At 48.1% G+C, this 72089-nt stretch overlaps 2 protein-coding genes and 1 pseudogene across 2 annotated transcripts; 1 reads left to right on the forward strand and 2 right to left on the reverse strand.

Annotated features, from left to right (window-relative positions):
- Positions 1-14245: 14245 nt before the first annotated feature.
- Positions 14246-18046, forward strand: LOC109738817 (uncharacterized). Its single transcript, XM_020297918.4, has 8 exons — positions 14246-14603; positions 14715-14859; positions 14933-15101; positions 16334-16604; positions 16736-16998; positions 17090-17305; positions 17456-17570; positions 17690-18046. Exons 1-8 carry the CDS (start codon positions 14453-14455, stop codon positions 17731-17733), a joined length of 1374 nt encoding a protein of 457 aa, XP_020153507.1. The 5' UTR covers positions 14246-14452; the 3' UTR covers positions 17734-18046.
- A 155-nt stretch (positions 18047-18201) lies between these two features.
- On the reverse strand, positions 18202-19416 carry LOC109738815 (uncharacterized). Its single transcript, XM_020297917.1, has one exon. It carries the CDS (start codon positions 19414-19416, stop codon positions 18202-18204), a length of 1215 nt encoding a protein of 404 aa, XP_020153506.1.
- Positions 19417-22909: 3493 nt separating this feature from the next.
- On the reverse strand, positions 22910-25047 carry LOC109738816 (protein LATERAL BRANCHING OXIDOREDUCTASE 1-like; annotated as a pseudogene).
- Positions 25048-72089: the final 47042 nt, after the last annotated feature.

The following is a 72089-nucleotide window of genomic DNA, read 5'->3' on the forward strand; positions in this document are numbered from 1 at the left end:
AAGCATCTCGCAGCCGAGGAGGGAGTCATGGAGGGTGGTGAGCAGGAAGCAGTCGGCAAGGCAGCCGTCAAAGACCAAGAAGGGCGGGAGGGAGATGAGCGTCGGGCAATCGGCGAAGTAGATCGGGTGCATGCGAGAGGAACGAGGGAGGGCTGGGCCAGGGCAGTTAAGAGGAACGGGGTAGAAACAGACTCAATATTATGGAGACAAAATATAAAAAGGAACTAGACAATACCTTGCGAAATCTTGTTAAAACAAATGCAAAAATTAACTAAAACTAATGCAAAAACGGATGTAAGAGTGTTGTTGATTTGTTTTATAGAATGCCATTTTGTAACATAAACTAGGTAGGTATGCTCCAAGCACCCGATCGACACATAAACCGTAGCACTATTTGGCAATATGATGAAAAAAAAAAGAAAAATGAGTGGCATGCATGGCTTGCCAATGTAAGTAGCATTGTTGCATGGTTACATAAATGCAAAGTATATAATACTTTCCTTTTTCCTGAAAAAAAAGTAAATATAGTGGTCAAATGGGTTGGGCCGGCACACGCTCCGCGCCACCCACTCAGTGAGCATGCATGCCAAGTGACCGTCGCCCGCCCGCCACCTCCGGCTTAACCCACCGCGCGCCGCCCAAAAATAGCCGGCCTTCCCTTGCATATAAACACCACGGCGAGGCCCTTCCTAGGCACACCACCACCGCCATCTCCATCTCTCAAGCCAACAAGCATCCATCCATCCATCCATCACCAAGCAGCGCGCCTGCCCGCAGCTCGCAAGCACCCACCGGACCAACCAATAACAATGGCCCGCGCTGCAGTCTTCATCGTCGCCCTCCTCCTGGTCGCCGTCGCCGTGGCGCCATTCGCCGACGCCAAGGGCAAGAAGGCCAAGGCCGAGAAGAAGGCCGAAGCGCCGGCGCCCTCCGCCAGCGCGCCCGCCGACGCGCCCGCCGCCGACTCCCCGGCCTCCGAGCCCTCCGCTGCGGATGCACCGGAGCCCAGCAGCTCCAGCACCTCCGACTGAACGATGACCCATCCGCCCGCCCGGACGCCGGCCAGAGATCGATGAATGATCCATCCGTCCGTCCGTCCGTCGCCATGGTCTCTTTCCCTCCATCGAATCGATCAGTTGTAATAAACTAATAATGCGTACGTGCGTGCTGATCTATATGCACGTGTCACGCCGCCCAAAGCTTTCCTTTTTCTTTTGCTTTATTTATATAATTATGCATCTCTTGTTTTTATTCCCTAAAAAATGTAATTGTTCGCTGAGATCAATCAATTTTTGTCTTTCTTTAATTTGCCAATTAATGTCGATCGTGTAATCAGCTTGGCTCTCAACGTAACATCTCTTCTTCATTCAGTTTTTTTAGCCTTCTTGTTCTGCGAGTGATGCCATATGATCGCAAACAAACAATAAATTAATTAAAGAGAAAACTATTTTAATTAAGACCTGTCATAAACGAAAGAGACGGGTTTTAAAACGCCTACAAAAAATGGCCACTTTTCTGACATGCATCATATTTTTTGCAAACAATAAATAAATGAAAGAGTGGTAGTTTTCGGTCAGTTTTTGTAGAGTGGTACCTACTTCTCACACCAGGTTGGTCGAAAAGTGCTAGTGTTTTTTGTTTTTGTTAAATACTACTAAAAGCAACTGCACTAAAGAAGTGATCCATCTTCCATCAGACAAAAAAGGTAGACCGATCAAAGTTTGTATGTTTCGTTCCAGCAACTGCACTGCACTAAAATATCACGCTCGCCCATACTAACATGCTGTATTCAGACAGGTCCATGCAGTAACAACTCCATGCATGCTTGGAATACTTACTTGATTAACCCCCTGCAAGGTTAGTTCAGACATTGACCAAGTCTCTCATACTCAGGAATTATATATATATATATATATATATACGTACTAGTGTAAATTAATTGAGACGCTCATGCCAACATGCATATTCAGATCGAAATGGACAAGATGCTCCCTTGCAGTAACAAGTCAAGAGATGTATGCTTCATTAACAGGGCAGATCACACTGAGGATGAAAAGAAAAGAGACAAAAACACAACACATATATCTTCACATCCTGAAAGAAACAGCATCAACAATGCCTGATTCCGGGACAAAACTATTAATTATTATTATAGGGAACAACTCCAACAATAAAAAACAGGGAAGCAGAACTAGAGGAGTGAGTGAAATCTCTGTATATGAGGTGAGGTCAGGCAAAGTAAAACTCAACATACAGACATAGAGTAGATGCAAAAACTTACCTGTTTCTCCAGTTCAACACAACATACCACGCTCCATCATGCTAACATAACATATTCAGGTGGGAATTCAGTATGACAGGACACAACATGCTTGCAGTAACAAGTAGTAGTACTAATGTCTAGAACTCCATGCTTGGAATCACAACCAACCAAATACGAGTCCATACTTGATTAACCAAACATGCATGTATACTTAACTACTCCCTCTGTACCGAAATACTTGTAGTTGGGGGAAACTAGTACAAGTTCCCCCAACTACAAGTATTCCTTCCGGTACAGAGGTAGTAATTCAGATAGGGTCATCATGAGGCACACTACTAAAGTGCCATGACAATATCCTTGACCGCTTTCATTTTGGCCGGCAGGAGCCTAGCAATGAGCTCCTTAATCAGACTATCAGTTTTTTCCTTGATGGTGCCGAGGAGCTCCGCCTTGAACACGGATGACCTCGCAGCTGCAAGCACGAGCCTATGAGCCGAGAACCTGTCCCCACCGACTAGAAAGGTGACATGCATGGCTCCATCCATCCATGCTGTCTAGAAGAGGAGGTTGCCGAAATGCAGATGCAAGTGGGTCGGAGGAACCTGGACAGCCACATACATCCCTGAGACTGATGGTGAGGCAGTCCTCTAGCTATTAGATACGCTGATCCCTTTAAAGCAGCCTGCTCGAAAGTGTAGTTACGAGCTGAACCCTTCCCTTGTGTAGCTGCCTCCACATTCAGCTTGTCAAGTAGGGACACCAAATCTGACATTCAGCTTCACATTGATTCTTGGCATAAGCTCAAGGGAATCAAGAAGCAGGCGAACAAGTGCCAAATTGGTACTCCCTCCGTAAACCAATATAAGAGCGTTTAGGACACTAAAATAATGATCTAAACACTCTTATATTAGTTTACAGAGGGAGTACGTACTTATGTTTTGCCAAAGGGACAACCGTTTTGTTTGGGTAATACCTACCCTACCTGAGCACCCAGTTGAGTTGTGGCCTCCAACACAGTCGCAAAAAAAAAAAAAAAAAAAAGAAGAGTTGTGGCCTCCAACAGTACTGAAAGGGGAACAAGCAGGCAGGCGTGTACTCACCATTCTTCAATAGCTCCTTCCCTCCCTCTTGAGTATGTATCCATCTATCCGCAAAAAAAAAAAAAAAAAAAAAAGAGTATGTATCCATCTACCTTGAGCAAGTAAAGTACTATGACCCTTTGTCAGCTACGTACATTGACAGCAGAGACCTTGCACTGACCTCCTGTCATTCGATCCATCCATCCGGAGCTTGGCTGGCTTGCCGCTTGCTTAGGAGGATGGATAATAGCAGGCAGCCGCTTGCTTGCCGCGGTGAGGTGAGGGATGGGGAGGAGAGGTGTGCAAGAGGGGAAACGGAGGAGAAAGAGCACCGCTTGCCTGCCGTCGTCAAACAGATGAGCGACAAGAAGAAGAAGAAGAAGAAGAAGTGCATCAATAGGTTAGCCGAGAGGGGCTCCTGATAAACACACGGCAAACAAGTTATTACTAGTAGTCATCATGGTGAAATACTAGTATCGCTACCCATCAACATACAAGCCAAATGTTACATGCCTGGAAGACAGAAACACGTTTGAAGGGCCATTTTCCATGATATTCAACAGGGCGCAGGCCGCCTAATCGCCGTTCCTCTTCTCTTCGCATCATGCAGTAGCTAGTACCGGCAGTCTGTCATACAGCTTAGTTGCTTCCACTGCATTCGAAGGGCCTCCTGTGTCAGTGTGTACCACGAACTTCCAGCAGATGTGTTGTCCTTCTCCTGGGACTGGCAGTGGCTGATGAGGTTGCTTCCAATAATCCCCGTATTCCCACACTCCCCCACACAAGTTGTGCAGGTCGATCACGGCGTTGCGTCCCAAGTGGGTCCCAAACGGGATGCATGGGATGGTTTGTCTGTTAATTCTTGGATGCCATGCCCGTCTCGGTGCCCTACACTTACACCTGGTTAAGTAGTATCAGCGACGGTTGCTGTTCTGGTGCGCTGATCCTACGGGGCCTTAGCACGACTACTTCCCGACTGTCTACTACAACAAGTTGTGCCCGACTCCGACGAGGGAGGGGTGATGACGGCGGCGCGCCTTCGGCTCGCTTCAGTGATTGTAGTCGTCGCTAGGTGGTCTACGGATCTGGATGTAATTTTTATTATTTCTAGTGCTCGTTGTACTGCTATGATAGAAGATGAATAGATTGAAAGTTTTCTGGCAAAAAAAAGTAGTACGTGCACGCCCATTGGGCTCTCACGGATTACACCTGCACACGGCTAAGGCCCAATCGGGTTACTGCACGTTCAAGTTCACATACCTCAACTGCATGCAGTCTCCTTGAGCAGCTGCTTCTTAATTCCCAGACCAGATGCCCCGTCAGGGTAACGGCAGCGTAGCACGTCCTAGTCCTCCCATCCCATGCATGTGCCGGCATCGCCGTGTCGCCCTTCTTCACCATGCGATGCGATGCTCCACGATGGCCATCTGGCCATCGGTGTCCTTGGCGTGCTCATCAGGTCTGGAATCATGTTGTGAAAAACTTGCTCAACATCCGCTTATCTTATAGAATTTGAAATATTGTTGTACTACAGATATTTGCATTCTGTTTACGGATGATTTGTGGTTTTTCTATCTGAATTTTGATGATCATGTTTGATGAAATTTGTCCGGTTTGTTGAAATCCGGTTTGAAATGTGTGCGGCTACAGTTGGATGACAGGCTCCTGCATCCATGTCCGCCAAGGATGTGGTGTCCGGTTTTGAGGTCAGCGCTGGAGCTGCCTAAGAGCATCTACAACGGTACAACCGGACCTGACAAATCTACCCCCATACACTCGCATGCACATCCGGCCGTGTCCGCGGACAGCGCATGGCGCCCCTCGTTTGGGCTGTCGCACATCCACACATCTCAAATGCGGATCCTCGGATCCATGCAAATCCATATACGTTGATCATACCATACAAATCATCTGAATTCAATAGTTTGAAACAAATATGACAAGGCAAAACAAACCATAGTTCAACACTTCGGACATGCCAAAATGAAATCAATGTCCGAGCGCGAGGGATCACTCATTGGCCGTCCGGATCACTCGACGAACGCCTTTCATGCCGCCTGCTCCTCCACCATCCTTGCCTCCTACTCTGCCCGCATCCCTGATGCATGCTTTTCCACGCCCGAACAAGCTGTGACGAGTTACATACGTCCACTGGCGGCATCTGTGTGGGCAGAAAGATCTCCGGAATGACCCAACCGGTCGTTGGATCCTCCTCTGTCCCAACCTGGTCCGATGGCGTGATCCTTGTCGGCGGCTGGATGGATAAGGTGCGGGGTTCCGGGCGCGGCGGTGGGGACAGCTGCTCGTCCATGTCCACACCCGCTCCCTGTGCCGCCGCCTCTTCCCTCTCTCGCCGCCTCCATCGCCGGTTCCTTCGGGCAATGTTCTCCGCTTGCACGACGAAGTCGAGGACGGGGCGCCGACGGACGAGGCGCCGACGGACGAGGCGGACATAGCCTCTGTTGCGGTGGCCGGGGACGAACTGGACGACATCTAGGGCGGCAGATCGGGACCGGTGGTGAGGATGGGGAGCAAGGGTAGCTGACGACGAGGGTTAGGACGCGGGAAAGGTTGGTGGGAGGCGGGAGGAGGGGGAAGTGTTTGCTGGATTTGGTGCAATTTGTGGTAAAGTAGGCGTGCCGGGTCCGACGTGAAGGACGCGCCCGAGCATCCCCATATCCGCCCTAGATTTGGGCTGGATACGAGGGGTGCCGGTCAGCCCAGGCTTTTGAGACCCGTTTGAGGCGTCTGTCTTGGTCGTTTTTTTACGGGTCAGTGACCGGGCCGTCCGCCCGGGCGTTTGAGTCGGGTTTTTAGACGCCCGGGCGCCTGTCTTGGTCGTTTCTTAAATTCCTGAAGATCCGTAACTCCGATTGCGCTGAAATTTTTACACGATTTTTTTCCTCCATAAATCATCTTTCTTGCGCCAGAAGAAGGGCCCCAACCGACTTTCGAGGAGGGAATAAGACACCTAGGCGCGCCAGGGGGTGTCCGGCGCGCCCTGGTGGGTTGTGGTCACTTTGGGCTCCCGTTTGCGTTGATTCCAAGTCCCAAAAATCACATATATTCCAAAATAATTCTCCGTAAATTTTTATCGCGTTTGGACTTCGTTTGATATGGATTTTCTACGAAACAAAAAACATGCAACAAACACGAACTGGCATTGGGCACTGGATCAATATGTTAGTCCAAATAAATCATATAAAATGTTGCCAAAAGTGTATAAAAGTTTTATAATATTGGCATGAAACAATAAAAAATTATAGATACGACGGAGACGTATCAACATGCTACTACAAAATCAAATAGTAAAACTATAAACCTCCTGCCCGCACTAGCAAAAACAAACATGAAGCATCAATAGCTCCACTACACTAGTCACCATCACTCCAATCCAGAGCCGAAGCATCATAGTACATGTAATAAGAGCATCTCCAACAGTTGCCCTATTTTTGGGCATGTAAATAGGGTGTTGTAAAAAAAATTGGGCATGAAAACATCTTTTTTGGGGCACAAGAAAGTGTAGTCTACAATAGCTGCCCTATAATAGGGCACCACTACTCCAAGGCCAACATCACATCTTTCTTCTGCACATAACATCAAAGCTAAATCGAACCCTGAACTCCCAATCCCTGAAATCAGCAAACCGAATTCATTGATCCCGGTCTATTTTAAACCTTGGGAGAGTTTCGCTGGTATTCGTTGACGTGGCAAGTCAAACCCTGGGATCGTTGACCAAGTCGTGTGTTCCTCTTCGTTTTGATCGCTCCATGGAGAAAATGTTATTGTTTTCAACAAGAAAAAAATCGCTACAGTACCTCGTAGTTTTAAAAAAAATCTCAGTTTCAAAAACCATTCAAAGTTCAAAAAATGTGTGTGTTTAAAAGTGTGCACTACAATACCTCCTTGGTTTTCAAAAATAGTTCACACTTTCAAAAAATTATTTATGTTTCAAATAAATGCTCACTAATTTGAAAAAAATTGCGACTTAATTTTTTTTCACTACAGTGCCTCTCAGTTCCAAAAAAGTTCAAAGTTTGAACAATGTTTGTGTTAATAAAATTTTCACTAGAGTACCTCCTAGGTTTTCAAAAATTGTTCGTGTTTTAAAAAAAGTATCATTTTAGAATTTGAAAAAAAATTGCATTTTAAAAAGTTGTTCGCTGGAGTACCTCCAAATTTTAAAAAATGATAAATGTTCGAAAAACGTTTGTGCTTCAAAAAATGTTTGCTGCAGTACCACCTAGGTTTGTAAAAATTGTTTGTGTTTTCAAAACAAATCTTGTTTAAAAAAATATTCATGTTTTAAAGAAATGCTCGTAAATTCGAAAAAATCTAGTCTTTCTAATATCTTTTTCAGGAACAAGAGGAAATGTTTTGCATATTAAAAACTTAATCCCTACAGCACCTCTTAGTTTTAAAAGAACGTTCTCGTTTTCAAAAAAATGTTCCAAGTTCAAAAACTATGTTGCTAGAGTACCTCCTTTGTTTTTTAAAAAAAATTGTGCTTTCAAAATGTTCAACATTCGAAAAATGTTTGAGTCTAAATTTTGTGTACACAACTTTGCAAAATATTCACTTTTTTGGAACAGAGTGTTTAGCCTTTTTTTAGGATCTGGCGCTGCTATTAGTTTATGTTATAAATTTGTCACGTTGCCTAACGGACACCAGTGGTCGTTAGTTCTACTGGCTAGCATCCCACGCTTGCATCTGTAGCTGGCGCTTTCGATCCCTGCAGCACACGCTTTTTCATCTGGAGCGAACGCTAATGGGCCGGCCTATTGCGACTAGTGGGTGCGAAAGGACGGTAATTTGCCGGAAAAGAAAAATCTCCCTCAAGCGGCAGTCAACAATCCCGGCTTTAATCTGTCATGTCAGCAATCCCTGTTTGAAACGCACTCAGGGTTCAAAATAGACCAGGATCAATAAATTCGTTGTGCTGATTTCAGAGATTGGGAGTTGAGGGTTCGATTTAAGTTTCGTCTACAAGTTCAAGATCTGTTTTGGATTATTTTTTCCTGCATACATACGTAGGGACGGACGGATGCAGCGCAGGCCATCGCATTGAGTGGAAAGCCTTTTGAGCCTTGTGTCCATGCAATTGAATCAGGGAGAAGAGGTATATATACCGTACCCTACCTGCCTACATGAATACTGACTGACTGGCTGGCAGTGGTACTGGATGTTGTGTGTTTAGTTGTACCTACCTACCAAGCAGCCCAGCGAGGGGAATGATAGGTAGGAGCTCGTGGTGGTCCGTCCGTCGATCGATACTACTTGATGGATCCATCCATCGCTAGGTACACCGACGGACCGCCGACGCTCCCCGACCCGGCCGCGTACGGCACACAACAGTAATCCTGTATGTATGTATGTATGTAATTCCTGTCGCACAAGGGAACTGTATGTATGTCAACTTCGCACCAACCGCGTCCTAAAAATTGCCCGCAAACATCTTGGCCCAAAGTTTCTTCTCATCCAAATCCAAATGCCGTACATGTCCACGGACGTGTCCAAATCCTCGCAAACCGGCCATAAAATGGAGGAGGTTTTACAAGCTGAATAAAAGTAAAATGTCTCATATAGTTTTGCAAGCCGAATAAAGAATATACATCTATTGGTTGCCAACATGAGCCCACATATGCTCAATCAAATTATTTTGCAGTTGCATGTGAGTTTTCCAATCATGCATGTCATGATGAAATTGGGTGAACTGTTCAAACGTTGCCGCTCCTCCATGCTCAGGCACAACATTCTCACCTTGAAACTGAAACTCTTGATTGTACAGACGTTCTGGACGCTCATCTTCTATGACCATATTGTGCATGATCACACGAGCAGTCATCACCTCCCATAGTTTCTGCGTGCTCCAAGTATTAGCGGGATAGCGAACGATGCCCCGTTGAGATTGCAAAACACCAAAGGCACGCTAGACATCCTTCCTAGCACTCTCTTGCTCTTGAGCAAATCTTTTCCTCTTCTCTCCGACAGGGTTGGGGATTGTCTTCACAATAATGATCCATTGAGGATAGATACCGTCACCCAGGTAGTATCCTTTGTCGTAGTTGTGGCCGTTGATAGCAAACACCGGCGAGCGCTGAAGCACATTGATATCATTGTGCGATCCGGTCAACCCAAAGAAAGATTGCCAGATCCAGAGATCTTGAGACGCCACGACCTCTAGTATGACAGTGCAAGCCCTGACATGGCCCTTATACTGCCCTTGCCAAGCAGAAGGACAGTTCTTCCACTCCCAGTGCATGCAGTCTATGCTGCCAAGCATCCCTGGGAAGCCCCTGCTAGCATTCGTCGCAAACAAACGGGTTGTATCTTCAGGATTCGGCTCTCTCAAGTACTCAGGGCCAAACACAGCAATAACAGCCTTGCTGAACTTATACAGGGAGTCTAGGCATGTAGACTCGCTCATACGGATGTACTCGTCAATGAGATCACCGGGCACTCCGTATGCAAGCATTCAGATGGTGGCAGTGCATTTCTGATAAGAGGAGAAACGAATCTTTCCAATGGCATCCTCTTTGCACTCGAAATAGTCATCATAGCCGACCACCCCCTCTCTAATACGATTGAAAAGATGCCTACTCATACGGAAACGGCGGCGGAATTTCTGATGTTTGAACAACGGATTTGTTGTGTCAAAGTAGTCCTTCCAAAGAAGGAAATGCCCGCTCTCTCGGTTGCGATTAACAACGGAAGGTGGCCCGGAATGGAGCCACGGACGCCAGGCGCTGGCTATTGACCAACACGACAACCAATATCTCCTCCTCGTCATCGGACGACGAATCGTCGGAGTCGCAAAGGAAATTATGAAAAAGGAACTCGTCGGCGGAGTCCATTTCTGTCGAACAGCTTGCGGGCGTCGACGAAGGAGACGGCCGACGAAGGGAGTCGCGGCGCGCAAGGACCAGCTAGCTGCCCTACCAGCGTCCGGCGAGCGTGCCGGTGAGGATCTAGTCGAGGCGGCGAGGCGGCTTCTTGGTCGCGGTCGCGGCTGTGTTGGGAGAGCGGGGGTGGGAAGCTATCGGTTCCCTGGCGCGAAGACGGCAGTGGCGAGCGACGTGGGAGGTGGCGGCGTTGCAGAGGGGATGTTGCGGCGCCGATAGCTGGCAGAGTCATCGGGAAAAATGGGCGGCGGCATCGGCGACGAAGGAGGCGGGCGAGGGTTTACTTTTGGATGGGGAGAGGCCAATGTGCCACCGATCAGCGGGCCAGGGGAAGGAGAAGGCGAGCGCGCGCGTCTCCGTCTCGTGTTCGCGTCGACGCAAATCCGGCTCAAAAATGGTCCCGGAATGGGTCGCCCACGGACGAAAAGTGGACGCGCGTCCGTTTGGGTCTGCAGGTTGGGCCGACTTTTGTGTCCGCGCCGACCTAAACGGACGCCCGCGGACGAAATGGGTCGCCCCGTTGGAGTTGCTCTCAAATCCCCTCTCTCGGACAACTTTTCTCCCAGTCCGTCTCTCTCTCTCTCTTTGCTCTGCATCCGCACCCTCCTAGTCCGACGCCATCATTGTACCACTTTGGCCACTGCCTAGGCCTCGTCGAACGTCCACATGCATGCGCACCTTGAACTATGCTATCCATCCACGACCAGGTATTCCTTGCCAACACCGTCCATGTAGGACACCACGACCGACAAGTGTTCGGCCAAATGCCATTCAAATTTTTTACGTTCTCGTTGTTTCTTTGGAGAAAGCACGATGACAGGGTAATCGATGATGGAGGATGAGTTATTGGGGGATGTGTGGTTGGCCACAAGTGTGGACTTAGAGGGTGACTCGGGCGGCGGCGCATCTCGTCACCACAGCGAGCCCCCCCCGGCTTCCCTCCCCCTCGTCACTGCCCAACAGCCTCCGCCGGGCAAAGCCCCGCGCGGATCCGGCGGCAGTGGGGCTCTGTGCTCCGAAGCGGACGATCTACGAGCGGGGGACTCGTGCGGCGGCGGTGGTGCATCGCTCCTCCGCGCGCCGTTCGTGCTCCGGCTGCGGTGGGGAGGGCGGCAGTGCTCGCGGCCGGCTAGTGCTGCGGCCCCGTGCTCCGCTTCTGTGGGGCACGCATTGGCGCTTCGCCTCTCAAATCCGGCGGGGAGGCCCTTCCTGCGGTGCCTTCATCGGCGCGTGTGGCGAGCGGTCAGTCCCTCCGGCCGTGAGGATGGCGTCTTGCTGCGGCGAAGTCATCTGCCTTGGCTGTGGACGGCGGCGGCGGGCCTGGGTGTGCGTTGCCATCGGCGGCGGATCTGACGGTCTTTGCTCTCTCCAGCGAGCTAGGACTCGGAATGGGGGCAGGTGAGCGCGCCGGGGTTCTACGCACGTGGTGTGCGGCGGGCTAGGCGCGAAGCAGGTGCGGTTCTCGCTCGTCCCCGGTTCTCTCTCCCGATCTGGAGGCTTCGCATGGCGTGGCAGTCTCTGTTCGTGGGCTGGCAGCGAGTGCTTCCTCTGCTTGTGTGGGTTTTGGCTTTGGGGTGGACTAGGAGGCTACAGGTTTTTTGGGTCGCGAACACTGCCGGCTAATGCCGGGCTCCGATTTCGGTCGAAGCCAACGATGGCGGTGCATGTGGGCACCGTATCCTTGTTGAAGGCGTCGTGACGTGGTGCGTGTCTTCCCTCCCGTCTGCTCTGGAGGAAACTTTGGATCCCGGTCTCCCGGATCAAGCGATGGTGGCGCTCAAACGTCACATTCCCTCCATGGACTTCGTCTCTGAGCTTGCCTTGGCTAGGGTGACCAGTGGCTCGAGGTGGTTCCATTGGTGGTTCGTGGGGACGATGGTGGCGGAGAAGTGGTGCTCTGTCTTCGTGATCTTGGCTCGGCCATGCCCTGAAGTGGGGTTGATTCTTTCGTCGGAAGCCGGGTTAGCGAAGTGTGGTCCTATACTGGATTTCCTCGTTCCCACCTCTCCCCTTTCGGGGGGTTGTTGGGCGGCGACCAGACGGCCAATGTTCAAGGCGCTTCGCCTTGCTTGGTCAGATGAAGATGAAAGTCGGCATCCTCTTTCATGCTGGTTGTGCTGATGAGCTTGGGGTGGTGGTGGTGCGGTCGGTTTGGGGTCGACGGTGGTTGGGGCCCCTCTCTGGCGGTGTTCTTCTTGTGTTCATGCTCCTGCACTCTTTGTTGTGTCTCTGCTTGGTGTTGTCAAGCGACTTCGGCGATGGCACACAGGTGTCGTGGCATAGTCTCAGCCTCGCGTAACCTTTCGAAGGTGCCCCATGGCGCAGGTGGTGTTGCCGCGTTGTGCAGTCTTGGATACGCGGAGCCTTTCGATTGCGTCGACGGTACAGTGTCATGTGCTTGTCTGCTTGGCAATGTTGACTTTGCTTGCGGTACACAGGCGTCATGGCGTCGTCTCGGCCTCGCGTGACCTTTCGAATGCACCCCCGACGCAGGTGGTGTCGTGGCGTTGTGCGATCTCGGTTGCGCAAAGCCTCCGATTGCGCCGACGGTGCAGTGCCATGGCTTGGTCTCGGCTGGCCAATGCCATTCGATCTCACTGGTGGTGCTTTGTGTTGTGTCAGGGCGTGTCTTCCATCTTTGTTCTCCCCTGTTTATATGTTGTGGTGTGTGTTGTTTTTGTTTTATCTCTTCTCCTCCTTTGCCCCCTGTAATTCTAGTTCACTTGAACCCATCCTGCAAAAGGCTGCGAAGCCTTATAGGCAAAATGAATACAATTCAGGTGGGGGAGTTCTCTCCGTCCCCGGTGAAAATTCGAATAAAAAACAAGTGTGGACTTGTAGGCATGAAGCAAGGGGGCGCAGTGTTTTGGCAAAATGTGTATTCTTGGTTTCATAAGAAAAAGCACTTCACGCCTTACAACTTGCACATAATCCATGATCAAAATGTGAAAGTACTAACCCATCGATTGTACACCATCTCATGCTCCGTCATGAAGTATTGCAGTGCGACTGCACAAATGGAGAGAATGTAGCCACCACACGCATCAATCATGGAAATCGTAAGTTCTGCTTCTTGTTACTCTACATGTTGGTCAATTCATTGATTCACTCAATGTTGCAACTTGATGATCGTCACATTGTATAGCCCCGGATGCGTTGCCGCGCTATACCAAACAATGGAGGGCAGGCCCATTCACGTTGATGCATTGTTGGATGAAGTTCAAGGGACGTATCGTCCGGATGACCAACATTGACGCAATGTTGGGCTCAAATTACATTGAGTTTGGGATCGATGAATTTGAAAAAAAAATTGAACATCCGATTAATTTGGATCTAATATTTAAACTTGAACTATTGTTATGGAGGTTAAGGTTATGGCCAGATATCGAAACCACTCAAATTCCTTGGCCAGATATCAGATTAAGGTTATGGAGGGCTTGTTTTGTGAATCCAGCATGCCAAATTTCCGCCATCTGCAACATAGCATTGAAAATCAACAAATATCCAGCTTGAACGCAAACTGGATCTTCTGACACATGTGACTGAATTTAGAAGAAACCTACGATTTGCTGCTTAAAACCCAAACCAGCACAAAAAGCAAGCACACATGATCAAAACCTACATTTTATCTCTGCTAACCCTTTTCTTTAATCTGTTTTCTTTTTGGCAAAACATCCGATTCGAAAACTATGTATTTCAATTACCGGCAGTGCAGAAAATGGAAGACAGCAAATAATAGAAAGAAGCCGAAGACGTGGCGTGTCCAATCAGCTCCAAAAGCAAAATTGTAGGGAAAAGGTAGAATGTGTCACAAACTTATGTTAATTGATAAGATTTTGAGTAAATCAATGTATTCCGGGTGAAAGGTCTTGGCCGGGTTGGGTTGGTCCCAAAACACAAGACAAGACAGTTAAACCATGAGTGCGACCCGGCCGAACGAACCAACCAAGGTTTGGCGCACCTACACTACACTACACTACACTCCACTCCACTCCACTCTCCCCAACCTCCACTCCCAAATCTCCAAATCTCTTTCTTGATTCTTTCTCCACACGCACCGCCGCCGCAGCCAGCGAGAGAGAAGAGGTATAAATCCATCCATCCATCCATCCGTAGGCCAACAACGCAGACGCACGCAGGCAGCGCCGCGCCGAATCCCCTCCGTCCCCTAGCCTCCTTCCTCTGTCTGTCCCGGCGGCGGGGGGAAGATGGAGATATTCTACTACGTGGTGTTCGGGGGCCTGGCGGCGGTGGTGGCGGGGCTGGAGCTGGGCAAGAGCGGCAAGGACCGCGTCGCCACCCCCACCGCATTCAACGCCTTCAAGAACAACTACGTCCTAGTATACTCCCTAATGATGTGTATGTCTTTCTGAATTTCTCTTGAGATCTCTCTTCTTCTTCTTCTTCTTCTTCTTCTTCTTCTTCTTCTTCTTCTTGTTGGTATTGATTGACCCTTCAAGGGGGTGGCAGCCGGCGACTGGCTCCAGGGTCCCTACGTGTACTACCTCTACAGCCAGTACGGGTTCGACAAGGGCGACATCGGCCGCCTCTTCATCGCCGGATTCGGCTCGTCCATGCTCTTCGGCACCATCGTAGGCTCACTAGCAGACAGGCAGTACGTCTCTCTTCTTTCTTCTGCATTGTATTGTGATGTCAACTCTTGTTGATTAACCAATTGAGGATTTCAGGGGCCGCAAGCGCGCGTGCATCACCTACTGCATCACCTACATCCTCAGCTGCATCACCAAGCACTCCCCACAGTACCGGGTCCTCCTGCTCGGCCGCATCCTCGGCGGCGTCGCCACCTCCCTCCTCTTCTCCGCATTCGAGTCATGGCTCGTCGCCGAGCACAACAAGGTTTCTTTCTTTCTTTCTTTCTTGGTTTTTACTCCACTCCACCCAGATCTAGTGGAGTCATCATTAACTGTCTGTATCCAAACTACGTAGTGTACTCACCCAGATCTAGTGGAGTCATCATCAACTGTAACTCAAAATCAACTCAACCCAAAGAAGATACTACTGATGCTTTTCAGCTGCCTTTACCTTTAATCCAAACAAGATATTTCACCTTTTATTATTATGTACGTATGTGTGTGTTCTTCCACTATATCCACAGAGGCATGTACTAGTACTAGTAGTAGAGTAGATTTTTTGCTATATAAAAGTAGTAGTACTAGTAGTAGATTTTTTTTCATCTCAGGAATGTGTGCTGTGTTCAACATCCCATCCGTCCCTACCTACGTAATGCTGCTGCTGCTGCTTATCCCTATCCCATCCTTGTCGTGAATAATCTACTAGTGCTAAATAAAATACTACTCCTATGCTGGATCTTTGACCACCAATGCTAATGCTTGCAGTTGCTGCAAGCAAGGCCTAGGCCCATATAAAAATGACTACACTAGCACTAGCACTAGCACTAGTGGTGTTAAAAGAATTGGAGGTCATGTGTAGGCAGGAGTAGGATAGTGTCAGGAACATCTCAAATTGAGTGTCAGGTAGAGGTGTTAAAAAATTGGGGGAGATCATGTCTGTATAGTAGAGTATAGTGCCTCACTTTGTCAGGATCTGAAAAATACCTCTGCCTGCAAGCTTAAATGAAATGCTTTTGTTTTTGTTTCATCAATCAGTCACTTGTCCTTTGTTTGTTGTGTCGGTGGAGGAGATAGATGAGGTCAGGTCAGGTGGTTGCCGACTTGCCATTGGCATTTAACAGAGGAAGGAAGCATGGCCCCCCTTTCTCTTTCTCTGGGACATTGTCCTTTTATTCGCACTCTCCTCTCCATGTGCTGTCGCTCGAGTATTAATTAACACAACACTGCGCTCCATCACAATTATCCATCCTAACCTAATCAAACTGGGACAGTATCTGCAACATGCATGTGACACACAATTTAGTCGTCTTCTTCTTCTGCTGCCCCTCCCTCCCTCCCCCCCTCCCCTAATGTACTAGTAGGCTGCAAGTACTATTGTTTGATTAACAACTAACCAGAAAGAAATCCTTGTCATTTGCAAACTATGCATTATTATATCTTGTTGATTTGTACCTACTTTTTTGCAATGTAACCTTTTTGTTTGTTTCACACACACAGAGAGGCTATGACCCGCAATGGTTGTCCATCACATTCTCAAAGGCTATATTCCTCGGAAATGGTCTCATCGCCATTATAGCTGGCCTCTTTGCTAACCTCCTCGCTGACAACTTGGGCTTTGGCCCTGTGGCTCCTTTCGATGCCGCCGCGTGCTTCCTGGCAATAGGCATGGCCATCATCATGTCCTCATGGAGTGAAAACTACGGAGATCAATCTGAAGGCAAGGATCTCATGTCTCAGTTCAAGGTTGCCGCCAAGGCAATTGCTTCAGGTATGTATGCTGCTTACCATAGCTTCACTTCCTTTATTGGACAGCATTATTAAACGTGTATATATTGTCAACTTAGAAGAAGAAGATTTGTTATTCTCACACTAACCATGAACGAACGGATGAATCTTCAGATGAGAAAATCGCATTGCTGGGAGCCATTCAGTCGCTGTTCGAGGGCTCCATGTACACCTTTGTCTTCCTCTGGACTCCAGCCTTGAGCCCAAATGACGAAGACATTCCTCATGGCTTCATATTTGCCACCTTCATGCTGTCCTCTATGCTGGGTAGCTCCATTGCATCACGCCTATTGGCCCGGAAAATGAAGGTTGAAGGCTATATGCAGATCGTGTTTGCAGTATCAGCCTTCACCCTTTTCCTCCCAGTTGCCACCAGCGTAAGACCATACTCTTCATTTCTTTCTCTGCCATTATAGTAAGATTTCTTCTTACTGATAGCGAATCATTTTCGCATGTGTGACGTGACAGCTTCTGGTGCCGACGTCTTCAGTGAAAGGAAGCGGCATCTCATTTGGGGGCTCTCTGCAGCTGCTTGGTTTCTGTACCTTTGAGTCCTGCGTCGGCATTTTCTGGCCATCCATCATGAAGATGAGATCTCAGTACATTCCTGAGGAGGCAAGGAGCACCATCATGAACTTCTTCCGCATACCGCTCAACCTGTTTGTCTGTGTGGTGCTCTACAATGTAAGCAAAATTGTTCTTCTCCTATCCATATCCATATCCATATCCATATCCATATCCACTGATAGTGATAGTGATCTGTCAGAATGTTTTGGCAACCTTACAACTGAAACTCCTTTTTACCTAGTAATAAACATGATGATTATGTTGCAGGTGAATGCTTTCCCTATCACCGTCATGTTCGGCATGTGTTCAATCTTCCTCTTCATGGCGGCAATCTTGCAGAGACGGCTGATGGTTGTCGCTGACCTACACAAGCTATCCACAAGTAACTTGTCTTTCCTTTTATTTGTTCCAGCATTCTAGTCTAGTGCTTTCTGATCAATGTATGTATGGATTCGGAGTGTCCCTAACTTACTGCTAACAACCATATATACTTATTGGCAGAATCACAAGAGATGACCGCGGAAGACGAGCCTCTAAATCCTTGAAAGGCCAACACACTCCCTCCACCTGACCTGGGTGCTGAATAAGATGTTTTGATTGTAATCTTTTTTCTGTAGCATAGATCAGATGGATATTATTATTGGCTAGGCACGAGGACATGGATGGATGGATACACCAAAGCAAGAATTCAGAGGCTGCTGAGTGAATTGGTATAGTCTATTTATTTTTATGATTCCTGCTCTTGTTGTTCATCGGGACGGCATTATTTGTGTTCAATACGCTACGAGTATCTGAGTGAATATCTATCTGTTGCCAAAAAGAAAAGAAAAGAAAAGAAAAAAGAAGTTTATGTTGTTTTCTGCTTTTTTGCATACTAACAAACACAAATTTCAAACCTTTGAATTTTCATTGTTTTCTAAATTGCTGATGCTTCTTTCATTTATTTATTTAGTCCATGTATGTATGTATGTATGTATGTATGTATGTATGTAATTCTCAATGGAGTGAATCTATCATGGGATGGAAGGGGAAGGCGTGAGCCACACCCGCGCCCAGCTCCGGTGCCGCCCCAGCCCCCACACCTTCTTCACCGTGCCGTCCTTGAGGCTGAACACCCCGACAGCAAGCTGGTCGTCGTCCTTGCTCGGCGACGCTCGCTCCAGATCGTCGTCGTCGGTGTAGTAGACGCAGCCGGTCCTGAGCTCCGGGCGCGCCCTGGTGGACACGCACAGCGACTCGTTCGCCCCAACGAACAGCGCCGCTTCTCCGATGTCCTCCGTCTCCTTCCACCGGCCTTCGTCCAGCACATGCACCTTGAAGGACCACGTCCGCCCGCGCCGGCCACACCAGCCCGTCGTCGTCTCCTTGAACTCCTTGAGCACCACCATCAGCCGCCCGGCCGGCCCCGGCGCCGCCACGAGGTACTTGGGTCGGCGCCACGGTTGGCTGTCCTCATTAGTCAGCCTTGGCGTGACGGCCGTGCTGCTGAACTTGCCCGTGTCGGCGTCGCGCTCCCACGCCTCCACGGCGCCCAAGTACCCGACGGAGTAGAACCTGCCCTCGTGGTGGATGGCGTCCTCCACGCCGTCGCGCGAGGGAGCCAGCCTCCACGCGGCGTCTTCCGCTGTGGCGAAGGCCGGCACGCCCAAGCACGGGCCCGTGACCAGCATGGCCGCGGCGGCGGCGGGGGCGAGGACGACCTTGCGGTAGAGGAAGCCGCGCGTCTGCTCGGCTGCCAGCGTGAAGGTGCCAACCGGCTGGCGGCCGCCGGGGTACGGCGGGCCCCTGGTGAAGGGCTCTAGCGTGAACTCCAAGTGGGAGCCCCCCTCGAGCGCGTGGACGCAGGGGATGGTGGTGATGGCCGGGAGCGCGCGCTGCTCGCCAGTCACCGGGTTGACGAGGCGCAGCGCCGCGGCGGCGGCGGTGTCGATGGTGACGAGCCACCCGCGGGAGGAGCCGATGAAGGCGTGGGCCGGGGAGCGCACGGCAGCGGCGCGGCGGTCGGCAACGGAGAAGAGCGTGGCGGTGTCCGGGGTCCGGCCGGGGGTCCGGCCGGGGAGGAGGAGGTACGGCGCCTCGGGCCTGAAGGCGTGGCGCTCGGCGCGGAAGACGGCGGCGAAGGCGAGGCGCTCGGGGAAGGCCAGGCGGGCGTGGATGTTGGCCAGCACATCCGGCGACAGGCTGACGCCGGCGCCGGCGGGCTCTGCCTCTGCGTGGTCTGTCGGCATGGTACCCCACGGATCGATGGGTGATCGGTTTGGGCGGCGGCGGCCTATATTACTCCGTTACTATTTTTTTTTTTTGAGATGATATCCGATTCTACTACTACTCCTACTTTGACGGCAGTTCAAGCCATACTCAATATTTTTATTCTGTTTCTAAAATCAAATACAAATCCAATATAATTACTAAAGTTTGTTTATTTAACCCCCAATTTAGACTAAGGTCAAGTATTAATCCTAAAGTTATTTGCTGCAGTTCAATTCAAGTCTTATATGTGCTCGGACTAACTTCAATTTAAATTTATTTTTCTAAAATTAATTTAACTCCAAAATATTACTAAGTAAATTTTATGTTTCCCAATTATATTGCAAAAGGATTTATTCAATTTGAGTTCGTGGTTCTAAGGTTATAGCCAATTTGAACTTGAACTGAATCCAAATATTACTTTGAATTTTCTAAAGTCAAATAATAATCCAAAAATATTAATAAAGTTCACTTTAAGTTTCTGAACTTAGTTGCAAAAGGAATTATTACATTTAGGTCTATTATTTAAAGTCAACACAAATAGTTCCAAATTTCTTTTCAATTCTGGCATCTACTGAATTCTACCTAAATTCATTTTTTTAATTATTGAAATTTTTATTTCCAGTGAGATGATTTGAAACTATATTTTACTAAGTTTATTCTATAAAAGATTCAATTTAATTGGAGTTAGAAATTGAAAGTTATGCCCAATTTAAATTTGAACATTCTGTTTGAATTTGAATTTTATACTATTCAAAGGCTAATTATTTTTGGACTAGGTGAAAGTGTATTTCATAAGGATCGTTCTGCAAAAAGTTTCACTAAATTGGCATTTATAGATAAAAGTTACGATGGTTTGAAGTTTCAGGGGTTTTCTATAAAACGACCAAATAATTCAATTAAACAGAAATCGTTCTGAATAATATTTTGGATAAGGTGGGACACTCAAAACGTGATTGGCCGGTACCTATTCGGTAAGTGAGTGCGTGTATGAGCTGTTGGATTGAAACAAACGGACGAGATTAGATTTGGGCCTCACCGGGGTTAGGTTTTTTTGACTATTTACTGTAGAGCAACAGCCCCACAGCCCTTTTATTCCAGAAATTTTTGCCCAAGCCTGTTTCGCAGGAGATGTCGCCGGAAAAATGCAGGCACGACGCTGAACAATGTGGTGGTGCTGATGGTGGCCTTGGTTGCCCTCGGGGACGGTGGAAATGAGGGCTGCGGGGCTCGCCAGAGATGCGGCGATGGCGGAGCTCTTGGGTTCGGATGGCTTACACCAAAACGAGCGCTTCTGGGAGAACCAATGAGTCAGCGATATGCACGAGATCAAGGGGAAACAGAGGACAAGGGGGGGGGGCATGCGAGTACTCGTGGTGGTTGCCGGCGTTGAGCTCACGGCGGCAGGGGGTTCGGTTGTCGATGTGCTCGGGGTTCCAGGGATCTTGGGGGTCGCTTTGGATGTCTAGGGTGTGCGCCAGGGGAATGGGGAGTGCGTTAGTGGCCATGGTGGGGCTTGGGGAGGGTTGCGGTGGTGGGATTCTAGCCGGCGATGGCGTCGGGCCGAGGGACTTATGAAGAGCCTAAATATTATCCGGGACTTATTAAGAATACTTTTATGCCCAAAGAATAATTTACTTTGCCACCCTATTTTGGGATTCAAAATTATTCCCTAAACCTTGTAGGTTTCATCCTTTTTCCCAAATTTCAAACAAGGGGTTCAAATGTTCGCATAGGGTCTTTGACCCTCAAGGTTGATTAATCAAGTCAATCACAAGCAAATCCAGGCAATGTTTGTTAACTAGAGAGCAACAAGGGTTTTCCCACAAACAAATTATTTCCCTCTGAAATTTTCAACAGATCATATTTACGAAAAATCTGGTATGTGAGACCACCGCTATTCATATGATGTTTGCCATCTCCATGTGCGAGTAGACCCCCTAGTTTGCAGGGACATGGATGAAGCTTGGTATGTATAGGTGCTGAAATGTTGATAAGGATACAAGATTCTCTGTTGAATGTTTGGTTTAATGGCCTTCGTGAATATTGTGAAGGGGTCTGACTCGACTTTTCCTCCGCAAGAGACCATGAAGCATATTACTGTCGTTCTAAAGGTTAAGATGTCGAGCTAATTTGGGGTGACAGTAAAAGCCTCAATTCTTATCCTTCGCAATTGATAAGGGAATGACGGAGAACCCTTGGTCCTTAATTATAGGGGGAACCCGGTCTGATTCCGAGTTTGCCATGGACATAATCGCCTCCGGATCCTCGATAGTGCGGTTTGCAGCGGAGAGTCCGGTGGGCTCCAAACTCCCATCTTCGGACCTGGTGGTTTGCTCCGGATCTGAGGCCAGAGCAGCGGTCGGGGGCCAGAGCAGCGGTCGGGGCCGCGAACCCTTCGAAGATCAAGTCTCCTCGAATATCAGCGGCATAATTCAGGTTCCCGAAACTGATCTGATGACCAGGGCGTAGCTGTCGATCTGTTCGAGATGGCCAATCGAGTTGGCACGCAGAGCGAAGCCACTGAATACAAAAATCTGGCCGGGGAGGAAAGCTTCCCCGAAAATGACATCGTTGTAGATGATCGAACGAGCCATCAAGCCTTCTGTTGACGACACAGTGGAACTCTCAATGAAAGCACCAATGTCGGTGTCAAAACCGGCTGATCTCGGGTAGGGGGTCCCGAACTGTGCGTTTGAGGATCGAAAGTAACATGAGATGGGAGACACGATGTTTACCCAGGTTTGGGCCCTTTAATGAAGGTAATACCCTACTTCCTGCTTGATTGACTTTGATGAATATAGAGGTTATAAGAGTTGATCTACCTCGAGATCGTGATGGCTAAACCCTAGATGTCTAGCCTGTATGATTTTTCTTAGCCTCTACGAACTAAACCCTCCGGTTTGTATAGACACCGGAGGGGCCTAGGGTTGTACAGAGTCGGTTTACAGAGAAAGGAAACTACAGATCCGGACGCCAAGCTTGCCATCCACACAAAGGAGAGTCCCATCCGGACACGGGAGAAGGCCTTCTATCTTGTTTCTTCACGACCCATCAGTCTGGCCCATGTCACATAGCCCGGACGCCTGGGGACCCCCTAATCCAGGATTCCGTAGTCGCCGCCCATAACATTGTTTCTGCAACACCCATGGCTACAAACAAACAATATGTGCATCATGATCTGATTATGTCTTTATTTATGGTTGCTGCTGGCATGTGCGATCCTGCTGTTCTCTTCATCTAATATGCGAGAGTTATGCATGCTAATTACTGTTCTAGTCATGATTTATTTACCATAACTAATAATGAAATTGCCTAATTTTCGAACAACATAGTCAGCAAATAAGCGATGAGAAGTTTTTGCCGGTCAGTTATGCACATGGAATTATTATGGCTAATCCACATTTTTCATTGCATAATGGTCTTTTTTTCTCTCTCGAAAAGGAGGCACAATGGTACCTATCGATCTTTGAAGTGATACATACAAACCAAGAAACTATCGTTCCATCCTTTGCATCCGCATGTTGCACACAACCAATAAGTTTTATTCCATCCTTTGCATCCGCACGTTGCACACAGCGGATACATTTTATTTTAATTAATGTTCATGCAGCCACAAAAGCTGCCGAACATTTTACATTAAGGAGTACACACCAAAAATTGGGGAAAAGGGTACGTAAAAATATAAACTCGTTACAAACTGGTCAACAGAAGATACTTCATGCATAGTTCTTCATTAGCTAGCGGACTTGCACACATCGGAATCATATTCAGATCTTCACGCCCTCTATGGCTAGTGTCCCTGTGGCATAAGTGTCATGATATTTTTCCATGTAGTCGTTGAGCTTGATCTTCATGTATCGTGCAGGTCTCTTGTCATCCACCATCTCTGACACCGGCTCAAGCTCTGTCTCTAGATCCAATGAATAGACCAGGACCAACGACAAGCGCTCTTTCTCTGCATTGGTCACAACCCTATGAACCAGGCTCTTGAAAAACCCATTGCTCAAAATCTGCATGCACCAGGATGGAATAAAGAGATGCATTATATCTCAGCTTGACAATCCACAAGACAAGGTCAAACAATTATACATCTATAGCTGCCTACACTACACACATTACGTACCTCCATTATATCTCCTATGTTCATAACCAATGCATTTGGAACAATGGGCACGTTGTACCACACGCCGTTTTTCAGAAGCTGGAGGCCCTCAGCATCGGCGAAGTTTTTTTTTTGAGCAAGAAAACTAGGTCTTTATTGATCAATACCAATGTTTACAGGAAAAGCGATTGGGTCACTCGACGTGCCCAACCAAATATGGCGCCCGTAAGGTAGAACCTAGCTAACCTATGAGCTTCAGTATTTGAAGCTCGAGGTTCGAAAACAAAATTACAAGAAGTAAAATTTCTCACAGTTTCTAGGATCTCTCTAATAACACTTCCATAGCTTCCTCCCACGCCCTGGCGAATATGGTTCACAACATGTTTACAATCTGATGCAATTTGGAGATGTTGTAAACCCAAGTCTTGCGCCAGTGAAAGAGCTTCTCGACAAGCTAAAGCTTCCAAACTAGCTGGATCCGATATGCCAAGAGCATCGGCGAAGTTGACTGTGATTATGGAGCCGTCGGTATGGGCCTTGAGGCCCAACACGTGGTCCGGCTTTGGACACTGAGGGTAGTAGTTGAATATAGCTTGGGTGATGGAGTTGTCGCCGATCATGTTTACCAGGTGTTCCTCTTCTTGTAAATTGAGTATCTTGGCCATGTTTCGAAAGACAAGGTTGGCCGCGGCTTTGCACCTGACCGTGTACTCAGACAGGATGTCTCTGCACAATTATGGATGATAATTAAGAAAATTGTACTGGGTTACTCATCAACTGCTGGAGTACTACTGATTGATCGATGTATCAGTTTTGAAAATAGATGTAGGCATGCATGATAGCAGAGTCTCCGGCAGCATGTACCTTGTACAGTCTGGTATGGTAAAAACCTAGAGCTAGACGTACGGTAAGTACCTGAAAGAAGGGAGCGGGTTGTGTTGGCCACAGTCTGTAGGTTCTTAGGGACTCGGGTTCCACTTCCACGAGGAGATTGAGCCGGTCGTTCCAGTCAAGGACCTGATTCTCTTTCACGACCATGTCGTTACCGTATCCCATGCATCCATACCTAGCTTCTCGCCGTCGACAATGTTTGAGTACTTGTGTTTCTCTTCCAACGGGAGGTTGAAGAACTCTCTCGTAACCTTCATCGCTTGGGCAAGAAAGCTAGGCTCCATTCCATGTACATGTCCAACAGCCTGGAGAAACATCGGCCGGAGATGAGACGGTGACCACTAGCTTCATCACAATCACATGAAAGAAATGACAACGCAAAGAAGTTTAATTACCAGGATCTCCAAGGCGGACCGCAGCTTGTCCAACTCTTCAGCGCTGCCGGCAGACAACCGGCTGAGGTCGATGATGGGGATGGGCTCGGGCATCTCGGCGGGACGGTCTTGCTCAGGAAGCACGTACTGGCTCGGTGGCTCCTGCACGATCGGAGGTACCTCGAGAACCTTGAATTGTTGGTCATAAGAAGCCATGGTTGCTTGCTGTTAGTTTTGAGCTTCCTCTTTGGTAGTTCGATCTATATATAGGCATATATTAGTAAGGAAGGAGGATTTTTTTTCTGTGCGCACTGCGCAGTAAGGCGTCGATTTTTCTTTGAATTTTTCTTGTAGTATTACACTATTCCACTTAACTAATGCGACTGGTCGCTGGCTGGTCCCCTTTGTCTGGATTATCTGAACCTTTCCATATCCAGAGAGTTTTTTTCCCCATAAACAGTCCATGCATGCAGACCACTTGGGAGGATTTGGGAACATCCTATGAAAAATGCTCTCACCAACCTCATCGCCCCATTATCTCCAGACTGTACTGATGTAGCCAGTCGTTAGTGAAAATCCATATCCTTATATATCTGTACGTATAAACTGTCCAAGAGAAAGAAAAGTCCAACCTAGCGCTGCTCGTTCTCCGCGTGGTTATACTCTTATCTTGGAGATACATCGCCCACTTGCCCAAAGAAAAGAAGTACAATCTTTGGGCTGCTATCTCGCTGAATAGTCATCCAACTTCCAGACAAAAATCCCGAATTTTGATATTTATATTGGACAATGGTAAAATAGAAATAATAAAAACTTATATTTGTTTGGGTCAAACTTCCTCTCTATTAACATGGAAGTTTTTTTTTACACCCGCAAAAAAAATATGGAATTTTTTTTCTGTGTGCATTGTGCAGTAAGAGCATGTACAACGGTCGATAAGACAATGTTACTTTAAGCCTTGCATATAACTTACATACGACAATAAAAAAATGTCTACAATGAGTTATATCTTTATCTTTAATAATTAGCAGTTTCTAAAAACATGATAACATGGTAGGACGTATTATGCTAAGAGATCATCTCTTAAAAAATGTCTACAATGAGTTATATCTTTATTTTTAGTATAAAGTTGGGTTATATATATTTTGGAACGGAGGGAGTACGTACTATCCACTTAGCTAATGCGACTGGTCGCTGGCTGGTCTATCCGTGGGAGTGACTTCGTCATGCGTGGTGATTAAGACAAAAGCGTCCGAAAATGCATATTGGAGCCGTTTGTCTTTGCATAGGGCCAAATGCTCCTATACCAGTAGCCAGCGCGTTTAATTACTTAAGTACTTCTTCTAAAAAATATTTTTTATTGCTTAAAGTACTGTCAAACATTGATGCATGAGTCCAGTTATCATCAAACGCCGGTGTAAGGTCTTTTTATACCAAGGAAACATGATGAACTACATAATCATACCCGGTTGAACACATATTTCGAGAGTTGATTTGCTTGGTAGAACCAAGGCCTTGGTTTTTGGTTTGTGTGTGTTTTTTTCGCCTATGAACGAGATGGCCAAAATTCGGCCATTTAAAATTTCAGTAAATCTGGGTAAAACAAAAGTTAACATGACGATTTTTTTTGAAATCAAGTGGAAACAAAGTTTAACGATCCAACATAACCCCGAGGACTATACAAATATAATGTTCAGGCTCAGCCAAACCATGATGGAAAGACTCCAGAAGTTAGGCTAGGCTAGAAGATTCAAATCAACCAAATTTTTTTTTGGCCGAAAGAGCAGAAAACGGGCCTGGCCGAGATGGCCGAATTTCGGCCGCAATTTAATTTTCTCGACCAAAATTTTAAACTCTGGGTAGAACACAATGCATTAGGAAGCATCACATCGAGGTAATAAGAGGAACCACATAATCATACCGGAGCTGAAGACATAACCTAGCATTTTTTGTGTGGGAATAATCTAGCATTTTTTGGCTAGCTAGAACACATCAAACACTACTGGTCCGACAGTGTAAACACTAACAATGATCGCACCAGGATCAAGAGCCACGTCGAATATTTTGGTTGCGGCCCATCAAGATCCACTCATTAGATGATGCGCTCGCGAACACATATGCCATGTGCATCACGTGCTACGGCACCCCTGAATTCCCTTGTATTGTTTCTCACATTTATTGAAAAGCTGTCAGTACACAGATTACAAACGATTGTTCAACCACCGAGATACCTAGCTCCATCTTGTTGCTCAAAAAATAATAATAAAAATAGCTCCATGTAGCTCGGTCGCCAAAACGCCCCACTCAAAAGTGTCTTCCTATTAAGCTAAATCTACATTTCCCTTCTAGACACCAGAAGCCCTCTACATTTCCCTTCTAGACATCAGAAGCCATCTATTTCCCGTCGTTCTACCCTGGCTAACAAGCATTTGAACATAAATCCAAGTTGCCCAACATGCAATCAGGGGCCTGATAATATTAGACATATGTTGTTTGAATGTAAGCTAGCTATGCAAGTGTGGGAGCTACCTGGGTTCAAGGTCCTGATCAAACAAGCGCTGCAAGTTGAAAGGGCTGGTGAATTAGTTTTGGATCATCTGTTGTGTCTACCTGAATAACAGTTCCAAGTAATTGGCCTACCGAAAATAAAGCAGGCGATAACAACGTCGGCTTGGTATTCATGGTACGAACGGCATAAACAAACACATGATGAAGAGAGTCAGAATGCAGCTCAAATTAATTTGGTAGTGAGGGGTCTAGCTGCTAATTATATTAACGTATTCAATAAGCAAAAGGAGAGAGAGCAATTCGAACCCTCGATAATTCCTAGAACTAACCATTTTTTAAGACCGGAGCTATCAACCACTCAGCCATCTCTCCACAGCCCAATCCTTATTTTACTCCTACAAATAGAACATAGGCATAAAAAAAGAGCCCAAAGGCTCGAGTCCGTCATGATGTTTGGCTGTAACCAAGATACGGTTACGTCAAATTAAATGCTGATATGGGGTTCGACAACGACAAACTAGCAAGAACGGTTGGAGAAGTGATCCGAGATCATCATGGTAAATTTATTGTTGCTGCAAACGAGAGGATTGATATTTGTTTCGATTCGTTTAGAGCGGAAGCCAATGCAGTAAGGTTTGGCATGTATGTAGCTCGCATTGTCGGATGCAGTAATATTGAAGTTGATTCAGATAGTGCGGAGGTGGTGATGGCTTTGAATAATCTATTCTTCTTTAGTTGCTTCTGCCATCATTGATGATTGTTATTTCATGTCACTAGATTTTAGTCATGTCAGTTACAATCATTGTAATAGAGAGTGTAATCAAGTAGCTCATGAACTAGCTGGGATAGCTAGATTTTCTTCTCCTTGCGTTTGGATCGATAACGCCCTGATGAGATTATATCTTTGTTTGTAAATGATGCCACATTGCTCTTGAATGAATAAAGGAGGAGATGGTTGTAAAAAATCCATCTATATTTCCCTTCTAGACACCAGAAGCCCGAAACCCTAGCAGTTGCCGTCAATCTTCCACCGCCTCCCCTGTGTAGGGACTTGCCCTTACTAATGGGCGATGGGTGCCATAATGGTGTTGCTTCGGAGTTCTGCTTGTACAATCCAACATGGGTGGCCACGAAATGGTTTTGCATCGATTGTTGAGGTTTGTGGGCATGGTCAAATTCAATGCTAGTTGGGCACTGCTGCCCTTGCACCTATGGCGATGGACCTTTCCTCCTTTGGAGGTGGTACGTGCGGTGGTTCACTCTCTATTGTCACTGTTCTTTATGTGCAACTTTCCTCGCAAGACCTAGCTGCCACGAGATCCATCTCCCCACCGCCCTCGCTTGAGGACGTTAGCAGCGAGGGGCCTGCAAGCTGCTGAGGGGCGCTTGTGGGTGTGGTTGGTGATTCAGGCACTATGAAGGTATCGAGGGTAGGATTGATGGTGACTGGTGAGGCCTTGTACACGAGGTCACTACCAATGTCAGATACACCTGAATGAGATCTCGGGCCTGCACCCTCCAGATCCATGCGGCCAACGCAAGTGTGGCTGCGAAATGTGCTCCAACGTCGGCGCTGATCCATATGGTGGCAGGCAACAATTCGGCTTTAGAGGGGGGGGCACTCCACTGCCTAGATCCGTCCTATGATGGCACCATCCACATGGCCGGTTCCATCCAGCAGCAATATTTCTCCTACGAACATGTCAGTGGCGGCACTAGCTAGCTTCTCGAGCTGCCTCCCCATTGCCTCCCCGAGCCGCCGTCCTCGTCCCCGTCCCCGTCGCCTCCCCGACCCGCCGTCCTCGTCCCCGTCGCCGCCATCCTCGTCCCCGTCGCCGCCGTCCTCGTCCCTGTCGCCTTCCCGAGCCGCCGTCCTCGTTGTCGGTGTCAAAACCGGCGGATCTCGGGTAGGGGGTCCCGAACTGTGCGTCTAGGATCGATGGTAACAGGAGACGGGGGACACGATGTTTACCCAGGTTCGGGCCCTCTCTATGGAGGTAATACCCTACTTCCTGCTTGATTGATCTTGATGAATATCAGTATTACAAGAGTTGATCTACCACGAGATCGTAATGGCTAAACCCTAGAAGTCTAGTGTATATGACTATGGTAATGTGTCCTTTCCGGACTAACCCCTCAGGTTTATATAGACACCGGGGGGGGGGGGGGGGAGGAATCTAGGGTTTACATAGAGTCGGTTACATAAGAAGGAATCTTCATAATCGGTCGCCAAGCTTGCCTTCCACGCCAAGTAGAGTCCAATCCGGACATGGGTACAGTCTTCAGCCTTCATGTCTTCACAGCCCATCAGTCCGGCCCATGGATAACAAGCCGGACGCCCGAGGACCCCTTAGTCCAGGACTCCCTCAGTAGCCCCTGAACCCGGCTTCAATGACGAGGAGTCCGGCGCGCAGATTGTCTTCGGCATTGCAAGGCGGGTTCCCCATTTTCCGAACTCCAAGATAGTCTTCGGACACGGTGATTGTATCCGGACCTGCAACACGTGCCATACACAACCGCAGAGAGAATATAATACTTGCACGAGTCTAATATGCTGACAGTTTTTTACAACATGACATCACATCTGATCGGTCATAATTTTGGACCATTTTGTGGTCGCCGTTCCACGTTTTGAGACGCGTTTGCCATTAGCACGTCTTGTCAAAGCAGAGCTCGTGTCCCCTTATTGCGGGATTCTTATCAATGTAAGCGTGGGCGACTCAACCGTGCCGTATGCACGGCCCTTGGGAGTAGGCGAGTTTAAGGTGAGTGGGGAGGCGCTTGATATTCACGGCCTTTATAAGAGGATAAGAATTCCCTTTCTTCACCCACACCTCGGTTCCACATCAGCCCTTCCGTCTTTGAGCTCTAGCGCCCATGCTTTAGCTTTTCCTCGTTCGAGAAGGCACTCAAATATGTCCGGATCCGGAGCTGGAGGCAAGTGGATGGCCTCCTCCGTCAAGGACATCACGGAGCTCCGAGAGGCCGGATATTTAGCCAAGGGGATTGCTCACCGACTCCCGGCAAAAGGGCAATTCGTCCCTACCCCGGAGCCCCATGAGAGGGTTGTGTTTCTCACACACTTTGTCCACGGGCTGGGATTCCCTCTTCATCCATTCGTTCGTGGATTGATGTTTTACTATGGGTTGGACTTCCATGATCTGGCCCCCAACTTTATCCTCAATATCTCGGCCTTTATCATCATGTGCGAGGCCTTTCTCCGCATCCCGCCTCACTTCGGCCTATGGCTGAAGACCTTCAATGTAAAACCGAAGGTGGTGAGCAGTCAACAAGCAGAGTGCGGAGGCGCCATGGTGGGCAAGATGCCCAACGTCACCTGGCCCGAAGGCTCCTTCACGGAGACGGTGAAGGGATGGCAATCGGGGTGGTTTTACATCACCGAGCCACGTGACACCGATTGGGTAGCAGCCCCCGAATTCCGATCCGGAATTCCGATGCGGCTCACTTCTTGGCAAGAGAAGAGCCTGACCTGGGGATCTTCGAACGAGATAACTGGGCTCCAGACATGCGTCCAGAACATGATAACCAAGAAGATCAAGCTTGTGAATGTGATCCAGGTTATGCTCATTCGCCGGATCCTTCCGTGCTAATGCCGGACTTGCTACTTGTGGGAGTACGACCCAGCCAAGCGCCAGACACTGCTAGAGCTCTTCGGCGTGATGCACGAAGGTATCTGGAAAGCGCTCTTCAAGGCTGGCGAGACGCCACCGCCCACGACTGAAGATCGCGGGCTTAGCTTAAAGCGCCAGGCCAATCCGATAAGTCCTTTAATGTTTTCAAGGTATATCCTTCACCGGCATATTTTGAGGACGGATTCTAAGCTCCTCTACCCACTTTGCCAGGCCTGGATCGAGGTGGCGGGTCAGATTAACTGTCCAGCTCCACTTCCTGAGGAGCAAGAATTCCCACATCTGACGAAGATGTTGTTTCCGGCGTCTTATGACGTGCCGGAGAAGAAGGCCAGGAAAGCGGCCAAGGGGACCAGGAGTGGCCTTCGCCGGAAAGGAGCTTCGGACGCGATGCCCGAAGACGAGACTCACTCTTCGTCCGCCGAAGACAACGATGAAGAGGAGGAAGAAGAAGAGGACTCCCCACCTGAAGCGGGGAGGAAAAAGAGAGCAGCCTCCAAGAACCTGGAGGCAAAGGCGCCCAAAAGGGGAAAAGGCTCCCCCGCGGATAACTCCGCATGGGATGTCGATAGCAGTTCGGAGCGGCCTTCCCGGGCCAAGCCTCGAGCTAAATCGTAAGTATCAAGAATCCTTACGTGCGCCCGAACGTCCGTCCTTTCTGCCTTGCAATGTTTAAGTCGTGTTATTGCAGTCCGGCTCGGGACAGCTATCTGCTATCTTCATCGGAAGGTTCGCTGGACCCAAAGGAGAGGGCCAGCATGTCGCCGCCGCCCGCTTACTCCCCCTCGGCCAAGGGTGATGAGGAGGAGGCGTCTCGAAGGGCCTCCTTGGACCAAGGGAAGACTCCGGAGATCGTCAGGACGGCGCCCCAGGATGAGTCCCGGAGCGCCGGATGCATGGGGCAAAAGGCCCCTACGGAGACGGACGGTGTGGGCCGAGTTCTAGTCGATCCTCAGCCGGATTCTATTCCGGAGACCTACGCAGCTCCGGAATCCGGCAAACGGCCCTTCCCGAAAGGAGGGGGCATGCTACCAGTGTCCTCTGTCCAACCAGAGGCGCCGGATCATCTACTATAAGCGCTGCAAGGCGCCTCCATCGTGGGTGAGCACCGTGCCCATATGGGTACGGTGGTTGAAAAGGTTCGGTCCGTCAAAAACGGGCTGACCGAAGCTTGTGCTAGCCTTCTAGCAGGCTTTGAGGTGAGCACATGATTGTAAGAAGAATATCACAGCATAGACAGTAGCCCCTGATGCTCTGTTCGGTGTCCGGAAAGAAGAGCCGAATAGAGGATCAAAATTAATGTTCGCAGGAGTCTAACATAAAGTGTCTACGTGAATAAGCAGGCCTCGTTGCAAGCTGCTACCTCTCAAACTGCGAAGGTCTCTGGACTGAAGCAGAAACTGGAGCGGGCCGAGGAAGAGCTCGGACGCGTGAAGAAGCAGCTGGAGGATAGCCAAGGTATGTAGTAACCTGCGTGTATATTGAAGAGTAAATTGTTCAAGCTGACTAAAGTGTCATGAACTTTATCAGGGGCCACGACCGAGGTGGCGGCCCTCAAAAAGGCGTTAGCTGAGGCAGAGGACAAAGCGGCCAAGGAGCATGCCGCGCGCGAGAAGCACGAGGCCCAGGTGGGCGAGGCGCGACAACAGCTCCAGGGCGCGATCAAGAGATTTGAGTCCTTGGAGCATGATTGTAAGGCGCAAGAGTACGAACTGGCGAAGGTCTGCCAGAGCACACAGGATGCACGAGCCGAAGCCCAGAATGCCCTCCAGGAAATTCAGGTGGCCAAGGAGATTGCAGCGGGTAAGTCTTTCACCGTGCCAAGCAAGTATATAAAGAAACGTTCCTTGTACTTATCCGGACTTGGGTTTTCCAGGGGCGTTTACGGATCTGCCGTGCAGCGTATCAGATGCTGCCGAGTATTATAGAGCCGAAGAAGGGATGTCTACGGAGAAGCTATTCTGGTCCCAGTATCTTGGACCCGAACATCCGGTACCCTTCAGCGACCAGCTAAAGCAGTTGGTCGAGCTGCACAGGTCGGCAGAGCTAGCCATGAAGGACCTGATAGTCCGGCTGTGGCCTGTCAAGCCTGTACCTAGCAGCTACTTCGGTCTTGTTAAGCGGCTTGTAAGTGCCTGTCCGCGGCTCAAAGCTGTGAAGCGGTCAGTCTATATTGAAGGTGCGCGTATGGCCTTTGCCCGCGTCAAGACGCATTGGGCAAAGCTGGATGCCAAGAAGCTGATGACCGAGGGACCGCCGGAGGGCAAGGAGCATCATCGACCCGAGCTCTATTTTGATGGTGTCCTGGAGGGGTCCCGCCTTGTGGGGAGCAATGTTCGAAGGACGTCATATTCCCATGAGAACATTTGTATTATCCTGTCCTGTAATATGGAACAATGATGTTTATGTATTATAGTGCTTGCAATTTATATTTTACCTCCTGTGCGGCCATTTATGAAATCTGAGGGTTGACCAGTCGTCGGCTTCTGCCCCCACGTAGATAGTACGGGGGTGTTCGGGATAAATCTAAACACTATTTACTCCACATTCTGGTCCTTAAAGGAGGTGTTTAGCGCAACGAACAAGGCAATCAGACTATGCGGCCTTTACCGCCCTCACTTAGCCATAGGAGTTTGACAATTAAGAAAGTCGGTGAAGCCCCTGGTATTCGGAAGGCCGAACTAGGGGCGTTATACACGCCTAATCGGAGGAACCGATTCTTCGCAAGAAGCGGAAAAAAATCTCTAACGATTTGGAACCTCTCAAACAGCTGACCAGCTCTCGCCGCATCATGACAGTCAGTTTTTGGCTTTCTCTACTGAGGTGCTCGTCCGGAAGAACCGGGACACAATCGCAGTAGTTCTCCCTTTACTACCCTAGCCGATATAGCGGAACGTAAGGTAGTAAGCACAGGAGCCGGGCAACCCAACTATTGACCAAAGACATGATTCGGAGCCGATGCATATAATGCTATAAGTTCGGGGTGCCGAACTATACTGTGAAAGTGTTCGGACTTTTATTGCCGTAATGCGGGGTGTAATGAAGCCCCTGGCGTAGTAATACGTACCATGGTGTACGTGTGCAATGAGTAATAAATGCAAAGGTGAGGAAATGGGAAAATGAAGTAATAAGCTGACGCCATCATTTATTCACCATTGTGATGTAATTAGTATGTCGAGGCACACTTTGTACAAGTAATGCGATAAGCAAGTAGGGCTAATTAACATGCCGCAACCAAGGGCGAGCTGCGTGCGGTTATGTAAAACAAGTATGGCAATCGTTTAGTAGAGATCACCTGGGGATTCCCTTGTATGCCGGAGCTCCTTGCCTCGTTGGTGTGTTCTGCAAGCGGGTCGTCCGCATAGACCTCGAAAAGAGAAAACACCTGTAATAAAAAGAAAAAGTAAGGCGTGCGAATCCCAGGGTCGGTCAAGCCGCACTGTGGATCGCGAGCGAGTTATGCCTCCGTCAGTAACCATGGGATTTTGAGTGCGTAGTTATGTATGCGCGGTACTAATGACATTCCCTCTTCAGGGCTGGGATGGAGGCCAAATTGCTAATTCGGTTCTTGACGAGCCGAGCTGTCCTGTTGCAGTTTATTCCGGACCCTCTTAATGATGTCCAGGGGCTTGGCAGCCGGATTATAGTGCTGCTTGAGAAGGCCGCTCTGTACTTCTTCTGCTAGGGCAGCGGTGTGCTACTCCATACGGAGGGAGCGTTCCGTGTTTCCATTTACTGTAATGATGCCGCATGGACCGGGCATCTTGAGCTTGAGATAAGCGTAATGTGGCACCGCATTGAATCTAGCAAACGCGGTTCGTCCGAGTAGTGTGTGATAGCCGCTGCGGAATGGGACGATGATACGTCCCCGTCGTATCTATAATTTTTGATTGTTCCATGCCAATATTCTACAACTTTCATATACTTTTGGCAACTTTTTATACTATTTTTGGGACTAACATATTGATCCAGTGCCCAGTGCCAGCTCTTGTCTGTTGCATGTTTTTTGTTTCACAGAAAATCCATATCAAACGGAGTCCAAACGGGATAAAAACTGACGGAGATTTTTTTTGGAATATATGGGATTTTTGGGAAGAAGAATCAACGCGATACGATGCCCGAGGGGGCCACGAGGCAGGGGGCGCGCCCCAGGGGGTCAGGCGCGCCCTGGACCCTCGTGGCCACCCCGCAAGGCGGTTGGAGCCCTTCTTTCGCCGCAAGAAAGCTAATTTATGGATAGAGATCCTGTCCAAAATTCAGCCCAATCGGAGTTACAGATCTCCGGTTATAAAAGAAACGGTGAAAGGCCAGATCTGAGAACGCAGAAACAGAGATAGACAGAGAGACAGATCCAATCTCGGAGGGGCTCTCGCCCCTCCCATGCCATGGAGGCCAAGGACTAGAGGGGAAACCCTTCTCCCATCTAGGGAGGAGGTCAAAGAAGAAGAAGAAGAAGGGCCCCCCTCTCCCCTTCTCTTCCGGTGGCGCCGGAACGCCGCTGTGGCCACCATCATCATCACCGCGATCTTCACCAACACCTCCGCCATCTTCACCAACATCTCCATCACCTTCCCCCCTCTATCTACAGCGGTCCACTCTCCCACAACCCGCTGTACCCTCTACTTGAACATGGTGCTTTATGCTTCATATTATTATCCAATGATGTGTTGCCATCCTATGATGTCTGAGTAGATTTTCGTTGTCCTATCGGTGGTTGATGAATTGCTATGATTGATTTAATTTGCTTGTGGTTATGTTGCTGTCCTTTGGTGCCCATCATATGAGCGCGCGCGTGGATCACACCATAGGGTTAGTTGTATGTTGATAGGACTATCTATTCGAGGGCAAGAGTGACAGAAGCTTCTACCTAGCATAGAAATTGATGCATACGGGATTGAAGGGGGACCAATATATCTTAATGCTATGGTTGGGGTTTACCTTAATGAACGTTGGTAGTTGCGGATGCTTGCTAATAGTTCCAATCATAAGTGCATAGAATTCCAAGTCAGGGATGACATGCTAGCAGTGGCCTCTCCCACATAAAACTTGCTATCGGTCTAGTAAAGTAGTCAATTGCTTAAGGGACAATTTCGCAACTCCTACCACCACCTTTCCACACTCGCTATACTAACTTTATGGTGTCTTTACCTAAGCAGCCCCTACTTTTTATTTACGCGCTCTTTATTTTCTTGCAAACCTATCCAACCACAGCTACAAAGTACTTCTAGTTTTATACTTGTTCTAGGTAAAGCGAACATCAAGCGTGCGTAGAGTTGTATCGGTGGTCGATAGAACTCGAGGGAATATTTGTTCTACCTTTAGCTCCTCGTTGGGTTCGACACTCTTACTTATCGAAAGAGGCTACAATTGATCCCCTATACTTGTGGGTTATCAAGACCTTTTTCTGGCGCCGTTGCCGGGGAGCAATAGCGTGGGGTGAATATTCTCGTGTGTGCTTGTTTGCTTTATCACTAAGTAGATTTTAGTTGCTGTTCTAAGTGTTTCTCTATCTTTAGTTATGGATATGGAACACGAAATACCAAAAAAATTAGGTTTACTTGCTACTCATGGAGATGGGGAACCTCCTAAAACCCTCGATGCTCATTATGTGAAAGATATTATGTACTACTTTTGATAATCCTGAGAAAACCCCATTCAATTATATAATGGGAGACACGTTGGATCAACGTGAATACTTTAGGGATTATCGCTTGACTCAAAAATGGAAACTATTATGGGATCAAATTCATATGTTGAAGTGGTATGCTAGGCAACTATGCTTGAGATATGATTATACTTGTTGCTCTAGGATGAAGCCTCCACACCTTCCCTTTTCATGCAAATTTAATGATAATAAAACCTTGGCTTCTTATGCTAATGGTATATATGATTACTATGATGTGGAACAAATAGAAGAATTTGTTGCTTTTATGGGTGCTTATGAAATTGAATCTGTATTTAAAGAGTGTGAAAGTCTTTATGATGCTGTTTATAGACCTGAAATTTAGCTATCCTTAAATATTGCTATGAGAATTATGAATACAATGCCGACATTGATGCATTTATTGAGAAAGTCTCCGCTGTCCAAGAAGAGATTAATATTTTGCAGGAGTCTATGGAAGAAGAAATTGATGAAACTGTGAGCTCATTGGATGAGAAAGATGAGGAGGAGAGCGAAGAACAAAAGGAGGAAGAGCGGATTGATCACCCGTGCCCACCTTCTAATGAGAGTAACCCTCCAACTCATACATTGTTTAATTTCCCTTCGTTCTTACTGAAGGATGATCGCTATGATGACTGTTATGATCCCGTTGATTCTCTTGAAATATCCCTTTTTGATGATGCTTGCTATGCTTGTGGCCAAGATGCCAATATGAATTATGGTTATGAAGATGAACTTGCTATAGTTCCTTATGTTAAACATGAAATTGTTGCTATTGCACCCATGCATGATAGTCCTATTATCTTTTTGAATTCTCCCGACTACACTATATCGGAGAAGTTTGCTCTTATTAAGGATTATATTGATGGGTTGCCTTTTACCGTTGCACATGATGATTTTTATGAATATAATATGCATGTGCTTGCTGCTCCTACTTGCAATTATTATGAGAGAGGAACTATATCTCCACCTCTCTATGGTTCCAATAAGATAGAATTGCAAGAAACTGTTTATACTATGCATTGGCCTTTACTATGTGTGCATGAATTGTTCTTTTATGACATGCCGATGCATAGGAAGAGAGTTAGACTTCCTCATTACATGATATATGTTACTTTGTGCTCACTACTAAATTACAAATCATTGTTAATTAAAATTGGCTTTGATATACCTTGGGATCCGGGTGGATTCATTACTTGAGCACTATATGCCTAGCTTAATGGCTTTAAAGAAAGCGCTGCCAGGGAGACAACCCGGAAGTTTTAGAGAGTCATTTGTTTATGTTGAGTGATTTTATAAAGTTTAAAAACAAAAAAAATAAAGAGGGGAAACCAAAACTTTTCAAAAAGAAAAGCGAAAGTGAGAAAGACGTGCATTGTTGAAGTGGGAGCTAGCCTTGAACTTTGTTCATGCTCACGGAAACTTTGTGAATCTTGGTTACAGAAACTTTTCAACAAAAATAATTATTCCCTTGTACAATTCCATTGTATTATAAAAATAATGTGCCAAGGTTTGCCTTTAGGATGTTTACAATGCTTGTTGGTTTGTGCGGTGCAGGACAGAAACTTTGGCTGTAGTGCGCGATTTTACATTTTTTACTGGAACGTCAAATGGTTCTGAAACTTTTTTCACTGTCTTAATATACAAATTTTTTAGTTTTCCTAATTTTTGCAGAATTATTCAAGTATCATAAGTATGGTGAATGTTCAGATTATTACAGACTGTTCTGTTTTAGACAGATTCTGTTTTTGATGCATAGTTTGCTTGTTTTGGTGAAACTATCGATTTATATCAGTGGATTAAGCCATGAAAAAGTAATATTACAGTATCTACAATGCAAAAAAATAAATATGAATTGGTTTTCAACAGTACTTAGAGTAGTGGTTTGCTTTATTTTACTAACGGATCTTACCGAGTTTTCTGTTGAAGTTTTGTGTGGATGAAGTGTTCGATGATCGAGAAGGTCTCGATGTGAGAAGAAGGAAGAGAGGCAAGAGCTCAAGCTTGGGGATGACCGAGGCACCCCAAGTAAATATTCAAGGAGACTCAAGCATCTAAACTTGGGGATTCCCCGGAAGGCATCCCCTCTTTCTTCAACAAGTATCGGTATGCTTTCGGATTCGTTTCGTTCAGACGATATGTGCAAATCTTGGAGCGTCTTTTGCATTTAGTTTTCACTTTTCTTTTATGCACCATGCTGGTATGAGAGAGTCCTTGGTTGATTTATAGAATGCTCATTGCACTTTACTTATATCTTTTGAGTATGGCTTTATAGAATGCTTCATGTGCTTCACTTATATCATTAGAAGTTTGGATTGCCTGTTTCTCTTTACATAGAAAACCACCATTTGTAGAATGCTCTTTTGCTTCACTTATATTTGTTAGAGCATGGGCATATCTTTTGTAGAAAGAATTAAACTCTCTTGCTTCACTTATATCTATTTAGAGAGATGACATGAACTGGTCATTCACATGGTTAGTCATAAAATCCTACATAAAACTTGTAGATCACTGAATATGGTATGTTTGATTCCTTGCAATAGTTTTGTAATATAAAGATGGTGATATTAGAGTCATGCTAGTGGGTAGTTGTGGATTAGTAGAAATATTTGTGTTGAGGTTTGTGATTCCCGTAGCATGCACGTATGGTGAACCGTTATGTAACGAAGTTGGAGCATGAGGTATTTATTGATTGTCTTCATTATGAGTGACGGTCGGGGATGAGCGATGGTCTTTTCCTACCAATCTATCCCCCTAGGGGCATGCGTAGTAGTACTTTGCTTCGAGGGCTAATAAACTTTTGCAATAAGTATATGAGTTCTTTATGACTAATGTGAGTCCATGGATTATACGCACTCTCACCCTTCCATCATTGCTAGCCTCTTCGGTACCGTGCATTGCCCTTTCTCACCTCGAGAGTTGGTGCAAACTTCGCTGGTGCATCCAAACCCCGTGATACGATACGCTCTATCACACATAAACCTCCTTATATCTTCCTCAAAACAGCCACCATACCTACCTATCATGGTATTTCCATAGCCATTCCGAGATATATTGCCATGCAACTTCCATCATCATCATATACATGACTTGAGCATTTATTGTCATATTGCTTTGCATGATCGTAAGATAGCTAGCATGATGTTTTCATGGCTTGTCCGTTTTTTGATGTCATTGCTACGCTAGATCATTGCACATCCCGGTACACCGCCAGAGGCATTCATATAGAGTCATACTTTGTTCTAGAGATCGAGTTGTAATATTGAGTTGTAAGCAAATAAAAGTGTGATGATCATCATTATTAGAACATTGTCCCATGTGAGGTTATCAAAATAAAAGAGGCCAAAGAAGCCTAAATAAAAAAAAGAGGCCAAAGAAGCCCACAAAAAAAAGAAAAAAAAGAAAAAAAAGAGAAAACAAAAAAATGAGAGAAAACGAGAGAAGGGGCAATGTTACTATCCTTTTACCACACTCGTGCTTCAGAGTAGCACCATATTCTTCATATAGAGAGTCTCTTGAGTTATCACTTTCATATACTAGTGGGAATTTTCATTATAGAACTTGGCTTGTATATTCCGATGATGGGCTTCCTCAAATGCCCGAGGTCTTCATGAGCAAGCAAGTTGTATGCACACCCACTTTGTTTCCAGTTTGAGCTTTCATACACTTATAGCTCTTAGTGCATCCGTTGCATGGAAATCCCTACTCCTCATATTGACATCAATCGATGGGCGTCTCCATAGCCCGTTGATTAGCGGCGTCAATGTGAGACTTTATCCTTTTTGTCTTCTCCACACAACCTCCATCATCATATTCTGTTCCACCCATAGTGCTATGTCCATGGCTTGCGCTCATGTATTGCGTGAGGGTTGAAAAGGCTGAAGCGCGTTAAAAATTATGAACCAATTGCTCGGCTTGTCATCGGGGTTGTGCATGATTTGAATGCTTTGTGTGGTGAAGATGGAGCATAGCCAGACTATATGATTTTGTAGGGATGAGCTTTCTTTGGCTATGTTATTTTGATAAGACATAATTTCTTGGTTAGTATGCTTGAAGTATTATTGTCTTAATGTCAAATGTTAGACTATTGCTTTGAATCACTCGTGTCTTAATATTCACGCCATGATTAGATTACATGATCAAGATTATGCTAGGTAGCATTCCACATCAAAAATTATCTTTTTTATCATTTACCTACTCGAGGGCGAGCGGGAATTAAGCTTGGGGATGCTGATATGTCTCCATCGTATCTATAATTTTTTATTGTTCCATGCCAATATTCTACAACTTTCATATACTTTTGGCAACCTTTTATACTATTTTTGGGACTAACATATTGATCCAGTGCCCAGTCCCAGTTCCTGTCCGTTGCATGTTTTTTGTTTCGCAGAAAATCCATATCAAACGGAGTCCAAACGGGATAAAAACTGACGGAGATTTTTTTGGAATATATGTGATTTTTGGGAAGAAGAATCAACACGATACGATGCCCGAGGGGGCCACGAGGCAGGTGGCGTGCCCCAGGGGGTCAGGCGCGCCCTGGACCCTCGTGGCCACCCCGTAAGGTGGTTGGAGCCCTTCTTTCGCTGCAAGAAAGCTAATTTACGGATAGAGACCGTGTCCAAAATTCAGCCCAATCGGAGTTACGGATCTCCGGTTATAAAAGAAACAGTGAAAGGCCAGATCTGAGAACGCGGAAACACAGAGAAACAGAGAGACAGATTCAATCTCGGAGGGGCTCTCGCCCCTCCCATGCCATGGAGGCCAAGGACCAGAGGGGAAACCCTTCTCCCATCTAGGGAGGAGGTCAAGGAAGAAGAAGAAGGGGGCCCCCTCTCCCCTTCTCTTCCGGTGGCGCCGGAACGCCGCCGTGCCACCATCATCATCACTGCGATCTTCACCAACACCTCCGCCATCTTCACCAACATCTCCATCACCTTCCCCCCTCTATCTACAGCGGTCCACTCTCCCGCAACCCGCTGTACCCTCTACTTGAAAATGTTGCTTTATGCTTCATATTATTATCCAATGATGTGTTGCCATCCTATGATGTCTGAATAGATTTTTGCTGTCCTATCGGTGGTTGATGAATTGCTATGATTGATTTAATTTGCTTGTGGTTATGTTGCTGTCCTTTGGTGCCCATCATATGAGCGCGCGCGTGGATCACACCATAGGGTTAGTTGTATGTTGATAGGACTATGTATTGGAGGGCAAGAGTGACAGAAGCTTCTACCTAGCATTGAAATTGATGCATACGTGATTGAAGGGGGACCAATATATCTTAATGCTATGGTTGGGGTTTACCTTAATGAACGTTAGTAGTTGCGGATGCTTGCTAATAGTTCCAATCATAAGTGCATAGAATTCCAAGTCAGGGATGACATGCTAGCAGTGGCCTCTCCCACATAAAACTTGCTATCGGTCTAGTAAAGTAGTCAATTGCTTAAGGGAAAATTTCGCAACTCCTACCACCACCTTTCCACACTCGCTATACTAGCTTTATTGTGTCTTTACCTAAACATCCCCTACTTTTTATTTACGCGCTCTTTATTTTCTTGCAAACCTATCCAACAACACCTACAAAGTACTTCTAGTTTTATACTTGTTCTAGGTAAAGCGAACGTCAAGCGTGCGTAGAGTTGTATTGGTGGTCGATAGAACTCGAGGGAATATTTGTTCTACCTTTAGCTCCTCGTTGGGTTCGACACTCTTACTTATCGAAAGAGGTTACAATTGATCCCCTATACTTGTGGGTTATCAGACGATATCGAAGATTAGTTCTTCACTTCGAAAGTTATCCGGGGAACCGAATACTACCTCCAGCGTTATTGAGCCCGTACAACGGGCCTCTACACCGGTATGACTCCTTTAAAGGTAGTCTTCGTGGGCTTGACTCATGAGGGGTCAATGCCCATTTTACGTACTGTATCCTGATAGAGCAGATTGAGGCTGCTACCACCGTCCTTTAGGACTCGTGTCAGGTGAAATCCGTCGATGATTGGGTCGAGTGCCAGTGCGGCCGAACTGCCATGACGGACACTGGTTGATGATCTCGACGATCAAAGGTGATCGGAAATGACGACCATGGGTTGAATTTTGGGGCGACTGGCTCTACCGCATAGACGTCCCTGAGTGCGTGCTTGCGCTCCCTTTGGGGATGTGTGTAGCATATATCATGTTCACCGTTTTGACTTGAGGCAGGAATTTCTTCTGCCCCCCAGTGTTCGGCTGCCGGGACTCCTCGTCATTGTCCTCGCTCTGCGATTCCCCTTCCTTGTGTCCGCTATTTACCTTGCTGGCTTGTTTAAAGACCCGGCAATCTCTGTTAGTATGGTTGGCCGGTTTGTCTGGGGTGCCATATATCTGGCACGGACGATCGAGTATGCGGTCCAAGCTGGATGGTCCTCTGCCGTTCCTTTTATAGGGCTTCTTTCGCTGGCCGGACTTGGAGCCACTAAATCCAGCGTGAACTGTAGTGTCATCGGTGTAATCGCCATTGCTTCAGCGTTTGTGTCTGTTGCGCCGGAGGTTGCCGGTGCTGTTTTTGGCCTCAGAGGGGCCTGCTTCATTGGTTGTGTTTTTACTGCGAGCCAGCCAACTATCCTCACCTGCGCAAAAGCGGGTCATAAGTGTCGTGAGGGCTGCCATGGACCTCGGCTTTTCTTGGCCAAGGTGGCGTGCTAGCCATTCGACACGGATGCTGTGTTTAAAGGCCCCTAGGGCTTCGGCATCCGGGCAATCAACGATCTGGTTCTTTTTGGTTAGGAATCTAGTCCAGAATTTTCTGGCTGATTCTCCAGGTTGTTGAACTATGTGGCTTAAGTCATCGGCATCAAGCGGCCGGACATATGTACCTTGGAAGTTGTCAAGGAAGGCTTCTTCCAAGCCCTCCCAGCTGCCGATGGAATTTCCAGGCAGGCTATTTAACTAGTGTCTAGCTGGTCCTTTGAGCTTTAATGGGAGGTATTTGATGGTGTGGAGGTCGTCCCCACGGGCCATATGGATGTGGAGAATAAAGTCCTCGATCCATACTGCGGGATCGGTTGTTCCGTCGTAGGATTCCATGTTGACGGGCTTGAACCCCTTGGGGAATTCATGATCCATTACTTCGTCTGTGAAGCAAAGAGGGTGTCCGGCGCCTCTATATCGGGCCGCGTCGTGGCGCACCTTCGATGGAGTCTGCCTGCGGTTATCGGCCCGAGCGTGACAGGGTTTGTCACGTCCGCATAGGTAGCCGTCGCCGCGAGTCGAAGAATGTCCTCGCGATCCGTAGATTGATCTGGTGTGTCCTGCTCTCTTGTCCAGGTCTTGCCGAAGGTCGTATGTATAATCCCGAGCTGTTTTGTCTCTGCTTTTGCATGGTGGGGTGGGCCGTTGTTCGGCCTGAGTTGCCGCTTTGTCCCGACCGCGGGGCGGTCGGTCCGCCGCACTGTCACGACCGCGTAGTGGTCGCTCTGCATTGCACGAGGGAGGTATGGGCTCCGGCGCCTCCTCATCAAACTGAGGTAGCAGTCTTCGTTTCGGGTAGCTCTTGGCTGGGCGCTTGAGGCCTTATTCTTCGGCTGCCAGGACGTCAGTCCATCTGTCAATGAGCAGGTCTTGATCAGCTTGGAGCTGCTGCTGCTTCTTCTTCAGGATTCTTGCAGTGCCTATTAGCTGGCGCATAAAGCGCTCCTGCTCGAGGGGTGCCTCAGGCACGATGAAGTCTTCATTGCCAATGCTCTCATCATCCTCGAAGGGTGGACGATAACTATCGTCATCCGGGTCATTGGGCGTGGCCTGTTTATCAGGGTTAACCTGCTCGTTGTCTTGCTCCTCCTGTTCTGATGCGGCTCCAACAGGGTCTTCATTGTTTTCGGCGTCGCCCGGAGTATTGTTTTCTCCGGTGCCAGTGTTGCCATCTTTTGAGCGACGAGGCTTAGAGCGGCGTTTAGGGTGCAGGCGTTTGGACTTTGTCTCGGAGTGTTTATTCGCATCTGGCTCTTCTTTGTCGTCGCCAGATCCTTTAGGTGTATCAACCATGTACACGTCGTACGAAGAGGTGGCCGTCCAACGTCCAGTGAATGGCGGGTCTTGGCCTTGCTCCTGGTCGGCATTGTCGTCCATACCATCGATGTCTCCGGAGCCATAGTCGAGCTCGTCGGTTAAGTCCGCGACGGTATCTATGAAGTGGGTGGCGGGTGGGAAGCAAAATTCCCCATCATCGGCCTCTGACTCGACCGAACATAGTTCGGCTGCGAGTCCTTCTCCAAGGACAAATTCTTTAGAGAGTTCAGCACATCGCCCGAAGGTGAGTGCTGGAAGACGTCAGCGGCGCTGAATTTGAAGGTCGATAACCGATCTAGCTCGGTGTCCGCAGGCGTACACGGTCCGGAACTTATAGCCGGAGACGAGTCTGAGGTTCCGTTGAAGCAAATATTGCAGGGTGTTGAGTCCGTGTGCGGCTCCAACGCCGCGGACTCTACGTCTTTGGATGGCACGATCTGCTCCGGTTCTAAGGCCGTTGCAGCAACATGAACCATCTCCTGGATATGATTCGATGACAGATTTACACTACAAAAAAAAGACACATCCGTGACATTTTGGGCCGAACGAAATTTTTTTCTATCATACATATGACACTTCTATGACGATAATTGTGACAAAACCCGGTATCATCATAGATGTGGTGGGCTCCTACTTCTATGACAAAAAATCATGACAGAAAATGGGATTTTCGTCCTGGGCGGGCCGGAGACGCAGCTGCATGACATTCTTTGGGCCGTCCATGACGGAAAAAACCGTGGTAGAAGCGAGGGCGAGGAAAATTTCGGGGAGTTCCCGGTTACGGTGGGAGGTCGGGGGCCGAGCGATGCGCGTTTCTCTCGTACACGTACGCGCGTGTGTGCAAGGCGTTGGCTCTAATTGAACCCGAGCGAGGCGTTGGGCTCTAACTGAACCCGAGCGATTGCACTGTAGGCTACGCGTTACTGAACCCGAGTGATCGATCGATGGCTGTTAATTGAACCCGATCGAGCGATTCCTTCGCTACTGCTGCTAACTAAAGCCGATCGATGCTGCCTCTGCGATGAACAGTGAGCGTTGCGGGGGGGGGGGGGTTGGATGAACAGTGAGCGGTGGCGTTGCCTCTGGATGAACAGGACCCCGTGGTGTGGTGGAGGGCTGGATGAACAGTAGACGGTGGAGGGGTGCCCGTGGAGGGGTGGTTGAACAGGACCCCGTGGTGTGGAGGGCTGGATGAACAGTAGACGGTGGAGGGGTGCCCGTGGAGGGGTGGTTGAACAGTAGCCGGTGGAGTAGCGCGCGGTGGAGGCTGGATGAACAGGAGCCCGTGGAGGCTGGAGGAAGTGGACGGTAGCCCATGGAGGCTGGAGGAGGTCGACGGTGGAGATGAACAGTATCCCATGGAGTCCCGTTTTGCGGTACGCCACACCCCTCCCGATGAACAGGACCCCCGTTTCGACCGTAGGAGGTCCGTTTCGTCCGTTTTGCGGTATGCCACACCCCTCCCGATCAACAGGACCCCCGTTTCGACCGTAGGAGGTCCGTTTCGTCCGTTTTACAGTACGCCACACCCCTCCCGATCAACAGGACCCCGTTTCGACCGTAGGAGGTCCGTTTCCTCCATTTTGCGGTACGCCACACCCCTCCCGATCAACAGGACCCCCGTTTCGACCGTAGGAGGTCCGTTTCCTCCGTTTTGCGGTACGCCACACTCCTCCCGATCAACAGGACCCCCGTTTCGACCGTAGGAGGTCCGTTTCCTCCGTTTTGCGGTACGCCACACCCCTCCCCATGAACACGACGCATTCTGTTGCCTCCCCATGAACACGACGCATTTCGTTGCCTCCCCATGAACACAACGACGACGCTGTTTCTCCGTTCCGACCCAGCCATGTACACGAGCCATGGCCGTACGTATGAGCGAGTAGGCGTTCGAGACCCCACCGGTATGTACACATACATGGCCGTATTTTCTTTCTTGCACCCCGGCCGATGTACGTACGTGTACATGCTACGTGCGCGCCTCTACTACGACACGTACGCGCCTCTACTACGACACATGTGCGCCTCTACATCCACCAGTATATATGTATGTACACGTTCGTGACCAGAATGACAACGCTACGTACGCTTCGACCAGGTGGGTCCCGACTGTCAGGCACTTCCTTGCCTACGAAGATGTAGCTGGTGGGTCCCAGCAGTCAGGGGGGCGAATCGTTTTTTTTGCCCGGACGCACTTCCTTGCGTGCGAAGATGTAGCTGGTGGGTCCCAGCAGTCAGGGGCAAACGTTTTTTTTGCAAAATACGGTGGCCCGTCCGGTGGATCCCCACTGTCAGGTGGAGGAATAATTATTTTGCACGTAATAAGGAGGCACTTCCTTGCTGCGGCCGTGGACCCTGCTGTCAGCCTCTCCACGTACAGTCCACGTCCGATGGAAACCGTTTCTTGACCACGTTGACCATGCCGCGCCAAGAGCACCAGGGCAGTGGACGACGACGGGGCCTAGGAAGGGGACGACGCAGAGCCCAGGAAGACGCGGCAGTGGATGCCCATGCGTAGAGGAGTACGAGGGTTCACTGGTTCGCTGCGGTGTGAGGCTGCCGTCGCCGCAGAATAACAGGGGGTGTGGGTGAGTAGAGGGATGGCCTAGCCAGCGGTGGGAGTAGTAGGGGGCGGTGAGGCCTCCGCCGCATCACAGCCGGCCACGGGAGGCAGGAGCACGAGGCACGACCGGCGCTGGTTTGGGCGACTGGAGCAAGAAGACCAGAAGTTGAAGAAGCACTACGGCCGTTGGATGGACAGCGTACGGTCACTGGAGCTAGAATCGTGCATATTGACTAAGTTGACAAAGCCCTCCGTCCCCGTCAACTTAGTAGGCCCACAAGTCAGGCTGCCACTATACTGGGTCCCAGCTAACAGGGGGAGTATTCATTTTTTTGTGCGTAATAAGGAGGCACTTCCTTGCGTGCGAAGATATAGCTGGTGGGTCCAAGCTGTCAGTGGCGGTAACGTTTTTTTCGCGAAATACAGAGGCCCTTTCGTTGGGTCCCTGATGTCAGGTGGAGGAATCATTATTTTGCGCGTAATAAGGAGGCATTTCCTTGCGTGCGGCCGTGGACCCAGTGTCGGCCTCTCCACGTACAGTCCACTTCAGATGCATGTCGGTCGTTGACCACGTTGACCAGGCCGCGCCGAGAGCACCAGGGCGGTGGACGACGGCTAGGCCTAGGAAGGGAACGACACGGAGGCAGGGATGACTCGACAGTTGTTTCCCACGCGGAGGGGAGTACGACTGTACGAGGGTTTACTGGTTCGTCTACCGTCGCCGGAGAATAACAACAGGTGTGGGTGAGTAGAGGGATGGCTAGGCCAGCGATGGGAGTACGGTGGGGCGGTGAGGCCTGCGCGGCAACAGAGCCGGCCGCGGGGAGGAGGGAGCAGGCAGTCCCGCCGGCGCTTGTTTGAGCGACTGGAGCAGGAAGAGTAGAGATTGAAGAAGCATGACGGCCGTTGGATAGCCATCCAACAGTCACTGCTTGTGCGTCAACCTTTTTTTAGGAAAGCCTCAAATCTGTGAAAAATATCATACAGCCCATCTGCCATTATTTCTAATAATTTACAGCCCATTTGCTAATTATTAAGGTTTTTTGGAGCCCATATTCTTTTTGTTAGCATTACAGCCCATATTGTGGCCACGGTTAAAAAATTATACGAAATTTTGCATATTTCGGTGCGGTCCGAACTATTTTTAATCCCAAAATTTTGACTCACATTCAAACTGATTTAAAAAATAAATGTATATCAATATAAAATCCAACAAATTCTCCACGCATAAAAATTAATGCAATTTAAAATCTCGAAATGAAAAAAAGATATTTGAAACTAATTGCCGATTTGATGTGTTTTAAAAATGTACAGCCCATTTCTCATTACTGATGGGCCATTTTCTCGGCCAGCCGAATGAAAGCTCTCCTCGTCTTGAAAGATTTGCAGCCCAATAGGCCTGACAAAGCGACTTACTTGGCAAATCACAAAAAACCGGGCTGTGGCCGTGGACCCAGCTGTCAGCCTCTCCACGTACAGTACTCTTCCGATGGAAGTCGTTCCTTGACCACGTTGACCACGCCGCGCAGAGAGCACCACGGCGGTGGACGACGGCGAGGCCTAGGAAGGGCACGACGCGGAGCCGGGGAAGCCGCGGCAGTGGAAGCCCGCGCGGAGAGGAGTACGAGAGTTCACTGGTTCGGCTGCGGTGTGAGGCTGCCGTCGCCGCAGGGCCTGGCCAGCGGTGGGAATAGTAGGGGGCAGTGAGGCCTCTGCGGCAGCACAGCCGGCCACGGGAGGCAGGAGCATGCGGCATGACCGGCGCTGCTTTGGGCGGCTGGAGCAAGAAGACCAGAGGTTGAAGAAGCACTACGGCCGTTGGATGGACATCGTATGGTCACTGGAGCTAGAATCGTTCATATTGACTAAGTTGACAAACACTACTGGAATCCACTTATTTGCCGTCTGCCACCTCTTTGCCGTCCGCTGGCTGACGGCAAAGAAGGTCTTTGCCGTCAGCCACAAGAAAACAGACGGCAAAGATGTGGCTGATGGCAAACGAAGTCTTTGCCATCAGCCAGTTCTTTGCCGTCCGCTGACTGACGGCAAAGAATCTTTGCCGTCCGCTAGCAGACGGCAAAGAGGTAGTTGAAGCAATTTATGAACTTCTATTCTATGGTGAAAACCCATCGAATGTCGTAGTCTTCAAATGTTATTGGTTTCAGCCGAAGGAGACTAGAAGGACTCATGAACATATAGGGCTAGTTGAAATCAACCAAAGCACCCATTTAGATGTTCCTGATGTCTATATTACGGCTCAACAGGCGACCCAAGTATTCTATCTACCGTGGGCCTGCCAAACTAATCCAAATCTGAAAGGTTGGGATGTCGTTTATGAAGTGCCGCCATGTGCTAGACTATCTCCCCCAAAGGAAGAGGATTATGAACCTCACATTAACCCAGACACATATGAAGGAGAATTCTTCCAAGAGACACGTCTTTCCAAAAAGCGTTTCAAGAACCGCTATACTTCACCCCAAAACATTGAAGTAGACAGCGACAGTGAATCCGACATCACCCCAGAGGAGGAACAAGAAGAGCCGGAACAAGAAGAGGTTACTGTTGCGGATGACCTGTCATTGCTTGACCGATTACGTCAAGGTGGCCTTCCACATGTTGATGGCACTGAACCCTATGAGCCCGTCATTGATTATAGTGATGATGATTATGCATTTATTGATGATACTGATCGAGATTATTAGTAGTGTCAGGTATTAAATTTTTTTATGTTGTACTTGATGATGATACACTTAAGTGATACACATATTATTATTCATGTCGGTCTTTTTTTTATGTTGTACTAATTTCGTTTACTGTTTGTCATGGCAGGTGTTGAAAGATGGTGGGCGCTGGTCGGGAGCGCGCCAAGGCCCCTTCTTCGTCGGCGCGTGGTCTGAGGTCTTCCATTCCAGACGCACCTCTCCGCCGAGTGTTGCTGGACAGTATGGCCACACCGCCGGGCCCTTCTTCGTCGACCGTGGTGCCCAGCAGGGGACGAGGTAGGAAGATAGGAGGTGGGGCACGTGGTCGCGGGAGAGGAGGTAGGGTGACTGCTACGGCGCCTTCCTCGCCGCCACCCGCAGCTGTTTCACCCGAGCACGTGACTGCTAGGGTGGACTCGTCCGAGGAGGAGGCTACACGGACTCCGGTCCACGAGCCTCCGGTCCACGGGTCTTGGGCCCAGGAGCCTCGGGTCGACTGGCCTTCGGCCCACGAGAGTTCGGCTCACGAGACCCCGGAGGAGCACACGTCCGGATGGGGTACCTGGCCGGATCAGCCCGAGGAGCCGAGTGGCCATGCTGATGATGGCGGGGAGCCGACTGATCTTGAGGAGGAGGGGGGCACCGTCTACCAACGTGGTGCTACACGGCTCCCGTCCGTGCCGGCGACCCGCGAGCAGAGGTGGTTGATTTTCCCTGATGGGGAGAGGTACGTAAGTGCATTTAATATTTTTGTACCTTCTGCATTCACGTTTCTTCAAATAACTAATGCGTTGGCCTTGTCATGCTGCAGGGGTTGGGACCACCATCATAGTGTCCGCCGGCCCAACTCCGTCCTTGGAGTTCTTTGCCGGCAAAACTTCCCGGGGTTTGTCACGTTGCCTGGTGAGGGTCGGCTTCCAGAGCTTGGATTGAGCTGGGAGCACTACGTGGCTGCCCCGGCCCCGCCGGATGAGATTATCGACGGTGTCGTGTGCGACACGAGGGCAGACATGGTCATCAGAAAGTTCTGGGTAATTTCTCCTTTACACATTTAAAAATCTTCAACTAGCTAGTTATTAATTGTACTAATCAATATTGTCTCATTTGATTGCAGACATTCTACAGGTGTGAGGAGGGATACGAGGAGGACGCGGCACATGTTATCGAGAACGTCTGCAAGCGCCTACTCCAGAACTTACGGCACGAGGCTCGGGTGCAGGCTGTTCGAGACTACTGCGCCTTGCGTGGTATCAAGAAGACCAAGCCGGCGTGCCGCAATAAGTTCCTGAGTAAGGAGCAGTACATGAAGGTAATTCTTAAGGCCTTCTACTTAAGTTCCTTCATTTAGTAATTCTTAGCCGTAGCGCTCAAGTTTCTATTTGCTAACTTAGGCGCCTCCGAGATGGTGTGCGGATCGGATGGATTGTTGGGAGGTGTTGGTCGATGAGTGGTGCTCAAAAGAATGGCTAGCCTCCACAACGAGGCCAAGGACAAACGTGCCCAAATGGAAGGTGTGCCACACCAACAAGGCAGCTCCAACTTATATCAGTTCGGGCGCAACTGGGTATGTGGTTTGCTTCATGATTCATGCAATTCATTCATCATGCTAGCTTGAGCCCTTTAATTACTAATTTACATTGTTTCTCTCTTTCAGGCACGCCACAATAAGGTGGATAAGGTGCCAGAGGTGTACGACCTGTATGCCATGGCCCACACTGCCTCTTTCAAGAAAGTTAAGGCTTTCTCTCAGTCTGACCTCGATGATGCAAACAACTTCACCAACATCTCCTCCCACAACAAGCTCGTGAGATATAGAGATGAGGGGAAGGCGAGGAAAGGGGAGGACTTTAACCCGAGCCAGGGTTCCATTGATCCAGAGCTGGTGATGATATCTGGTGGCGGGAGGTCCCATGGCTCCATAGCCATTGGAGATGGACTTATCCGTTGTCCTAGCACTCTCCCGGAGATCAAGGCGCGCCAGTCGAGCTCCGCTCCTGAGATAAGGCCTCGTGAACGGCCAGTGCAAATCGCCATCAAGGTTAGTGATACGTACTCAGTTATCTTTCTCCATTACATTGTGTGCGCTTCCATCAATGATTACAAATGGTCATGTGAGTGGTGTTGCAGGCTGCTATATAGAGTGAGAGAGATAGAACGGAGAAACTTCTGGCGGAGGCGGCGGAGAGGCAGCGGGAGTTGGAGGAGAGGACGACAAAGATGATGGAGGAGGAGAGGGCACGGAATGACATGCAGGCAAGGGCCATGTACGAGCTCCTTGTGGTAAGTTTCTTCTGCATATTAGCCAAAACATTCATGTAGTGTTTGTCTCATTACTAACTAGTATGACTGAGTCGTCAAAACCAAATGTGCAGTCTGTGTGCGAGAAGACCGGTCAGACCGCTCCGCCGATGCCAGTGATTGCTCCTGGGACCACGGTGAGTTTAATTTGAATGGACATTACTTGCTAGTCTTAACATTTGAGTGTCATCATGCTAAGAAGACATTGGAAATGATCTTTGGTGCAGCGTAACTCCAGACAAGCATCGCACGATCCTTCTCCAGCTACCGACACGAGCCAGCCCGCTCCTACACCTCCTGGATCTTGGTAAGTTTATCTAGTGTTTTGCTTAACACATGCATAAAGACCTAGACTTAGCTTTATTTCCTCCAATGCTTACCATAATGACCTAGACTTAGCTTCTTCTCCTCCAAAATGACTTAATAAGCTTACTGACCTCCAAAACCATCCATTTTACCTAAGTTAGCTCTAAAACGATCTGTACTTAGCTTACTTATGTCAAAAATTGCATAATTAGCTTAGTTAGCTCATAAACGATTCATTTTACCTAAGTTAGCTCTAAAATGACCCATTTTACCTAGGTTAGCTTATAAATGATCCAGTTCATCCAAGTTAGCTCAAAAATGACCCATTTTACCTAGATTAGCTCCTAAATGATCCATTTTACCTACGTTAGCTTTAAAATGACCCATTTCACCTAGGTTAACTCCAAAATGATTCATAAACGATCCATTTCAACTAATTTAGCTCATAAACGATCCATTTCACCAAGTTAGCTAAAAAACGATCCATTTCACCTAAATTAGCTCTTAAATGATGCATTTCACCTAAGTTAGCTCAAAAAGATCCATTTCAACTAAATTAGCTCATAAATGATCCATTTCACCTAAGTTAGCTAAAAAACGATCCATTTCAACTAAGTTAGCTCATAAATGATCCATTTCACCTAAGTTAGCTAAAAAAACGATCCATTTCACCTTAGTTACCTCAAAAACGATCCATTTGACCTTAGTTAGCTCATAAACGACCCATTTCAACTAAGTTAGCTCATAAATGATCCATTTCACCTTAGCTAGCTCATAAACGACCCATTTCAACTTAGTTAGCTCATATATGATCCATTTCACGTAAGTTAGCTCATAAATGACATACTCTTCTTGTTCTAGTCTTCTTCTTGTTCTACTCTTCTTGTTCTAGTCTTCTTATTCTAGTCACCTATTTCTAACTTTCTTATTTTTCATTTTGCAGATTTCATTCACTTGACGAAAGCTTTCATAGATGGAGTGCTCCTTATCCCTTTCTCTGTTTCTTTTGTATCGTTGAACTATGCATGTATCGTTGGATGAAACTATTGTAATATATATGGTTGGATGCCTCTATGTTGAACATGCTATGTATGATGGAACTATGCATGGAACTTGGTATGGTTGGATGGAACTATGCATGTATGATGAAGTTATGTGCTGGATATCTTATATGTTTGCTCTGTAATTGCCTTGTGAAATATATCTATATATGTGCTGTGAAAATTGTTGGATTTAATAAAAAACAGAAAAAAGAGTCAATATGCAGGCTCTTTGCCGTCTGCCACCGACGGCAACGGGCTCTTTGCCGTCTGCCGCAGACGGCAAAGAAGCCACATGGCAGTCAACTGTGCTTCCTGGGAGCTGACCTATTTGGTCAGTTTGCCTACAGTGGCAGACGGCAAAGAGTAAACGATTTTGCCGTCAGCGGCGGACGGCAAAGGCCTGCCATGTAGTGACGTGTAGATGACATCATAAGGCAGACGACAAAGACACTAGAAAGTTTGCCGTCTGCCGTGGACGGCAAAGGCTTGCCGTTAGCCACTTAACGGACTGACAGCGCAACTATTGTCGTCCGCTCTCTTTGCCGTCCGCGGCAGACGGCAAAGGGCCTTTGCCGTTAGCCGCCAGGAAGCGGACGGCAAAGTAGCTGTTTACCATAGCCTACTTTGCCGGAGCCTTTTGCCGTCCGCAGCTGACGGCAAAGGCCTTTGCCGTCCGCCGTTCATGCCTTTGCCGTCCGCCGTGGCAGACGGCAAAATAGCTGATTCCTGTAGTGAAAGCCCTTCATCCCCGTCAACTTAGTAGGCCCACAAGTCAGCCTCCCACCAAGGTGGGTCCCAGCTAGCCGGGGGAGTATTCATTTTTTGTGCGTAATAAGGAGGCACTTCCGGTGGGTCCGAGCTGACAGCGGGGGGGGGGGGGGGGACTTTTTTTCGCGAAATACGGTGGCCCGTCAGGTGGGTCCCAGCAGTGAGGAGGCAAACATTTTTTTTTGGAAAACACGGTGGCCCGTCCAGTGGGTCCCTGCTGTCAGTTGGAGGAATCATTATTTTCCGCGTAATAAGGAGGCACTTACTTGCTGCAGCCGTGGACCCAGCTGAGACTCTCCACGTACAGTATACTTCCGATGGAAGTCGTTCCTTAACCACGTTGACCTCGTCGCGTTCCGTTGCATGCATGCGTCCATGGGCGTGGTGCGTCCCCACTGTCAGCCTCTCATGTACAGTCATCTTCCGATGACTCTCGGTTGTTGACCACGTTGACCACACCGTGCCGAGCGCACCCAGACTAGGACGACCCGGAGATGGGGAAGACGGGGCAGTGGAGTCGCAGATGGAGAGGAGTGGGAAACTTCACTGGTTCGGGTGCGCCGCAGCACAGCCGCGGTGCCGCCCACGGGAGACAGGAGCAAGAACAGAGGTTGAAGAAGGAGCACGGCTGTTGGATTAACATCCAATGGTCCAGCTGCTAGAATCATTTGTTGATTAAGTTGACAAAGCCGTGCGTACATGTCCGCTTAGTAGGCCCACAAGTCAGTCACCAAATCTGACGGGTCCCAGCTGTCAACGGGATGAATAATTTTTTCGCAAAACAAGGAGGCACTTCCTTCTGTGCGAAGATACAGCCGGTGGGTCCCAGCTGTCAGGTGGAGAAATAATTTTTTTCGCAAAACAAGGAGGTCCCTCCTGTAGCTGGTTCGAATCCAAACCTAGACTATGACTATATATGGTGCTATGCTACTCTGCAAGTAATGAAACTGACATATCCAACGTTCGCTTCTCCACTTCTCTACTTACTCTGCCTAGCATCAGAAGCTCTGGCCGCAGCAACCATGTCAGTTGGCTGCTCGTCCACCTGCTCTTCAGCAGGCAACAACCAGATATGCGCCAAGTCGCCACCCGTACCATCGCCTATGGGTCTCATCACACCCCCGCCGGCACGCGCACCGCAGCCGATTGCTCATCGCAACCCGCTGCCGTTGGTGTGGTGCCACTGCTGCAAATCACGCAGAGTCATCCGTCGCGTCTCAACCACAATCCGCAACCCTGGCCGAGTCTTCTACAAATGCCCGAATCATGGGGTAATAATATGTTTAAGTGTTGTTCTGCTGCTTTCAGTTGCTGATTTTTTTAATAGTTTGGTTGATGATCTTCCAATTTGATTCATGCAGAAAAAGGGAAGATTCGCGTGATTTGTATTTCTGGGAAGTTTCTGATGTGGGGGAATGCAACTACGCTGATTATTTGGTTAGCGGAGGAATCCCAATACCAGCAGGTTGGGGTGTTGGACAAGTAACTGAAGGAACGGCAGAAGAGGAAGATGCAGAGCAGAAGGTTAAAGATGCAGTTCCTATGATCATGGCCAAGCAACAGCTGCTGAACGGCCTTGATAGCAATGAGGAGATGAAAGAGCTTGTGAAGATAATGGGCAAAATCGATGTGCTTTGTAGGATGATTGTCTCTTTATTTGCAGTGTATGTAGCACTCGTGATGTATTCAGTGGCTACGACATGAGCACTTTGCTGAAACTAGTAATGAATGAAACCTATGTAGCAGGCTGGGCGTAGTGTTGTGAACATCTAATGATTTCTATTAACGGAAATCAGGGGGTATCCCCTTTTGCTCATATAAATAAATAAAATAGCAGAGGCCCTGTCGGGCCAGCTTTGTTCTCATTCGAAGACGTCGAGCAAATTGCAGTCCAACAGCAAACTATGTCATCAAATTCAAGTTTCACAGCCAAATATGAGTACAACTAAACAACAATGTCATCATGTTTTAGTTGTCATACAATCACCAAACACAAATCAGCATACATAACAAGTGATGTTCCCACAGCAAAATACTAAACAACATGTTCATCAGGTTTCAGTTGTCATAGCAAACACAATTTCACATAGTAGATAAAAAAACGTCTTCTGACAGGCAAATACGACAAAAGAAATGTAATCATCATCCGCAGCAGCAGCGTCAACATCTTCGCCATGTGTATCAGTCTGAATCGTAATTCCCCACGGTGTCATCTTCTTCTTCGTCCTCAACGTCCTCGAACGTTGGCTTCTTCTTGATCAACTCTTGTATGTCCACAACACGACATGCAATCTTTTCGCCGGCGTCATTGACGTGATGGTTCTCAAAGATATTAGGAACATCCGTGTTATCTTGTACATCAGGAGCAGTGTAAGCATCATCTTGTTGTGCAACTTCATTAAACGAATTCCTCTGCTCAAACCTTTGCAATACTCTCCAGTCATCGCTAGATGCAAATGTGTCTTCCAAGAAAAATATCTGTGTTGCTTGATTTGCCAAAATAAAAGGCTCGTTGGTCTGGTACGCCGCCTTGACATTGATGGATTGGAAATAATCATCAGCTCTGGGTTTTGTGATCCTGGAAAACAGGTTATACCAACGACAGCACAACAGAACCACACACCGATGATCCTCGAAACTGGAGATATACTGCAATTGAACAATGTCTGTTATGTTAGCATACATTTCAGTTGTCTCTTTGTCATACGTATCCGTGCTCATGATGGCACTGTTTTGTGTCTTCCTGCCTTCGTCTCGTGCAAGGGTGTTGTAGCGCACATCTCCAACAACGCAAGATTCATAATGTCTTACCCGAGTATCAGGACCCATTGCTAGTGAGTAAAGGGCATCATCAACTGCCTGCCCATCCTCCCGCATCTTCTTAACCTATGGTTAGAAAATAGACAAGCTGATCATCTTATGTACTCAATATATTAAAAAAACTGACAGTGCACTTCAGAAGCTTACATGGTTCTTAAACCATTTCGCAAATCCTGCCATAACCAGTTTGTCAATGTTTCTTGGATTTTGCGGCAGTAACTCCTCTTTGTAGATGCTGCACAACATAGTGATCGCGTCAAACATCTAAATATATAAGAATGTGTTGCAAGTTTAGTAGATTACGATGTATAAGCTGCAGTACTGCACTTACTTGATATAAGGTAGTATCTCAGGAAAGTTATTCAACACATACCAAACCATTTTGTCTAAATCTTTAGGTTTGTCCTCTTGTCGACTCTTCCCTGTAACTCGAACAGAATAATCAAAAACATTGAGCCCGGGATTGTCTTCACCCACCTCTTTGCTAAGCTGATCAGCTGTTTCAATGTATTTTGAGCAGAATGTCAACGCTTCTGTAGCAATGTAGGCATCTGCAATGGAACCCTCGGGTCTAGCTCTGTTCCTAACATAGCCCTTGAAAGTGCCTAGCCGCCTTTCAATAGGGTACATCCAGCCATACTGTACTGGACCTCTAAGTAGTGCCTCATCAGGTAGATGAACAGCCAAATGCACCGTCACATCAAAGAAGGCTGGAGGATATATCTTCTCAAGGTCGCATAGGATAGTTGGTATCTTGTCTCTAAGACGCTCCAAAGCATCTATCCTGATATTCCTACTGCAGAGTTCCCTGAAGAATTGTCCCAACTCTGCAACTGCTCTGTATAAGTCAGGGCGGCCCAATCCTCTAAGGATAACAGGTAAAACCCTTTGAAGTAGGACGTGGCAGTCATGAGTTTTCAACCCTTGTACCTTGTTTCCATATGCACTGACTCTCCTTTCAGGGTTGGAAGCAAATCCATGTGGGAATCTCACACGTGACAGGACCTCGCAGAATTCTTTTCTTTTTACCTTGTCCAAGACGTACACAGCTGGTGCCATATCCCGTGGTTTACCTTCATCTTGCACCTGCAAATCCTTTCTGATACCCAGGTGTATCAAATCAATCCTAGATTTTAAGGTATCTTTCGTCTTGCCTTCAATATTAAGAAGTGTGCCGATAGTGCTGTCACATATATTTTTCGCGATGTGCATCACATCAAGATTATGCCGTAGATCCAAATCTTTCCAATACTCCAAGTCCCACAAAGTGGACTTGCGGGTAAACAATAATCTCTCTTCTACCCTGCTATGCTTCCTTTTCCCGCTACCATTACCAGGATGGTTTCCTGGTGTAATATGACTGACCTTCTCTAATTCCACTTGCAACTCATCGGCGCTGAGCCTCTTTGGCGCATCACGGTTTTCATGCTTTGCATTTAACACATGTCTTCGGTATTTTCTAGGATGCGGCTTGTCCTTGGCAAGGAAACGGTGGTGTCCAATGTAACAGATCTTGCTAAGTATTGCGTATGACAGCGGATTCCTGTCACAGCGAACACATGCATTGTAACCATGTGTCGTTCGCCCTGACATAGTGCCCAAAGCCGAATAATCATGGATGCACCAAATTATAACAGCAGGCAGAAAGAAATCAGCTGGTGGGCTGCTATATAGGTCTCGAGTGAGAACACCCTTCCATAGCTGTTGAAGTTCCTCCACAAGAGGCTCCATGAACAAATCAAAATCCTTTCCAGGACTTTTTGGACCTGGGATGAGCAAGGCCATCATGTAGTTTGATTCTTTGGTGCAGACATTTGGAGGCATGTTGTAAGGGATAACAAGCACTGGCCACATGCTATATGTGGCACTTTGGTGGCCAAATGGGTTAAATCCATCTGAAGCTAAGCCAAGTCTAATGTGTCTCGGGTCAGCAGCAAACTCTTTGTGTTTATCATTGAAGCTTTTCCACTCACTACCATGAGATGGATGGCTCATTACATTCTAATCTTTGTACTCCTAGTTCCTAGAATGCCACAGTACATCCTCTCTTGTTTCAGCATCGTGAAACAACCTCTGCAATCTTGGTATAATTGGAAAATGTCTCAGAACATTATGAGGAATCCTCTTCACAGCATCACCATCTTTCCATCTTGATGATTTGCATTTCGGGCATTCACTTAAGTTGGCATAATCCTTCCGGAACAGAACACAATTATTCTTACAAACATGGATCATATCATATCCAATTCCAACTGCACGAAGGAAATTCTTCATTTTACTGTAGGTGTGTGGCAGCTCAGACGCATCTGGGAAAGATTCACGGAAAGCAGCCAACATCGCATCGAATGATTTGTTGGTCATCCGCTCAGATGTCTTCACCTGAAGAAAGGTGACCATAGCTGAGAATACTGACAGCTTATTTCCTGGGGTGACAGCAATGTTGCATTGTTCCAACATGCGGGCCCACCGTTTTTCTTCTGCAGGTGAAAGTTCACGGAATGCACGAGCATTTCGTAGCATTGTTTCAATGTTGGTCAAACTCACTGGCTCCGCCAGCACCACCTCCTCCTCCTCTTCCACCTGAGCATCAGGCAGATCAAGATGGTGATCTGCTGCTTCCACGTAGTCAATAACATTGACGTTCACAGCTTCACCATGATGAAGCCACCTAGTATATGTGACCGACATCCCATACAAGTGTAGATGATTTTGCACAGTTGACTGGGGTCTTGTAACTGAATTCATACAACTGCTACACGGGCAGAGCACATCTGATTTCGGACCACCGTACTCAGCTCTGATAAAGTTCATGAAGTTTTCAACCCCCTCGACATATGCAACGGAGAATCTTCGAGCAGAAGTTATCCAAGTCCTGTCCATCTGTTAGACATACAAATTAGTTCTTCTACTAGATATTATAGGAAAAACATATATGCTTTTTTATGAAGTCCAGAAAAAAAATACCTAGGTCGATGTCTAAAGCTATGGCAAGATATTTGGACGAGCAGATCTAAGTAACGAAATATATGTAAAGCTAATTCAGCAAACAGATTTGAGTGCCAAATTATGGCAGGCTGTTTCAGCAGTCAATGAGGCCGAGCACACAGCCATCAAACTATCGAAGGCCATCGCAGCAACAAAGATCGAGTATAAAATGGTGTAGAGCTATTTCACCTAATAGATTGGCTACTAGACCATGGCAATCTACGTCACAATAAATATATGGCACGATATTTTAGCAACTAATCGGCCTTGGCATGCCATCTCAGCTAAGCAGATTGAGTGCAGAACAGGGCAAGGAAGTTTCTTAAGCAGAGCATATTGACAGTAAACTCCTTCGGCAAACAGTGAGATTAACAGCGTCTATCATCTAACATTTAGCGCTACACCGACATGAACGGTGCGTCAGTCTAGAATGCGCGTACCATGGGAGAAGCTGACCGCCGTGCGTCTCCACACGAACGTCGCCAGCGGTGGCGGCGCTGACCGCCGTGCGCCTCCACAAGAACGTAGCCAGAGGTGGCGGCGCGGCTAGAGGACGACAGTCTACGAGAGCGTACTGTGGGAGCGAGAGGATCGCCGAACCGCGGCGCTGACGTATCGGCGCGGCGGGGAGGGCGGCTTTGGCGGAGCGAATGGAGTGGAGGGGGACAGGGGGGAGGGGGGTTTGGGGAATATTATTGGCTACTTGGCCGAAGGGCGGTTGAATCGGATTTGGGGGGAATTTTTGGGTGTGTGGGGGGGGGAGGATTTTCGCGCGGTGGGCGGGGGGAGTTTGGCGCATGGTCGGTTTCTCCAAGTGCAGTCCCACGTGTCAGTGAAGAGGCAAGCCGAAGCGCGTTCCGTTTGCGTGAGCCGTGTGCAGGACCGAACGTGTGTGGGGTGCAATGCGACCGCGACAGGAGTGCTGTGAGTGTACCGCCTTTTTTCCTTTTAAACTAGGTGCTTCGCCCCCTCAAAAAAATTTGTTGCTTCGCGCGATCCATCGATACTACTACTAGTAATCCGGTAATCCCGACTAAAACGGCGCGGCCGGGTCTTTTCCCGCGCGATATGCTGGGAGGTTGGCTAAGTTGGATTTTTTAGGACGAGTAATGCTACACCTACGTAATCCAAGTTACGTAATTAACGTAATGTAAAACGTGTGAGCTGTTGATTGTAGATTGGGGGGAGGGAGGGGCCCACCACCATGAAAATCAGGGGAGGAGAGAGAGAGGCAATTTACGTTAACCCTTTCGTAGGTTCCCGTAGATGTAGAAAGATGTGAAATGCGTGAATGTGTAGTGGACGTACTATTGGAGTGCCTAAGATAATTTGTGTATGTATAGACCCTATGTGTTTATTTTACTTCGCATGTTAGATTTGTCTCGGTTCAATAAAAAGCAGAGTTGGTGATGATGGTGTGCCTGTCATCCTGCAATATAGGCCATCCGATCTATATCTAATGGATAGGAAGGAAACTATGACAATTTACCCGCACTCCTCTCCACATTTGCAGATAAGGCTTTCCCTCGTTCATCCTTTTCTCCCACAAGATCTTGATCTTCCGTGCAACGCACGGGCATATTGCTAGTACTCCTACAATATGTATATTATTGTGAAAGTTCATATACACCGGCCGAGATTAATGCAAACACGGCAAATTTTCATTACATTTCAAACTTTTATAGGACAGAAAAATAAAAGAAACCCGACCCTAAACCTGTTCTACGGCGGCGACCGACGTCCTTCATCTGCGATCTCTATGTACGGGGGTGGGGTTCAAGACCCGTGAAGTGAAGGTGCAGTCTCCGGGGAGGGAGAGTAGAACACGGGATACGGACCGGCCAGTTGGCACACCATGCCCTGCCGCCTCCCATGCCCTACTCATCCTCGGAGGAGTCCCCGACCTCGGCGGTGCCGGATGTTGGACGGTGGCAAGTAGGACGCGTGGCTGACGGTGCTCCCGTCGTCGGCCGCCAGCGTGGCCACCGCTTGTGCGGCCGCGTCCGCGTCCGGCTACGCCGCTATTACGTCGCGAGAGGCGACTTGAGCGAGGGAGGCGACCTCGAGCTTCATCCCCGAAGACAAGCTCTCCCGCAGAGCGTTCGCACTTGCGGTCATGGCAGATGTGGTGCCAGGTAGGAGGACGATGCGCTATGGTGTGGAGGTTAGCTGGGCGTTGCCGCTTTAAGTAGCGCATTCCGGTGAGGCCAAGCGTCCGGGTGCGTCATTAAGTCGCCGGAGTTGGTTCCTCGGGCACCGAGCCTCTTAACGACGACATACGAATGGACGGCATGAATGCGGGCAGTTGGCGCCGGCTGGGAACGCACCGCGCGACGGCGCGAGGGACGAGGGTTTTGGTGTGCCAGGGTAGTCAGCTGCGGTCGTGGCAACGTTGGAGATGCCCTTTGCTCACATGCGATCCCCGCATGTCATTAAAAAAGCAAGACGACCCGGCATGGTCTCAGGTCCAGAGGATGCAGTTGGCCGCGCTACACCACTCCGCGGACGCGTCGCGGCGCCCCGTGCATCCTCGACGAGCCGGGTGTTGGTGTGTGTTTGGATTGTGGCCAAAGTGCACCTTACCAAAATTTTGGTCATGACCCAAAGATTGGTCTTTGTTTGGATGGTTGCCATTTTTTTTGGCATGCCAATGAACGCTAGCCAACTCTAGTTCATTTTTCTTGCCAATGGCAGCCAAATCATGGGCAACCAATACCTCAACCAAAATTTTGGTCATGACCCAAAGATTGGTCTTTGTTTGGATGGTTGCCATTTCTTTGGCATGCCAATGAACTCTAGCCAACTCTAGTTCATTTTTCTTGCCAATGTCGGCCAAATCATGGGCAACCAATACCTCAACCAAAATTTTGGCTACCCAATGCTTTGATGGGGAACCTTGGGCACAAACCAAACATACTGTTGGTCGTGCCACAGCACTAACGCCACCCTCGGCACACTGAAACCGACCGTGTCTAGCGACGATATGAGCATGTCGCTCACCGCGGTCGCCGTGTCCAGAGGCGGTGCTGGAGCCGCGCCCCATTGTTGGCCCCAACGACCCACATGAACGGTTGTCGGTGGCGAGGAGGTCGTGGGCCAGCTCCTCCATTGGACTAGTCTGTGCTACATCGTCCCGACGGGTGTGCCCCACATGTCGGTTTCCCTGTTTTCCCGGCCATATTCGAGCGTCAGTGCTCCACGTTGCGCATTAGGCCTTTCACTATGTAGGCCAAGTGAGACAACTTATTGTTTATTTGAGCCGTTCAAGTATAATCATGTGGCGTTTGCTTATTTCTCATTCCTCTCCAACCCTCTTCTCCATCGATCATGTCGCCCTCCAGTCGAGTCCATCCTCCCGCATGCCTCATTTGAACATTCTGCCGAGTATCATTCGCATGTACCCACCCTAGTCCTCTTTCAATAGATCTCTGGACCCCGAGATGAAATCGAGAGGGAACGAGTGGGGGCACGTGATACCTAAGGCGGATTCAAAATTTTGAACCGGTGATCATAGCATCCGCAAATCATATATAAAGGGTATTCAATGTTCGTTTCGTTTTTGAACGTACAATATACTCCCCCTATCCTTTCTAGTTTACATATAAGTTTTATGTGTAGTCAAAGTATCTCTACTTTGATCAAAAAGGTATCAACATTCAACAATGCCCAATCAATATTGTTAGATTCGTACGTACTCCTAGATTTGTACTCGAGATGGTTTCCAATTTGACTATTGACAAGATTAATAGTACATGAGATGTATAATGTGAAAATTATATCATTGGAAACTCCTTTCACATACGAATTTGACCGTTCATATATTATTACTCTAACATTTGGTCAAAGTTAGCCTCGAAAAACGCATTAGACCCTGTATGCTTTGTGTAAGTTGCATGTCATATATTATTACTCTAACATTTGTGTAAGCTGCATGTCATATATTATTACTCTAACATTTGGTCAAAGTAGTATAGTGGAAGTGGATCCTCTGATGTAGGTATCCCTGCCTTACCCTCCCTTTCGGTCACTTACTGGCGGACCCCATGCTTGCTAGGCCCCGCATGTCAGTTACTCAATGGGTTCGGCCACGTCAGGGGATCCTCATCCGTAGTATACTCCCTCTGTTTTTATTTACTCCGCATAAAACGGAGGGAGTGGTGGTATAATAAATGACGTGGGCGGGGGAGGGGGAGGGACGTCGGTTTGCTCTCAACTGCGGTCCCACAAGCGAGCGAAAACGCAAGACGAAGTGCGTTCCATTCGGTGAGCGACGTGGAGGGTCCAGCGTGCCGGGCTGCAACGCGAACGCGACAAGAGTGATGTACAGTCAAAACCGATTGACCGGTCGTCACCGGAACCACTATTCACACCAGAACCTTCGCTGCTCGGCCTATGCTAGCCACTGCCCTAAAACCACACCAAATCTCCAGCCCATTCCCCCACCTTTCGATCCCCTAGCCCGCATCAAGCGTCCCCTAGTTCGCCGGAAAGCCATGGTGCGCCGCAAGATCACTTACTACAAGATGCTGACGCCGAAGCGCCGCGCAGAAATCGCGGCGGCGGTCGGCGCCACAGACATCCGTTCCCAAGCTCGCTTTGCGGCGGGCCAATCCCCGAGTTCTCTGGAGCCAAGCTACGAGGAGGAGGAAGCCGATCCAATGTTCATGGCGGAGGTCGCGGGGCAGAAGGCCCCCGATGGGTATGAGACGATGGACGTCGACTTCGTGCCGGCGTCCGAGTCCCCCATGGTGCAGGCGGACCAGCGGTTCAACATGGCGATACTAAAGGAGGACCGGGAGGCAGAGGCTCAACTCGACGCGGAGCGCGCGCATGTTGCTGCCATCGAGGCTCTCCTGCAGGCGGAGCCGGATGTTGTGGATGTGAACCGGGCGACGGAGGCTCAACTTGAGGCGGAGCGTGCGGATGCCGCTGCCATCGAGGCCCTCCTGCAGGCGGAACCGGACGTCCTGGACTTGAACCGGGCGGCAGAGGCTCGACTCGACGCAGAGCGCGCGGATGCCGCTCTCATCGACGCCCTCCTGCAGGCGGAACCGGACGTCCTGGACTTGAACCGGGCGGTGGAGGCTCGACTCGACGCGGAGCGCGCGGATGTCGCTGCCATCGAGGCCCTCCTGTAGGCGAAACCGGACGTCCTCGACTTGAACCGGGCTGTGCTCTCGTCCGTGCAGAGCGCCCGCACGCTCCGCTTGAACGAGTAGCTGGAGGCCGAGGACAACCACGGTGCGGAGACACACGTCGACAGCGACGGCTGGTTCGCGCCGGCAGCCAAAGACGACGAGGCCGTCTCTTTCCGCGAGCAGTGATAGTTTTTCTTTATGTTGTTGTTTTTATGGATCTTTTGCTGTGTAAAAACATATATTTGTTATGCAAGTCGCCTGACTTGGGTCAGTCTACCATTTCAGGCGGTTGGATGAATATCCTACGTCTCCTAACCCTTCTTTCCTTCTTCCTCACCTCTTCTTCTTCCCCAACAAACCACCGCACGGGCCGTACGGATACTCCCCAACATGCGGTTGGATAAACATACTCTATGAACGAAAATTATGTGTCAGCGATAGGATGGCTGAGTTTGGTTTGTTCACATGCGACAGCACGTGTCAGTGAGGGTGCGTTCCCTTGGTTGGGTTTGCGGCGTGCAGGAGCGACTGTGTGAGGGTGCGGTGCGACCGCGACGTGCAGGAGCGACCGTGTGAGGGTGCGGTGCGACCGCGACAGCCGTGCGCATGTGTACCTCCTTCTCATTTTGAAAACTTTAGGCAAGCTTGGCAAAAATGTGTGGCGAAGTTTGGCAATGCAAGGCCTAGACCCAAACAGGATAAGTACGTACGTACTAGGAGTACTAGTGTTAAAAAAGAAAGGCGGGGTTTTCCTTCGCGAGATTTAATCGATACAAATCCTCGTTTCACGTGTCAATTAATGCGTATTTTTTTCTCCAAAGACCAAAGAGCTAACCATCTCACTCCTCATCGCTTGATTAATGCAGCGCCATGCAAACCAACCTTCTCACTTCCGCATGCATGCAGGGGATATTAATGTCCTTGGTTGCTAACCCCATCAATTTTGCCTCGATTAGTGTTAGTGGCCATTTGCAAATTGTAATTTTGATATACTGGCCTTGTGTACAAAAAAATGGAGGTAGTAACTATATTTGACTTCCTTCCCCATTGCGGTGACATCGACGATATCTTTTTTTTGGTGGTTTGGCGAAGTGCGTTCGACGGAGAACACCATTGAGGGAGACCACGGTAAGTCGTTCGCAAGTGCCGCCGGCAAGCCGAGACAACCGCCTTATTTGCATCCAGGAAGTCCTTTACTAGTACTACTAGGAGTACTAGTGCGGTGAGATGGTTTTTCGAAGAAGACGATGGAGAAGCGGAGTCAGCGAAGAGTGAAATCATGGTTGCTTCGTCCGTGCTTTTGTGATTTGACGCCTCACTGCTTTGTGATTTGTGATAGAAGGGACAGGGGAGTAGACTCTGTGCTCTATACTGTACTACATGCGTCGAAGCATGGGAGAAAGAGGAGAGACGTTGCATTTTTCTATTCCTTCAATCAATCAATCAGGGAGCTTCGGTTCCATCTTTTTGGCTTTGGCAACACCGTCCACAATGGTTCCCACGATACCAAAAGCTATTTTCACATTTGGCTACACATTGTGGATGCCCTTAACCGTACCACTTGGTTTTGCTCTTGTGTGCTATCTATACAAATCTCAATTATATTGATCTAAAAAATTATAGAATCAAGATTAGTAAAAAGGAGGTGATTTTGCCGCGTGGATGGTGGGGGAGGTTTCTTATTTGAGCAATGCTACATCCACGTAATGGTTTACGTAAAGTTACGAACTGATGTGATGTGGGACTATTTGATTGGATTAAAGGAGAGGATTAGGCCCACCCCACCTGAAAATAAGGGGGCATATATAGATTAGATGGAAAGTATACGTAGCAGCTACGTAGCCCTTTGTAAGTCTAGGATTAGGCTTCTTATTTTTGGAGGACGTTGTCCTGGGGTTTGCTAACATGCGGTCCCACGTGTCAGTGCTTTACCAAGCCGATCCGCATCCCACATGAGGCAGAACAACGGCAGAAGCAACACGTGGTTAAGTTGAAGAAGATGAGGGAGAAGCGGATTCAGCAATGAGTGAAATGATGGTTGCTTCGTCCCTCCAATTTAACTGCGGGAAAGGTGCAGCTTGTGATTTGACGCCTCATTGCTCATTACTACGCCGGCGCCATGACTGGGGTGCTTCACCCCGGTTGCTCTGCACTGTATTCCGGTATGGCACGTGGACCCAGTAGCTTGATGTTCCACATGTCGGCGAAAGGGATTAGAAGATTTTGAAAGCGAGCGCTCCACTCTTACGACGGAGGAGTAGACGACACGACGGCCCGGTGAACTGTCACTTGTAGTACTGTATAGTACTATAGTTTTGCTGTTTCGCACGATCCATCGATACAAACCCGATTAAACAGGAAAGGGCGGGATTTTTCCCGCGCGGTAGATGATACTGGCCATACATTTCAAAGGCAATTTTAATGTATGCAAACTGAATAATTATAAGTAACAATATGATATCTAGTAAAACTAAAAACACATATGATTTATTGTGTTAGAGTGTAGTAGTAGTGCTGTATTGCATAGTTGTTAGATGTAACATGCGAGAACGTGTAGAGATGTAGTTTTGGAGGGCCTACAAAGAGAAAAGCGTAATACGGTCACCGAACTTCAGAATAAGCTGATTACGGTCACTATATACGTTTTACGGTGATTATACGGTCACTTGCTCACAGTTCAGCATCGGATTGCACTCTGTTGATCGGCCAAATAGTCTGCGTAGCGCCATGTTGACTAGTTAAATTGACCACGTTCCTTGTGGGTCCCACCTGTCAGTTCGGATAGGCAAAAGGTCAGATAAACACAAATTTACGTAGGCGCGACAAGGCTCCAACCCGTGCGCGGGAATCACCTGGTTGTGTATGTGTCTGTCAGGGCCTGATGTGTGCGCATGCACGTGTAGGTTGAGCACTTGAGCGTGAGAGTGTGTGTTGGTCGTGTGGTGTACTGGTGTGTGCATGGATGCGTGCGTGTGTGCGTGTGAGTGTTGTGTGCGTGCGTGCGTGGCTGCGTGTGTACGTGTGAGTGTTGCGTGCGTGCATGGGTGCATGTGTTTGTGTGAGTGTTGCATGGATGCAGTTCGTGTGCATGCGTGCGTGTGTGTATAATCACCACACCAGCTCCTGTGTGTTAAAACAGACGGCTCAGCATACCAATACAAGGCCACCTTGTCCGCTGTGCCCGCAGTCATGACTTCGAACCACCGTCCAAATATTTTTTTGTCGTTCGTTTTCATTCTTACTAGCAAGATGCCCATGCGTTGCACGTAACATCAAGATGCATTTGTATGACTTGTTTATCTTGTGAGAGAAAAGGATGAACGAGGGAAGGCCTTATTTGCAAATGTGGAGAGGTGTGTGGGTAACTTTTTGCAAAATTGCCATAGTTTCTTTCCTATCCGTCAGATATAAATTGGACGGCCTATATTGCAGGATGGCAGGCACACCATCATCACCAACTCTGTTTTTTATAAGAGTGTATTTTATGTATTTTATAAGAGTGTAGATGTAGAGTAGATACAAGTCGACAGGTGGGCACGATGGTAGTGAGATAATGTGATGCAACACTAGAGGTGCCACGTGGAGCGTTTAACTGGTCAACTAGTCATGTCATGAGCAAATACAGAGTTGTACGGTGAGCCCGTGACTGTATAATAACCACTAAACGTAAATGGTGACCGTAATGAGTGGATTCTGAAGTCCAATGTATGTATCGTGCTTTCGCTTCAAATACAATGATCGTCATTGCATATATCCCGAGAGAAAGATGAAACATGCGTGAATTTTCTGGGGGCTTACTTTTAGAGGACCTGGAGATAGTTTTGTGTGCATACGTGAAAGGGGCGTACAGGGGGGTATTCGATGGAGAGAGAGAGATGCTCTTCGTTTCTCTTTATTATGACTAACTTTGTATATAGTATAAAAATATACAAATTCACAGTGCGGAATAAATATCATTGTGGGCACCATGCAATGCAAATTAGCGTTCGTACTCCTCCATATAACTTTGTAATGTTGTATATATGTAGAAACTCTAAAATAATTTTTTGGCCACACTTTATTCAAAAGGAATATTGTATGCGAAATAAACGTGAAGAGAGGGCTTTTTAGATCAATGGGGTACGTGATGTAACATGTGTGAATGTGTAGTTGATGCATTTGGCGGGGCCTAGAGAGGTATGTGTGTGTATTACGTATTCGAGAGAGGCATGGATAGAGGGCCGACGGGGGGGCGTGGGAGAGATAGCACGAGAAATGAGAGTGGTCTAGAGAGAGAGACGAATATGATGTCACGACAAGAGATTCCATTCCCTTGAGTGTGTATATGCAAGGGGGGAGGGAATAGAGGCACCAGGAGAAATTTTCTGTGTGTGTGGTGTTTGTGTTGGTATGTGTGGGTGTGAGAAGATAATGAGACGTGGGGGCAGAGGGTGTGTCACCGCGTGAGGTCCAGTGGGTCGAGGTGAGGCCCTTCGTTCGGTTCCGACCTGCGCCACATTGGTCGGCCCGTGATGCATTTAGGAAGACCCATGGATGACTAGTCGTACAAGACAAAGATAGCAGAATTGTGAAGGACTCTATGTCCACTGACAAAGCCGGCTAGGATTTGTAACCCTAGGTTCTCGGACTAAGGTAACCCCTTTATCTCTGATATTACTATTCATCCAACCTAACTTTAAGGGGCATCCTACAGAATGCTCTGCTAGAATCATACTCGTCGATTAGGAAGAGAGGTGTGAGACAATGCGTGAGAGACAGGCGTAAAGATAATGTGCGTACATGAGACACGTAGGCAGGTCCATGTATATAGAAAGGGTCGATGAGGATTGTGCGTGTGTATGTTTGCGAGAGGAAGAGTGCTTGTGATAAAGGTTAGTGAAAACAGTTGTAAATGGTTACGAGAGGGAGGGAGGGTTATATCTAGAACTTGTGTGGGAGAAAGACACCTCGGGAGAGAGTGTGTGAGCATGTGTGAGAGACCACCAATGGAGAGTGAAACTACGCGTAAAAGACTGCTCTACACATTGATTAAAGATATAAATTGTATCCAAATATTAGGATGGGATCATGATATTTGCAATTCGCGTAAGGAGCGGTCATTGATCCATCAGACATCTAGATTCTATCGAATTTGAGCAGGTCTATGTTATTAATCGACACAATTGATCCACATAGTTAGTATTTTGAACTCCAGACAATGCATCGCTTTAGCAATCGAATATAAACGTGAGTATAGTTCATGTTGTGTGTGTAAAGCACATTATACATACGAAAGTTACACAATGGACATTATAAATAGCTACCTATGAACTAGCATACATTTGAATTCAACTTAAGGTGGTTTAAAAAAATCGAATTCAACATGAAGTCCATTCAATTATTTGAATTTGATATCATGGCATTTGTAAACCATACCTAAATTATGGGGGCACCAATCTTTGCTCTGATTTTGTACATAATAGCATATGTAGTCGTGTACAAAATAGATTCAAATTTAGCTCCTCCATTCCAAAATAATCGTAGTTATAGGATTTTCAAGTGTCAAAATTTCAAAAAGAAGCGGATAATTTAATGAGGTTTTCAAACATACAAGGTCAAATATAACATTGTCTATTTAGGTCAATCCTCATAGTTCAAGAGTACTCTAAACGTGAATGCTTGTGTTTCAAAATTTCGAACGAAGCGCCAAAAGAGCCTCTACTCGCCCGAAACCGCGTGAGACCAATGTTTGGTAGTACAAGGAAATTACTTTTCTAATAACCCCGACCCGTGAAACCTACCGGCCCGACGTCCAATGGTCTAAAACGGGGTAGGTTTGTAGCTTCATCTAGACGCCACACAACCGCGTCCGAAAAACATTCATACACAATGGCCGCCTAAGCACACATGCGTGCGGCCGAAATCGCTCCCGCCCACTATTTGGGACACCTGGGATTACCATCCTACCCCCGACCCGCAGTAGGTCCGAAATTTAAGATGGGGGCAAAGTTTGTACTTCCCCCAAATTTCAAACAAGCGCGTCCCATCTTCTGTTCAAAAAAGCCAAAAACAAGCGCGTCCCAGACCGAAACATGGTTCCCCCCCACCCGTCCGATTCCCCATTCGTACTCCGTGGGCGCCAAAACTACCTCTCCACCAGCCGCGAAACCCCGGCATCCTCCGTCCGCCACCCCATCCCACCCATCAACCGCCGCCCTCCTCCATCACGCCGGAGCCGATACCCCGACGTCGTCGTCCACCGCAACCTCAACCGCAACGCCCTCCACGGCTATTAGTTGAAGCCGAGGCCGAGCCGTCCGTACCCGAGCCAGTTCAACCACGCCGTCCTGCGCCTCACCGCTGCCGCTCCAACTTCGCCACCCTCCACCGCATCAGAGCTGTTCCTGCTACGCCGTCCTTCGCCGCCTCGGATCTGCTTCCCCTCCGCCGACATACGGCCACGGCAACACAGTCAACAATTTGGCCATGGGTTCATCCAAGCCTGCACCCTCCAGAACATCGATTTCCCCGGTAAAAAGAAGAAGATCGGCGCGACATGTGGAGGTGACCACACCGGCAACCAAAAAAGGTACTCCTCTTCCCTTATTCGTGCAAATCTTACGTCTCTGCTTGCACGGTATTCATCCCACAGAAGACACTAGTTGACCACTTCTTCTTGATACTAGATGTTCCTAGTAACTCGCGATGCACAAGGTTTCTCCTCATATACTATTTCACCTTAGCTAGAGGTCCGTCGCCCCCCCCTGAATTTCAATTTCTGGCTAGTTGATTCCCAATTAACGGAAGCATTCC

Source organism: Aegilops tauschii, chromosome 4 (genome assembly GCF_002575655.3).
Source record: "Aegilops tauschii subsp. strangulata cultivar AL8/78 chromosome 4, Aet v6.0, whole genome shotgun sequence".
NCBI lineage: Eukaryota > Viridiplantae > Streptophyta > Magnoliopsida > Poales > Poaceae > Aegilops > Aegilops tauschii.

What these genes read in the sequence shown, in the direction of transcription:
- LOC109738817 (XM_020297918.4), top strand. Translation starts at nt 14,453, where the DNA reads ATGGAGATATTCTACTACGTGGTGTTCGGGGGCCTGGCGGCGGTGGTG. An exon ending in AGTATACTCCCTAATGATGT is followed by an intron (nt 14,604 to 14,714) that starts GTATGTCTTTCT and finishes AGGGGGTGGCAG; the next exon opens with CCGGCGACTGGCTCCAGGGT. An exon ending in TCGTCGCCGAGCACAACAAG is followed by an intron (nt 15,102 to 16,333) that starts GTTTCTTTCTTT and finishes TCACACACACAG; the next exon opens with AGAGGCTATGACCCGCAATG.
- LOC109738815 (XM_020297917.1), bottom strand. Translation starts at nt 19,416, where the DNA reads ATGCCGACAGACCACGCAGAGGCAGAGCCCGCCGGCGCCGGCGTCAGC.